Source organism: Bombus vosnesenskii, unplaced genomic scaffold (assembly GCF_011952255.1).
Source record: "Bombus vosnesenskii isolate JDL3184/JDL3185 unplaced genomic scaffold, Bvos_JDL3184-5_v1.1 scf7180000013364, whole genome shotgun sequence".
NCBI lineage: Eukaryota > Metazoa > Arthropoda > Insecta > Hymenoptera > Apidae > Bombus > Bombus vosnesenskii.
This window is the reverse complement of record NW_022882997.1, coordinates 1-72089: the sequence shown is the minus strand read 5'-3', so window position 1 is coordinate 72089 and position 72089 is coordinate 1. Positions and strand designations below refer to the sequence as shown.

Sequence of the window (72089 nt, the reverse complement as noted above, 5' to 3'; positions counted from 1 at the left end):
TATTCTTTCTATTACATGTTAATATAAATTGTAGTTTAACAATATCAGTTGACTATCATTATGATTATCCTCAAGTTCACAGTGGTAATATGAAAAACATTTAATAAGACAATAGAAGATCTTTCCTATTGCTATGAAACTAAATAAATAACATGTAGACTAAATTTGTGTAACAATTTAAAATTATATTTTGAATTAAATAGCAGCATAACCTTTGATAAAAAATAAATTTTACTATGTAATTTGATGAACAAATATGTCATGTTGTAAAAAGAAAGAAGAAATTGAACTATGCGTTGATAATAACTATGGTTAGTTTATTAGTAATAGATATTCATAATTATTAATGTAATGCGAATACAAAATTATTTAAATGTAGTGTGTAATATCAAGTACACATACACTTACACGTCAATTACGTATGTTAAAGAAATTGTTTTTTTTTTATTTATTGATTTACATTTTACAATTTGTCCAGTAGGACATTTGGTAAAATATTATAGCGGTATACTAATATAACATGTGGGTGGCTACCCCCAGCGGGGTACCATCATCGTGGTAAAGAAATTGTAATGTAGAATCACATAGTTCTGAGAAAGCGATTAAAGATATCATTAACTTGTAATATTATTTATGTTAGTTTTCTTAATTTAGTATTTTCATTACTTAACAAATATCTTCGCTCTGATTAATACTTTACTTAATGAATGAATTATTTGTTCTTATTAAATAGCTTTTATTAAATTATATTTTGAAATAAAATAATTTTATTTTAACAATAAATAAAAAATTTCAATATGAATATTGTTGAAGAGTATCCATGATATATAATGTGTATTAAATATATATATTTAACACAATAATTATGAAACAGAAGAGTACATCTTTTAAAAGAGAGAAAAAGAGAATATATATACACATATACGTACATATGTTTCTTTCATTTTCTCTCTTTAAAAGATATAATCTTTTATTTCATAATTATATACGTTTATATACTTATATTGGTTTAATGAGTATGAATTAAATAAATAGGATAAGAAAATTAACTTATATTTATCACATTTAAGTAAAATGTATGTTATTTAATATTTTTCTATATGCAGATCAGCAAAAATATATAATATACTTAAATATAATAAAATATAAAACTATAAATTTATTATTGTTTGTTAGTTAGTATCAATATCAGTTATCAGTGTATATTAATTGATCTAATATCTTTCTTTAATAACACATTTCATTAGTCTGTTTTAAAATTTGTTTTTATAATGTTAGTAAAGTTATATATAAGTATAATATTTTAATATATATTTTTAATTGTAAAATACTATTTATATATTACATCAATAAACTTATGGATAAATGTGATATAATAAATTCATTTTCAATATAGTGAACCATGATAACATGAAAAGAGGTTCCATACCGGATTCTCACTTTTGTTTGTGTCAAAATAATGAAGGATATTTCATTCCTACGGATTGTAACATCCTGCAATCTATTAATAATAGTACAATAAGCACACACTATAAAAAAGCACGCTTAGAACCTTGTCAGTGCGCTGAAGAAATGGAGTGGAATTGCTTTACGCCACCTAAACCAAGTTGTAAATGGCTAAATAACTTTTGCGAGCTACGTCGCCAGTGGAGTAATCATGCTCGCCAACAAAATTGTAAATGTTGTAACTGTAAATGGAGGTATGAATGGATTGTTTTAAATGTTATATATGAAATATTATTAAAGTATCATATATTGTAGTAGTATTTTATAATAGTACAACATCAACAAGAGTGTGATGTATGTTTTTAGATGACTACACCAGATTATAATTAATTCAATTATTGCATATTTCTTATAGCATAAGCCTTGTCAAATACTATATATAATTATTATAAATCAAAGATATAATATACAGAGTGTCCCATTTGAAATTTCTCACACAATTATTTCTCAAACTATATTTCATTTCAAATTAAACTTATCTTGTTTCGGGTTAGGTTTCTTATAATGATGGTTTCTCTAGGTGGTTGTGCTTCCGAGATTTCGAGGTAACCTTCGTCATTTTCGAAGGAATTGTATGATTTTATTTAGATAAACGTGTACCTCGTAGTGTGACGAATTCATCGATTTCCAGAAACGCGGATTAAAATGACACAGTGTATACATAGGTGTAAATTCTGTTATTTTTTTTAATCATCATTTAGATAAATAGGTTTCTGAGCAGTATATAGTAATAAGGAAGATAGAAAATTACATCCTCGTAACATATACAATAATGCTTATTATGTTTCATGCATGCACTTTGTACATTTGACTCGATTTGCAGTATAATTCCTGTAGATGCGTAGATTCCTATCGCAGGGAACGATACGCCAAAAAGAATAACGAGACTACTCATCCCGGACTTTGATAATTATTGTAATAATTTTCGATTTAAACATTCCACAAGACCGTGGGACTGTGGATTTAGCAAAGTAGTTCTCATTCTTTTGTTCTCCAGTTGCTTCATTAATTCTTTAACATTAAACCTACCACTGCTGGTCAAATTGACCATTTTCAAATTTCTACACAAATTTAACCATATTTAAATGTTATCATATCGCTTCATAATTTATGACCTTTCGTAAAACATGCATACAATATATTTTTTGGTATTTACCTCTAGTTTGTTTTTTTTCTAAGAAAAAATTGTATTCTGTCATGCTTATCGCAGGCGGTCAATCTGACCAGTCGATAAAATATTTTAGTTACTCTTAAAATAAATGCAATCAGTAAAAAGAAAAGGCTATCTAAAGACCAGATGACAAACAAAATCAGTAATAACAAACAATAACAACTGTTACGCCCACAATCTTGTTATAAACTATAATCCATCCCTCGATTAAGTTGGCCATCAAGTGTTATAGTAAAACATATCAACTCAGGCCCATAATAATCCTAAGGAACCGCCATAAAATTTAGCATTTTCACGGTTAATTGTTACAAACATTTTAAAAGTCGAGAAGTTTCTTAGGATTATTGCTCATTTCGATCAAACACGGGAAAAGCGGCTTTTTCCCATGTTCAATGTCCCATGTTGGTTTCCCATGTTGATACAGAACTGTCAGCACCCATCAATATTTTCGTATAAATATCGCCGTCACAGACTATATTCTTACTTGCTATCGTTCTTTCGATTAGAATACATCTCAGTTTGTTAGTCAATTACTCGACATCTAAACTTGTTATCTGTAAAACTCAGACAGAAAATATCTCAAAACGTTTTGTGTAAAGTTGTTATAAAAGAAGAAGTAAAGCATATAAAATTTGACAATAATTTTGTATTCCGTACATGTTGTTATTTTATGATAAATATTTACTCTAAAAATGTCAAGACTTTCCAAAAAAAAATTATAAAAGAAAAATAACGGACATAGGTGAAGACTGTTCAGTGTGCGACGAACAAGAAAATTCAGCAACTGAAAACAGCATGGAAACACATGAAAAGCCATTTACAACCGAATCAAAGTTAGACAGCAATAGTGAAAAGGAGAATATTATAAATAAGCGTTCGCGTCTAAGCCGAAGAGGAAAGAAGTTATCGTTGACAGCAGAGAGTGAGACTGGGCCCGATGGAACAGTTTGAAAAAAAATAGATGCAAATCCCAAACCTTTTTTTTTATACGTGGGTTTTTTTATACCGGTATTTTATCTTATCGTTTATCACCGTATAAGGGATCATATAATAAAATGTACGCAAGAAGAAGCATTTAGAACATTGGGGACTAAGTGGGAGCTAGATACAACAAAACTAGATGCATTTATTGTTCTGTTATATGCCCGCGGTGCATATCAGGCAAGCAATTTAGATGTCTCATATTTGCGGAATAAAATTTGAGGATCTGCATTTTTTTCAAAAACAAAGAGCAGGAATGACTTTGCTAAAATTATGAGGTTTATACGATTTGATAGGAAGAGCGAAAGAAGCCAATGTTTATGAACCAATAAATTTGCAATGTTATCTGCAGTATGGGTCCGATTTATAGAAAATTCACAAAATTGTTATAAACCTGGCGCATACATTACTGTTGTATAAAGAATTGCAGGAAAAAACCATGCAATAAAACTATCAACAAGTTAAGATTCAGTACTACAAAAAACTAGCCAAGTAAAATGTTGTAAAGGTTATAAAACTATGAAAATCTGTTCAAGATGCGGGCAATATGTATACGGCAAACGTACATTTGATAATAAGATAATTTGTAGAAAATGCAGCGAAGTTGTACATCTCTACATAAATAAAAGTGTAATTTTATTTAAGTCTATAATTGAAATTAAACAAAAGTAAATTTGGACAAAATTTTATGAAAATTCATCATTTTATATACGTTCAGGTACAAATCTACCATTATGTAAGTTAAATTTGAGGTATAAGTGTTGCCCGTGATAATTGTTGCGCTGGCTGTAGATGTCGCTGATGGGGTACTGCTATTTTTCTTCCAATTGAAATGCGTGGAAGAAAAATCGGACTCCGGTCGCCGGGTTCGAACCCAGATCCCGAACATTCGTAACCTAAGGCGCTAACCACTGCGCTGACGTCGTCCGACACTAGTTAGTGTCGAGTGGTGGTATTTGCTGTTGAGTGCCGCTACAAATTATAAAAACTATTACTTTTTTAATCACCGGTCATTTTGATCGGACACGGTAGGAATAGGTATACAAGAAGTGTCGGTGTTAAAAGTGTTAGGCTCTAAAGTTCCTTTCTTGGTCGGAATGTATTTTTATAGATACACTGTGTCAACTGATAACTTCCTGCAGAAGGAGCTTTGCTACTGTGACGACTAGTTTGATATTGGGATTATTTTGGGCCATTTCGTGAAGTAATTTACCACAAACAGCGCATATTTGTTTCTGTTCCGGAACTTGAATTGCGGTTTCACTACGTCGAACGCAACTGTTCCAAATGGAGTTTCAATACTAGAAATTCTTTGATTGATTCTCTCTTCGCCGAACAGACGTCACAACGACTGTATCATACCTCTAAATCTTGGTGGCAAATGGTCTAACAAAACTTGGTACCTTGGTCAGGATTTTATTTACGTTGAAATGTCCTGCTGCTGAAGAATCATGGTATTACTTCAAAATCTTTTCCGTGTTTATTTTATTACTACCAACAACCACGACAACGATGCCTCATGAGTCAATTCTCATCTTTGAAATAGCATGACGTTTCGAATTTCTAAAGAATCTTAAATCTTCCAGTAATACTTTATTGCTGGAGAGGATTGGGCCGCATTTCAACAAAGAGCTTTGTATCTTTTTTTTCTTTTTAAAGATGAATCTTACCCTTTCACCATGTAGATGACAGTCTTTCTACTCATATAGCAGCTAAATCTAGCGAGCTACTGTCTAAAACAACGCCAAAACAACGTCTTTCCAATCAGTGAATACTTCACGTTTTTACCAAAGAGCCCGACTTAAATTTTGGAGGAAAGTACCTTTGCTATCCCGTTGGCCGCGGATTCATTATTGAACCTAAGATCATTGCCATTAGCATCTCGAGTATCCAATTACCACGGTTACTTGTCAAATTCTGTATTAATCATATTTGTACTAGTAAATATCTTCTCTATTGCATAACAACAATGTCTAATCCAAATGAAGACTCGTTACACGCCCCTAATCATAATGAGAACCCGACATATATAACACATATGATATACAATGTTGTCCACTTAGCTTGAGTCCGGCGCTCGCGTGAACAGTGAGAATGGTTACAGTGTAACATATATAACTACTGCTACAATCGTAGTCACTATGCTTTATTATGCAGAGTGTTTGACTACAGATGTACAAATTTAAGGGGTGATTCTTGAAGTAAAAGTAAGACGAAGATGAAGAATAAAATGTTACGTTTCCAATTTCATTTTTTAGTTATCAATAATTAAAAGTCGGCCGAAATATCCCCGAGAGCGAGAAAACCCCCTTATACGAATGAAAATAGATTAGCTTGAGTCGCGAAATGTAACAGTGATCTTCAAATCGAACAACACATGGGTGGAAGGTTATCTAGTATAAGTCGTATAAAAGAAGACATAACATTCAGAAGTAAGAAAAAAGCAGAAAGAGATAGATTAAACATTAAATCTGTTATTAAGTAGATTTTGGAATTCGATATTTAATTGATTCACACAGATTCAGTTTTCTATATTCTATATTTCACCATCATGTACAGCCATTAGAACAGACCGAATATTCTCTGATAATGAACACGTGACGAACGCCAAAACAAAAGAGCGTCGTTAGAAGTCGTACCAACTAAGCATGTAGAAACTAGTGATCACACCAACCTAATATTTTCCTCAACACTCCCCTGTGATCATACTTTCTACAAGCCCCATAGCTTTGGTAAAATATTGAATCTTAATCCTATTTAAACCTTTGGTAAGAATATCTGCAACATTCTCAGAACTTGGCACATAAACATAATCTAATATACCTTTTGACACGCAATTCTTATCATAGAAATAACGGACTTGAACGTGCTTAGAACGCTCAGAAACTATCTCATCCTTGGACCATAAAATTGCTCCAATATTACCGCAGAAAATTTTGCATGGGCGGAGACAATATGACAATTGACCCAACTTCCTTAACAGTAAGGATATCGACACAGTCTCCCTTGCTGCCTCCTGCATTGCTACAAATTCTGCTTCACATGTCGACTGAGGTATAATAGGTTGCCTCTTTGATAACCAAGATATTGCACCACCAGCAAGTATGAAATCATACCCACTTCTAGATTTTCTATCTATTGAGCAGCCCGCAAAATCTCAATCACAAAACACCTTCAAAGGTTGCCCTGCCTTTTGGTATACTAGCTGTCTTTGGTTTTTGGCAGGTACCTAAAAATACGCTTCACTGCTTTCCAATCAGACACAGTCGTATTTGCACATCTTTGGCTTAGCTTACCCATTGCTCATGCATCAGGACGGCTTACAGTAGAGGCATACATTATAAGCCGAACAGTTTATTCATACAACTTATTGTCACACTCAATATCAAAAGCAGCTTCACACTCCTTAACTTGTGGTGTTGACACTCCAGTCTCATGAGTAATATCAAACAAATCCAGCATTTGGTCTATCTGCACAGATTGGCCAAACACAACAGTAGTGCTGCTTGGCTTACTCAAATGGACGGAAAAGAATTGAGTATCAGTACCTAGCATCCTAACATTTAGTTTTTCCTTAATACCAGTCTTGAACATACAAATCGCAGTCTTTGTTCCAAACGCAAGAATGTCATCCACATACACTGCTACAATTAGATCTTTGGATACATTCACATACACACATGGGACACTCAGACATGGTTTCAGATTCATACCTTTCAAAATACTATTAATATGTTTGAACCACTTTCTCCCAGCTTGCTTCAGCCCATACAGGCTCTTCTTAAGTTTACACACATATTGACTCCTGTCCTTTTCTGGAACTTCAAAGAATTCAGGTTGCTCCATATATATGTCCTCATCCAAAGAACTGTTGAGGTATGCACACTCTATATCAATGTGTTCATAACTCCACTCATTCTCAGCAGACAGAGCAAGTAAAATTCTCAGGGTTTTGCGTTTCACAATTAGGCTGAAGGTCTCCGAATAGTCTACCCCAGGTCTTTACCGGAATACTCGAGCTACAAGCCTAGCCTTATATCTATCAGGATCCCTTTTGATGACAAGGACCCACTTACAGTCAATGACATTTTTACCCAATGCTCTGAGCACTATATCCCACACATCTTTATTCACGAGATTGTCCAACTCTTTCATTATTGCCTCTGTCCATTTCTGAGCATCGGGTCCCTTTAGGGCTTCGCACATATTAACAGACGCACACAAACATTGAGTTTTACAAACCGTTGCAATATGAGCACAACTGTTACAACTTTTTGGCTCATGTAGTCTTGCTGACCTCCTAGACACAATCGATACACTTACAGCCTCCTCCTGAACCTCCTGATTATTTTCATTAATTAAGTTTTCTATGAAAAAGCCACGTTTTCCCTTATCATTTTCACCATCACTTTGGACCTCAATATCAATTGGCTCAATTCCCTTTTCAGGTTCAAAATCTTCAACATCCCATATCCAAACAGAAAATTTCTTCTTGACATTACTCGTGTCCACACTAACACCCTTGCAGGGAAATACATTTTCTTCGAACACAACATGACACGAGATTATTACTTTCTTGGTCTTTGGTAGATCCTGTAACCCTTGACTTGTCAGTCGTAACCTACAAAAATCCCCTCATCTGCCCTATTATCAAATTTCTTTCCGCTTAGGCTGATCAGGGCTAAACTTTACATCCAAATACCCTTAGTCTATTTATCTCCCCTTGGATGCTGCATCTCTCACCGTTCCATAACTACAATGGAATTTTATCTCCGATAGCAGCGGATGGGCATAACTTCCTTATGTGGCACGTATTACTTATAGCTTCTCCCCACAGATAGTCAGGGAGCCCTGAATGGATGAGCAACTACCTAGACATCTCAACCAGGGTACTATTGGCTCGTTCTGAAACGCCATTTTGCTCAGGGTTCCTAGGGACGGTCTTCCTGTGTGAAATGGCCTTCTCCTTCAGGTAGTTCTCAAAATTGGCCCTTATGTACTCACCGCCATTGTCAGTTTGGAGGGCACTTATCTTGGACTGATGCAGGGCCTCCACTTTCATCTGATATTCCTTGAAACACTTGAATACTTCACTTTTCTTACTAATGATTCCAACGTGCATGAAACGAGAGAAATCATAAATAAAAGTTACGAAGTAATTTTCTCCACCTAATGATTTACACTGAGCTCTGTCACTGACATCACTGAGAACGATTTCCAAGGGACGTTGGCACATATGGTGAGCTGTCTTTGGGAATGGCACCTTTGTCATTTTTCACTTTACACAGACTTCACACAGTTCATCACATTTTTTGGAATCTTCCTTCACGCTCAGTACAGGAATTTTACTCATTGTATTTCCATGCAGATGACCCAACCTCTCATGCCACGATACAGTACTTCTGTATGCCTTTGCCTCAATGACTTCAATATCTTCGTCACTGTGGCCAGATGAGTTCTGCCCGAGCAGTCGAGCTATGCGGATGTGAAAACTAGTGCCTCCGTAAGTGCGACAAGAGTGAAAGAAGGGACGAGCGACAGAACCAATCGATGATGGAAAACACTCAAAAGAATACTAAACAAACAATAAGAATACTAAACAAAGGAGAAACATACGCTATAAACAGGGCAGTAGACCAACAGAGCCCAAATAAACCAACAAGTGCAGTACAGGATTGCTCAAATACAAAAGAAATAGAAATGGAAATAATACAAAAAGACGACGTAAAGAGCAATACCAACAAGGATCTACCACAACATAACGAAAGCTGGATGACTGTAACTCCCAGCAGAAAAAGACAAATAAACACAAACACAAACGATAGGAGGACCACAGAAACAGAAAGACAACAATGGCTACAAGAACATCCTACACAAAACTCCTTCAGCTCACTGACAGAAGAAATGGACACAGACCCAGCAGAAAAACCAATAACATACACTCCCAAACCAACACCAATCTACATAGACGCGAAAGTAGTAGACCCCCTCATTGATCTGCTAAACAGCACGGCAGGAAGAGAAAACTACACCATTAAACAACTTAAACTGGATCAGATAAAAGTACAAACTAATACCCCAAAAATCTATGGGAAAGTGACAAAAGCGCTAAAGGAAAAAAACGCTGGGTATCATACTTACCAACCCAAATCTGATAAAAACTACAAAGCAGTAATCAGAGGTTTACACCCTAAAACAAATACAAACAACATATGCGAGGGATTAGCCAAAATCGGACACCAGGTAAGAACGATCAACAATATAACCAGATTTGATACTAAACAACCATTACCGCTATTTTAATAGAACTTGAACCTAAAAATAACAACAAGAAAATATTCGAAATTAAAAAAATCTTAAGCACAATAATTACGGTCGAGCCACCCAGACATAACGAAGACATACCACAATGCATGCGGTGTCAACAATATTTCTTTTTTTTTATTATTTATTAAAATTACAATCAATTCTCGCGTTGAGAATTTTCAGTAATTTTTCTGGCGTGGCCCAGTGACATGGCTGATTATTTATAATAAGTTAGTATTTATTATAGATAAGTATAATCTATTCTATTATATATTCAGTGGTGATTGTACCATGACAGTTTTCTATTACTACGTTTGTTGCTTGGAGATAGTCTTTCTGGAATGATGGAAGTTCCGTAGTGCTTAATACTTGTTTTGATTATGATTCCGGTGCCGCCATGAGCTTTTCCGCTGAGGTGTTGGATATGGTAGAATTTGTAACCATTTATTTTCAAATAGTTTTTGTCGCTGAAGTGGGTTTCGAGCTGGTGTTTTAGGTAGAGTTCTAGTTCAAATTTGTGTTGCGCTAGACCGTTGGCACTCCAAAGGGCTATGCGTCTTGGTTTTATTTTGCGTCGGGGTGTATTAATTTATCCATGATGAGTGTTAGTAGCGATAGCAAATTATTTATGTGCTCCGATTGTTTCTCTATTAGCTTTTCAAGCCTAGAGACGTTGTCTGTGTTAGGTGAATTGGGGACACTATTTTGAGAAAGATCCCTTTGGCTATTCGGATTATTTTGGATGCCTTGTACTGCTTGGGCATAGGAGGTTGAGATAGTGGCGAATTTAGTAGGACTGGGTATTTGGTTGGTTGAGGGGATTGGGGTAGCCGTGAATTTCGGCGAAATGACCAAATGGCAAGCAAATACAGTGTCAAGACAAAATCCTGTAGGTGACCCCTCCAGGTGGTTTTCAATATTCTGAACCTAGCTGGAAAAAATATCTGGGTTTTGTGTAAAGAAACAACAGGGGAAAAATTTCAAGGCAAGAATTTTTATTCCAGTTACCTAGAGAACTTAGCGCTGCGTATCAAGAATCGCCGAAAAAGAAAATGTACGAAAAATATCAACAAATACAAGTTCATATTCACATGTACGAAAAATTTGTCGAGTAAAATATCGTAAAGGTTATAAAACTACGAAAATCTGTTCGAGATGCAAAAAATATGTGTGCGGCAAATGTATATTGTATATAGCAAATGTATATAAATGTATAGAAAGTAAAATAATCTGTAAATATTGCGGTGAAGTCGAATAAGATATATATTATTTATACATTTAGAAAAATGTGTATCCATATGTACATAAGGCATATATGAATGAAAGAATCTATATAACTACCGTTCATTTTTAGTCCTCTTTTCCAATTCATAATTGAATTTGGTCTGTGTTTTTGCCATTTTGCTTTCGCTTTTCTTTTTTCTCTAATTTTTTCGAGGATGTCTGGTGGAACTGTTTTTGTTTGTCTGTTGGTTGTTTCAGGTATAGTGGTTGCCCTTACTGCTTCTTGGATAGTTTCTGTGAATGTTGTTACTGCTTGATCGATGTGTTCAGGTGTTTTCAGTGGGATGTTGCAGCTGATTTTGCTCTCTATTATTTCTTTGAATATTTGCCATTTGGTGGTTTTATTGCATAGCTTCTCTGTGTTGCTGTAAAGTATTGATTTGTTTCTGTATGTAATTATTACGGGCGTATGGTCGGAGGTAAGCTCGAGGCTGGGTGCTATGTTTAGTTTATTTGCGTTTAGTCCCTTTGTAACTGCAAAATCTAGTAGGTCAGGTATTTTTCTCAGGTCTGTCGGCCAGTATGTCGGTCTTCCTGTGGATAGTATATTGAGGTTATAATTTCTGATGTATTTTTCCAAGGTTCTGCCTCGAGCTGTGGTGATTCTTGATCCCCATAGTGTGTGCTTTGAGTTATAGTCTCCGGCTGCAATATACTTGTCACTTAAGTGTCGAAAGTATTCTTCCCAGATTTGCGATGTAATTTTGTGTCGCGGCGGTACGTATACTGCTGACAACTGCAGTTGGTTGCTGTTAGTCTGTACGGTAACAGTGGTTGCTTATATATGTTCCTTACTGACCTGGCTGTGTAGGTGATGTTTTAATGTCGTTTTTATTATTACTGCCGTCCCTCCGTGTCCTTTCCCTGAGGGATGCTTGGTGTCGTATATGGTATTTTTATGTAGCTTTTTATTGTGAGGTGTGTTTCTGAGACGAGCAGTATGTCGATGTTATTGCTGTACAGGAATGTTTTAGTTTCTAGGACCCTTTGTTGTAGGCCGTTAGAGTTCCAGGCTGCTATTTTAAGCGTGTCTATTTTTATTTTTTGCTCATCATGTTAGTAAGTAATTGTAACATGACTGTTATCTGCTGTGTTTGCTGTCTGAGGAGTTCGTTTTGGTCGCTTATCATTTTTGTGATATTTCGGTGTTTTTTATGGAATGTTTTATTAGCTCTTTGATTTCTGTAGCGTCGTTGCTGTGGTTGTTCTGTTCTTGATTATCTGAGGGTGACGACCGGTTGACTACTTGCGCGTAGCTTCGGTTTCTAACGGTGTTGGTGTTGGTGTGATTATTGTTCATTACGTACTGTGTATTTGGCGTTGGCATAGATTTCGTGTTGTTCTGTTGCGTGTGGACATTGTTGTGTGTCCTGTTTCGAATCGGCGGGAAAAGTTTGCTTTGTCGTTGTTTTCTGACTACGCAGCCTTTGTAGCTGGCTGGGTGGAGGGTATTTTAATGCACAAGACTGAAGGTAAAATAGAGTAATAGAATATTACAGTATAAGAAGTAGCCCTGCGGAATCTAGGTATCATTCTTATGAACTAGTAACGTTAGCAGTTGTATACGCCCTCAAGCCTTTCCGTCATTATCTACACGGTCGAAAATTGCTTGTCGTCACCGATTGTAATTCTTTGAAGGCATCCAGTAGTAAGGTAAATTTAAATGACAGGGTTTACAGGTTGTGGGCTTACTTACAAACTTTTACTTTTGACATTCTGTACCGGGAGGGTAAACGAATGGCCCACGTAGATTTCTTCTCGCGAAATCCCGTAGACCTCGATCACCGTACGATCAACGAAGTCATAGAGAAGGAAATCAATCTGACCGAAATCTCCGAAGACTGGCTATTAGTGGAATAACGTCGCGGCTCCCAAATTTCTAGTATCGTCAATAAATTGCAGAACGAGGAGCTCACCGGAGATATCGCGAATACGTGTGGATTACGGTCCGGTACCTTTCATCGTAAAATACAGAGAAAAGGCAGAACTTTCTGCTTGTCCATTGTCCCCAGAGGTTTTAGATGGTCCGTTATTAACCATGTGCAACAGTCAATTATGCACTTAGGTTGGGATAAAACGCTTGAGAAATTGTGCGAGTATTACTGGTTCGAAGGAATGGCGGAGTATGTTCGCAAATTCGTAGAGAACTGTCATGCTTGTCAAGTTTCGAAGGCCAGTTCAGGTAAAATACAAGCTGAATTACATCCTATACCTAAGATCAGCATACCTTGGCATACAGTTCACGTGGACATAACGGGCAAACCAAGCGGTAAAAGTGGTCCGAAAGAATATGTCATTGTTTTGGTCGACGTCTTCACTAAATTCGCATATCTGCATCATACCCGTAAAATAGATTCTCTTAGTACCGTTAAAGCACTTAAGTATGCTATATTTTTATTCGGCAGTCCTTGCCGGATAATAGCGGATCAAGAGAGATGTCTTACGGGTAATGAATTCCAAGATTTCTGTCACGGTAAACACTAAACTCCACTTAATCTCGACCGGTACGAGTAGGGCCAACGGACAGGTTGAGCGTATTATGAGTACGTTGAAAATTATGTTCACAATCATAGACACGACCGGGCGATCGTGACTAGACGCGATTGGCAAAATACAGTTGGCTTCGAATTGCACCACCAACCGCGTGACTAAATCGAGTCTATTGGAATTATTAATTGTTAGAACACCAAAGACCTTACGACTCGTTGATACCCGATAATATCGACGAAAGAGATGTAGATATCTCTGATCTAAGACAGCAGGCAATAGAGAATATAGAAATTAGTGTCAGGTACGATAAAGGTGGATTCGGCAAAACCAAAGCTAAAGTAGTTAGGTTTAATCTCGGTGATTTTGTATTACTCAAAAACGAGGAAGGAAACCAAACGAGGTTAGATCCGAAATTCAGGAGTCCATTCGAGATAGCAGAGATTGTGGAAGGAGATATATATACATTAAAAAAGAAACCTTAGACGGCAAACGATCATATAAGGACAGACATGACAGACTGAGAAAAATGCCAAAAAGTTGCGTCCCTGCTGAGTTGGACGTCTGCAGTGAGGACAACGACGGTGAAAATGACGATGCAAGTACACTGACCTGAGAGGATCATTAACACCACGTTATGGTCGTAGTAATATATCCACTGTGATGTTTCATACGTCTGTAATATACCCACAGTGACGTTTTGCGTATCTGCAATATATCCACTGTGATGTTTCATACATCTGTAATATACCGACAGTGACGTTTTGCGTATCTGTAATTTATCCACTGTGATGTTTCATACATCAGTAATATACCCACAGTGACGTTTTGCGTATCTGCAATATATCCACTGTGATGTTTCATACATCTGTAATATACCGACGGTGACGTTTTGCGTATCTGCAATATATCCACTGTGATGTTTCATACATCACTAATATACCCACAGTGACGTTTTGCGTATCTGCAATATATCCACTGTGATGTTTCATGCATCTGTTATATACCCACACTGATACACTCTGTTAATTCGACCAATCACGGGGAGACGTAATCGCGTGGAGAGACGTCAACGGGCGTCGTAAATTCCCGTTACGATTATAACAATCGACACCACGAATTGATCGGTCCCCTTATTTTCGTTGAGATAATAGGGGTGATTGAGTTTGTATAACACTGTGATTCACAGAATTATAAATAATATATTTCCAACATTTAGATTACACTGTTGAGCATAGATAAATAGATAATCACTTATCGCACGAAGATAAGATAGATATGTACGTTAGAGCAGGGCTCTTATAATTGGATTTAGTGTATTAGTGGACGTAGCACTATAATATATTTAGTAGAGGAGATGTATGACAATACCGAGAACCGACTCTCGCGTTATGCTTAGACTGCCACGATTGGCGTTAGCGTTAGACATAGTTGTTGACTTTTCCAGCGATGTAGAAGAAGTGAAGCTGAGTGACGATGCTGTGTCTTAGGAAAGCTAGTGATGGGTGTGTCTAGCGCACGGGACCATCGGATTTGTTCATGCCACTTTAGGTCAGGAAGTGAGGGTAGTATACATTGCCTCGGATTGGACAAACGAAGCTTGGTGGACTAGGAAGGGTCTTAACCGTCCTCGATAGAAAGTTGCTAGTAGGAAGCATCGTACGTGAGAAAAACTAACTTTCCCGTGTCAAGCCGTAGTAAACAATAGTCTTTAGAAACTGATTTAGAAAAAGACATTTGTTGGATCTGAAGGACCTTAGCAGGCAAATTATTCGGGTTTATGACGGGTGCTTAAGGCTATTGAGGGTACGCTGTACGGAAGAGCGGACATCTGGTGTCCTTCCCTTTGGAACTTCGGGAAAATTCCTTAACACCGTAATCTAGATTCTATCATGGGCGTAATTAAACAATTGTCTTCCTTCGACCCGATTGCATTTATTCGAGATTTGTGATAATGAGCTTAGGCTCGAGGCGACAGCCAGTTGCCGAACGTTGCCGCGGTCACGGGATGAACGCCTTGTCTAACAAAGGCATGGAATAATTCTATAGCTCTCCTTAAAAAGGAAATAGTTGTAACACTCGACAGTAAACATTCCAACGGTCTCTGCCCCGTAGCTCGCCACACGCAGACCCTATTCTTCGAGTAAGATGATTGCCAGATGTCGATGCGTTTCCGCAGTACATGTTCAGCTAGCTGGAGGGCCCGTTATAAATCTTAAGATTTAGTCAACTAAAGTCCTTCAAATAGACAAACAGTCTTTGTCCCAACTACGGGAAAATAGTGGAGACCTATTTTTCAACGAGCGGCGTCTCACACTAGCAACTTTCCCTCGAGGGCGGCCAGCATCTTTTTCTAACCACCGATATGAAGATTGACCAATTAGCAGCAACGCCAATTTCCCTTACTTTCTGGACGAAGGCTTTTCTCGACGAATCCGATGATCTCGTGTCCTTAGACACACCCCATTATAGTCTTCCTCCGTGGCATCATCGCGTCGGAGAGTCATTTTCTCGTGAGGTCGTATTAGCGAGTTACTTAGAGTCTGTACGCTCGGTGGATATTCCACGTTTTCGCAAAGAGTCCGACTTAGATTTTTGTAAGCACGTACATCTATTATCCCGTTGACCGCGGATTCGTTATTGAACCTAAGACCAACATCACTTTTATCGCGAGTGTCCAACCGCCGCGGTTGATTGTCGAGTCGGTAGCATCCATACTCGTATGAACAGACCGTACCCTCGTTATAACACGACGATGGCCGATTCCAATGAAGATTCATCAAACGCCCACAACCTTATTCCTGACCCTTCTCCGACATATATATTGTTTCACAACGTGATTCTTTAAGTTTGTCTACATGTTAATTATTTTTAATACTATAGTGTCATATTTTATTTATTAGAATATCGATCTCACACATATATATAACTTGTAATGTAATAATTTTTATTAAAATGTGAACTATTCCTAATCACTTGGTTTGTTTCTCACGGCTGGTTTCTATCAATTTCTAATATTCCTGTTTTCATATAATAATGTGTTATATTGTATTAATTATTATTTATTCTTTCCTCGTTACGATCTTCCATTTGTATTATCATCTATTAAATATTTACTTCTTCATCGAAAATATAATTTATTTTGTAACGCATAAAAATTACTATATGCACGTGTTGATTATCCAAAATGGCCGCCTGTAAATGTCCCTAGTATATAGTGACTTTTACTAATGTGAAATCTATTATTTATCTGCTAATTATGTGTAACTTTATTTTAGTAGTTGACGTATAATTTATTTAAAAATTTTCATTTTCGTTGTATTGTCCGTTCGTTTTGGATATTCGAATTGTCACTCTCGTTATTTGTATATTGCGGTTTTTCGTGTTTTCGTTACAGCACGTGCGTAGCGTGGGACGTGACACCCCCCCTCATGGGGTTCAAATTTCCGAAGGAAATTTGACTGATCGCATCCCTGAGCTCGTTCGGAGTGGATGTAGTGGCTATTGGTAGTTGCTTTACTGTACTCGTCGGTGTGATTGATATTCCTTGTAATCCTGATAATATCTGCTGCAAATATAATATGCTGGTGCGTTTTTCAATATATCTGTTCCCTCCAACGTCTCGCCTGGAAGATGAAATCTGTCTTGATTTTTCTGTATCAGTGCTTCAACGTTCCTTCTTTCTTCTACGTTCAAATGTTCCAGTCGCAACAATTCCATTATTTTGTCGAACCTTGTGTCTCTAGATACTGAAATAACGTTGCACGTAGTATGAGAGAACGAAGTGGGAATTATAAATTCTTTAGTTACCATTGTAGGTATGGTAAATTCCTGATCCCTCGATATGGTATTAATTACTCTTAGATAACCCCTTCCCTTACGGTTTCTCACAACCGCGTTTCCGAAATAATTAATCGGCTCCCTTAATCGGTTCGATTTTGGGAATATATCCCTCGTTTGCCTCCGGATTTGCAATATTTATTGTACATGGTACCGAACTTCGTTTCTGCACAATTATTGTATCGAACGGGATGTAAATACTTCCCCATTTAATGTGTTTTTGCTCGTAATACAGACGAGCTTTGCATCCTGCAAAAATTCGAATCCTAAGATTCCATCTTGATCGATCAGCAATGATTCATCAACTACATGAAAAGTAACTGAATGGCCCACAACCTGTATTATTGTCTGCCCTAGGGTGACCAGGCTCGTTGCCGTAATTCCTCGAACTTCAATTGATTCATGCTCGTTGATGATTGCTGAATCGGGTAAGACAGGTTTCTTGATGATATTGATTTCTGATCCGGAGTCTAAAAGTAAATTTGTTTTAATTTTTAAATCTGGGGAGACTATTCGTGCAGTTGGAGTATTTGGGGAATCGTTTGGGTTTATATATATTCGTTTCCCTTGCAAGCTACTAAACTTTGCAATATTGGCTTCAAGACTACCATGTATCCAATTACTATTTTCCTCCTTTTCTTCATTTTAGTTTTTATTTTGCGCCAAAACGCAAGTTTACTGACACCGATCCAATTATCCAATTGCTTGCCAATAGTATTCAAAATACAAATTTTTGAAAATGCCATAGCTATATTAACCCAAAAATATTTTGGATATAGTATAGTGTGATACCATCTATATTTTCCAACAGGAATCATAAGATCAGCACTCATGTTACCTATGTCAAATACTAGATGTAGTAACCAATGAAATATTTTTAATCCAATAATAATCCAATGGCTAGCGTATTTATTCAAGTTTTTATATATACCTTCGACTGGTGATTCCATCGTTTCTCTCTTTTGATTTCTTTGAGCCCGTTGAACTTGCGTTTCTTCAGCTTGAAAATGTTTAGAATCCTTTTTCTTAGTTACCCTTTTTTCTTCTCTATTTACTTTATTCACAACACGTTGATTTTTTCTACCTTTTCAGGATGAATAGTTTCACTGGAAGTGCTTATTATAATTAAATTATTATTTATTTGTATGGAACGTTTGTATGGAATATTTTCGGTAGATTTAGAATTATTCTTTGAATTTTTATTACAAACCTTTTTGCTTATAGATTCTGTTTTGAATTTAGGGATAGCTATACTTTTATTCTCTGTAGTCTGATCTTCCTTGCAATTTAATGATTTGGCTTTGAGTTCGATAAAGTTACTTTCTGATGATTTTATAGAAGTTTTTGAGTGAGATACACTCGCTATCTTTTTTCCTATTATGGTTGAGACATTCACGAAATTCGTGGAGCCTTGCTTTTGTATCTTTGACAAGTCGAACGTGGAGAGGCACTTCGCACTTTCCAGCGGGTCCAATATCTCCGTGATATTAGACAGTGGATAAACATTGCCTATCGTCTCGTCGTTCAATTTCCTAGTTTCTGCCTCTTCTGAAAGTTCTTTGGCATTAGTATTGTTTATCTTGTTTGGAAACTCGGAAAATTTCTCACTCATGATCCTGTCTGTGGTGCCGTGCGTCCTCTTACTATTTAACGTGACATTATCCCTTATCACAGCAACGGAATGGTGTTTGCATTGAAAAATTGATTGGTTCAAATGATCAGCATCCCTCTTTTGATTTAGATCTCTATCGGGGTATTTATTTATGCATTTTTCTTCCCAGGTTATTGCTCTTGCTCCTTTCCTGACATCTTCTTCTATTCCCGGGTTGTTTAGATGCTTCTGCGACGGCGGTACAAATCTCCAGTCCTGGCGGTTGTTTCCGATGTAGTTACTATTGTATGGGGGATGAGCGTTGTTTCGGTTATAATTATTCGGAGGTGTCGGATGTTGGTATCGTATTCTATTGTTTGCTTGTTTTAATTCTCCTGTTGCTTTCACGGCTTGGCGGTACGCATCGTCCAAGGATTGGTATTCTGCTATCTTTACTCGTAAATACACCTCGTTTGGGAGCCCCTTAATGAAAGCTTCCCTCGTGTTTCGATCTATCCTATCTTGAAATACGGTGCCGTACTCGTATCTTTCCCCGTTCATTATCGCCAGTCTGAGATCTCTGACGCGATCTATGTAGCCCAAAATATCTTCTCTCGGTCGTTGGAATGCTGTAGCTAATTCGCCTTTATAATCGTTAACTGTTTTTCCTGAACCGATCATATATTTTAATTTATTCCCGAAATCGTTTAAACTTATCAGTTCTGTGTCTTCTACGGCGAGAAACGAGTGTCCGCGAAGTTTATTCATTAATAATTTTACTAAGTGAGGTTCTTGATGCCTAGGAACCATGTTTCGTGCACGCTCGCATGCGATTAAAAATCGAAATACCGAGGGTCGATGTCCATCGAACACTGGTACTGACTCGATTGCATCTTTTAACTTAATTGGTTGGGGATTATTTTCTGTCGGTATTGTCGCTTGGGAAATTATCGGCGATGATACAGGTGTCTCGATTTCTTTTTTTGTTTTGAGTGAACGCACATTGTCTTGTAATTCATTCATTTTTGTACTCATGTCGCGAAAATTCGCATCCCATGCTTTAAGTTTTTCCGATAACATCAAGACCATATCTTCGTCCAATGATTCTAATTTAGTCGCCATTATTTCTTAGGTATATATTTTATCGATAACCGTAACAACTTTAATCCTCTATGGAGCGTATCCCACCGCTGCCACCAAAAATTTATATCTACTCTGTTATGTTCTTAATGTGTAGGCTTTGTTTAATTTAATCAAATTAAAATTAAAATTTTGTTTAATTTATTTTCTGTTTAATTTAATTTAATCGGAAGGGGAAATTGAAATGATATTATTGTATATGAAATGTTGATTTAGATTTCCGATTAATACGGTAGCTGCTGCCATCAGAAATAGTCTAAAGACTATTTCAAAATTTTTTTTTTATTATTATTATTATTTTGTTTTCCATTCTTCTTTATTAAAAAATTTTTATATTATTATTATTATTATTATTTTCTTTAAGCTAGAAGTGTTAGTGTGTGAAGGATATTGTTCGTCTATCGTGTCTTTTGGTAATTACTAGATTGAATTCCCAGTCTGGAAGTGCCTCTGTAAGCACCTTCTTGGCCGTAGGAAAACAAATCTTTGTACCTTCGTCTGTCGTGGTTTTTTGGTAACTGCTACATTGAATTCCCAGTCTGGAAGTGCCTCTGTAAGCACCTTCTTGGCTGTAGGAAAACAAATCCTTGTACCCTCGTCTGTCGTGATTTTCTGAACTTCGTAAGAGTTTATCCACTAATTTTATGTTTAATGGGTAGCGTTAACTAACGTTTAATGCAACTGGTAAACGAATTCCACTTTTCGGCTAATCTGCTATGCGCAGGAATACTGGCACGGAAGAGGATTAAAGTTATTCGGAATAGACGATTGATATTGACAAACGTATTTATTTCGTCCGACTGGGTCATATTGATATAAGTATGTTATAATTTATTCAATTTTAGTCGATTGAAGGTATTACATTGTCGGTGATAAGTATCGTCAGATGCAAATATAGATATATTATATGGTGGTGTACAATAAATATATGTCGGAGAAGCGTCAGGAATAGGGTTGGGAACTGGCCATCGTTGTGGTATCACAAGGGTACGGTCTACTAACACGAGAATGAACACTACCGACGCGACAATCAACAGCGGTGGCTGGGCACTTGCGATGCTAGTGACGTTGGTCTTAGGCTCGATAACGAATCCACGGTCAACGGGGTGATAGATATACTTGCTCTAACTCAAACGTGTACTACTCACTGATCGTAAGGCGCTACTCTCTTCGTCGAGGAGATCGCAAGAAAGAATGAATTTTCGTCCCGATGATGCCACCGAGGAAAACTATAATGGGGTGTGTCTAAGGACACGAGATCATCGGATTCGTCTAGTATAGCCCTCGTCCCGAAAGTAAGGAAAATTGACGTCGCCGTCAATTGGCCAATTTGAGACAAAAGCTGCCTGTCCGTTTGGAAAACCTTAATTACCGAAAAAACCCAGGTTTTAGAGCGGGTCCTCAGGCTAACTGTACTCGTGCCCTGCAAGTGCCTCAACCTCTGGTATTCATTGTCCGAAGGACCCGTTGGAATGTTTTACTGTCAGGTACCTCTATGGGTATTTCTCTTACTGAGGGTCATACTATCGCTCTATACCTTTGTTAGACGAAGCGCCCGTCCCGTTGACCGCGGCTACGTTCGGTAACTGATGGTCGCCTTGAGCCCAAGTTTATTATCACTAATCGCAAACAAGTACAATTGGGCAGTATGGCAGCAAATTGTTTAATTACAACTGTAAACTTTAATTACAATTTTACGGATTTTCCCGAAGTTCCAGAGGGAAGGCTCCGGTGTCCTTTCCTCTCCGACATATATGTCGTAGATGAAAGAACACCGGAGCCTTTGGAATTTTGGATAATCCCGCAACATTGTAACCTAGAGTCTACTATAGCTGTAATTGAACAATTGTAGTTATTCAACCTGATTGTAATTGTTCGAGAGTCGTGATAATGAGCTTGGGCTCGAGGCGACAGTCAGTCGCCGAACGTAGCCGCGGTCACGGGATGAACGCTTTGCCTAACAAAGGTGTGGAGTAATTCTATAGCTCTCCTTAAAAGAAATATTCGTGGCGACACGCGACAGTAAACATTCCAACGGTTTCTGTCCCGTGGCTGGCCACACGCAGACCCTATTCTTCGAGTAAGATGATTGTCAGATGTCGATGCGTCTCTGCAGTACATGTTCGGCTAGCCCGAGGGCCCGTTATAAATCTTAAGGTTTAGTTAACTAAAGTCCTTCAAACAGACAAACAGTCTTTGTCCCAACTACGGGAAGATAGTGGAGACATATTTTTCAACGAGCGGCGTCTCCCACTAGCAACTTTCCCTCGAGGGCGGCTAGCATCTTTTTCTAACCACCGATATGGAGATTGACCAATTAGCAGCAACGCCAATTTCCCTTACTTTCTGAACGAAGGCTTTTCTCGACGAATCCGATGATCTCGTATCCTTAGACACACCCCATTATAGTTTTCCTCTGTGGCATCATCGGGACGGGAAAGGCATTCCTTCTCGCGATCTCATTGATGAAAGTAGTAATTCTTTACGACCAGTGAATATTACACGTCCGACTTAGATTTTGTGAGTACGTTCATCTATCATCCCGTCGACCGCGGATTCGTTATTGAACCTAGGATCATTGTCATTACTATCTCGAGCACCTAACTACCGCGGTTACTTGTCCGGTTCTATAATAATCGTATTTGCACTAGTCAATGTCTTCTCCATTGCATAACGACAACGTGTAACCCAAACGAAGATTCGTTTCACGCCCCTAACCCTAATTCTAATGTAAACCCGACATATATATATGTCGGATTAGCACTGGGAGTAGGGTTGTGGGCATCAAATGAATCTTGACGGGAATTAGCCATTGGTACGGTACACACAGGTGTAGTTTATTGCAATGATAGTATTATTACAGTCTTGACAATTGATCACGGCGGTTTGGCACTCGCGACACTAGTGACGATGGTCTCAGGCTCAATAACGAATCCGCGGCCAACGGGATGACAAAAGAACGTGCTCACAAAATCTAAGTCGGATTCTTTGTTAGTAAAACGTGAAATAATCACTGATCGCGAAGATGCTACTCTTTAGTCGATGAGATCGCGCAAGAGAATGACTTTCCCGTCTCGATGATGCTACAGGGGAAAACTATAATGGGGTGTGTCTAAGGACACGAGATCATCGGATTCGTCGAGAAAAGCCTTCGTTCAGAACGTAAGGGAAATTGGCGTTGCTACTAATTGGTCAATCTCCATATCGGTGGTTAGAAAAAGATGCTAGCCGCCCTCGAGGGGAAGTTGCTAGTGGGAGACACCGTTCGTTGAAAAATAGGTCTCCCCTATCTTCCCGTAGCTGGGACAAAGACTGTTTGTTTGAAGGACTTTAGTCAACTAAATTCTGAGATTTATGACGGGCCCTCAGGCTAGCTGAACATGTACTCCGGAGACGCATCGACATCTGGCAATCATCTTACTCGAAGAATAGGGTCTGCGTGTGGCGAGCCACGGGACAGAAACCGTTGGAATGTTTACTGTCGCGTGTCGCCACGAATATTTCTTTTAAGGAGAGCTATAGAATTACTCCATACCTTTGTTAGACAAAGCGTTCATCCCTTGACCGCGGCTACGTTGGGCGACAGACTGTCGCCTCGAGCCAAAGCTCACTATCACCAATCTCGAACAATTACAATCGGATTGAATAACTACAATTGTTTAATTACAGCTATAGTAGACTCTAGGTTACAATGTTGCGGGATTATCCAAAATTCCAAAGGCTCCGGTGTTCTTTCATCTCCGACATATATGTAGATATAGTAAATACTCGAACTTCTAATTGGATAGGTTTTACAAATGTTTGGTAGGGTAAGATTTATTTATGTCGATAGGATTAATGGCGAAAGCTAATTTTTACTCGTTCGAGCGATTAACATAATACGGTTTATGACAAACGCTGCCGTACGATGTAGGCGATGGCGATCGAGATTGGAAGCAATGCGTCTCGTAATGTTCGGAAATAAATGAATTCGAGGGCGAAAAACTCGGTACAGAATCTTCGTGATTTAATTCTAACTCTTCTCGCCGCCTCTTTTCTTCCCTTTTAACTTCCGCAGCAATCAATCGTCTGTACCAACGTTCGGCTCGCTTCTTGCTGAGGTGACTTTTATCTTTTCGATTCTTTCTTGATTTCGTCATCTAATGTGATCAAGGTGAAATGAATATCACTCTCTGTGTGCGACTTGTGCGATTTCGCAAGCCTTGCCCAAAGACGGGCAATATTTGCCAACGATGGGAGGAGGAATGCGAAGTTCGATAAGTGTTTTCGATAATTGAAAACACCGTTAACACAGGTTTAACACAGCGAATAATCAGTTAGATTTGACAATTTAGAAAATATAAGTCGTTCTTGGCAACTAGTGGAGTCGTAAGCGAAAAATGATTATTTTAATTGGCAACTGGGTTCACTGGACAATCAGTGTGGCTTCGTAGGCCTCTCCCAAGGATAAGCAATATGCTAACGATGGGAAGAGGAAAACGAAAAACCATAGATGTTTTCTATGTTGAAAACACCGTAATCACTGGTTGATACAGCGAACAATTGTAAACGAAATAGATCGAAAGTTGATCGAGTTGTTTTATTCCAGACAATTTATTAAATCTTGAGTAAGAACGTTTATTTCAAATTTATAACTATATTCTCTATGAACAATCCGTGTGGCTCGTAGGCCTCGCCCAAGGATGAGCAATCTGCTAACGGTGGGAAGAGGAAAACGAAAACCATAGATGTTTCCAGTGTTTGGAAACACCGTAATCACTGACTGATACAGAGAATAATTATCGTGAATTCAAGACGTTCGGATAAAATCTATGTGAATTATGTGCTGGATAGTTTTATCTATCAATTATAGCTGCTGACGTGTACTTTTGTTCAGAGACAACTTTATTCGACTGCACACACGATTCGAATCACAGTATTGCTACGTGACAAATTAGGAATATTGTAACTGCCTACTTTCGCGGAATGTGCTGAAGTTTCGTCTTCTTGATTATCTTGTTACGCTAATTCTAATTTCCCATATCCTTGCTAATGTTGCGTCTGCGATGTTTCCTAGGCCTTCCCTACTGATGCCAGTGGAACATGCCAGGCGCGTGCCAACTTGTCCTTGCTGAAGTTGCATCTGCGATGTATCTGGTAACTTCCTTGCTGATGCCAATGAAACGTGCGTGGCAACTTAGTATTTGTCGAGTCTTCTTATGCGTTATTTCCTGTTTCTTACAATAAAATACTGTTTTTTCTTATAATAGTAAGTTTCATATATTATTTCATGGTTTGTTTCTCACGGCTGGTTTCTATTAATTTCTAATATTCCTGTTATCATATAATAATGTGTTATATTGCATTAATTATTTTTTATTCTTTCCTCGTTACGATCTTCCATTTGTATTATCATCTATTAAATATTTACTTCTTCATCGAAAATATAATTTATTTTGTAACTGTAAAGTTACATACATAGTAAACATAAAAGTTACTATATGCACATGTTGATTATCCAAAATAGCCGCCTGTGAATGTCCCTAGTATATAGTGACTTTTATTAATGTCAAATCTATTATTTATCTGCTAATTATGTGTAACTTTATTTTAGTAGTTGACGTATAATTGAAGTGGGAATAATATTATTTTGCATTTATTTCATGTGTATAATTAATACATGCATTCCAATGCGCACGTGTAACAGCTATCCTATGTTCATGAGAATCCAAGATGGCCGCTCGTGAATGTCCAGTAAAAGTATAATAATGCTTCCTTAGTTTGTTCAATACTGAAATAATTATTCGTCCGTCGCTTAGTTTCCTCTATTTTAGCGCATTCAGAATGACAATAGTATTGTTTGTGTAATCATAATGTGTATATATACTGTGTGTTATTTTAATATAACAGCATGTGGATTGTGTTATTGTTAAATTTTATAATTTATCAATAGTACTGTTTTATTGTTGTGTTTCGAGTAGTTTGTTCGCTTAATTTATTTAATACTAATATGTGCATTACTATGTAATTACTATGTACATATGTGTTATTACCAGTTTACTACATAACATAACCTTATTTCTCTACGCCAGACTTAATACAATTATGCTATATTAACTTAGTACAATATAATAATTTCTTATCTTAATCGCATTTGTCGTTGATACTCGGTTAATCAGTCTTGATTAATTCCTAACCTATTCCTATATTATTGACTATTTTCTGTTTCTTTGTTATGAAGTAGTCGTTACCTTGTACGTGTAATTTGCCGCCTTTACATAGAATTTTGGAGCTAATCTATACATTGTTAGTTAAAATCTTTATTGTTTATAAGTTCTACAATCCTAATCCTTCAACACTGAATCCTTCACTTGGAACAGTTACATGGTGAGCGTTTGGTATCTTCTGGCTCTTCGTTACATGTCTAACACTTATCATGACTACTTTTACTTATCCTAGAATTGTAAGTATATATATATATATATGTCGGGTTAACATTAGCATTTAAGGCGCGTAACGATTCTTCGTTTGAATTAGCCATCGTTTTACGAAACACAGATTATATTTACGCGAATATACAAGATTTTACAAAATATTATGAATATTGAGTTTAATGAATGATAAGATTAACAACAGATAAGTTTAACTAATGATTAGATTAAAGAATAATAAGTTTAACGAATAATAAGAGTAACGAATAATATGTTTTACGAATAATAAATTTAACGAATAATGAGATTAACGATTAATAGGTTTTACGAATAATGAATTTAATTAACGCTATTAACAATGTATCAAACGAATCCACGGTCAACGGGATAACACTTTACTATGCGTAGAATAATTTTAAACACAAAAAATACGATTGCTGAGACACTCGGTAAATTGCCCGATGTATCACTTTCCAAGGCGATCACACGAATGAATATCTGATGAAAATCTTTTTCGCTGTACGACTGCATTTGTTTGTTATATGCTCGCTGGAGGCATCGAGAAGGTTCCAATCGCCGTTGCTAGGCAGTTTCTGTCTGGAGTTTGATTCCTAATACAACGTGTGTCCCATTATATCGACATCTCCAAAGTACAATTCTATGTGATTTCTAGGGAGAACTATACAACCGATCCACACCTTCGTCAGGCAAAACGTTTATCCCGTGACCGTGGCTACATTCGTCGACCAGTTGTCACCTCGAACCCACTTTCGCTATCACAAATATCGAACAATTACAAATGACAACAATTGCTTAATTACAGCTATGATAAAATCTAGGCTAAAACATTAGAAGACTTTCCCAAAATTGCAAAGGGAAGGCTCCGGTTTTCCTTTCATCTCCGACATATATATGTCGGGTTAAGATCGGAATTTTGGGCGCGTGACAACTCTTCGCGTGGACTAGCCATCGTTTCACAAAGCCGAGATTATATGTACACGTATATACAAGACTATCACTAAGCTTAACAAATAATTAAGTCTATTGAGTCATAAATTTGATAAACAATGAAGTCAATGAATAATATGATTTACGAATAATGAATTTATGTACACTATTAACAATGCTTTTGTTGGGTTCAAACTAATCCACGGCCAACGAGATAACTCTTTACTAAGCGTAAAAAAATGATCTTAGGCGCAAAATACGATTGACGAGAAACGTTCGATGTGTCACTCTCTAAGGCAATCGCAAGAATGCCAGCCTCGTCTGCAATTCGATACGCACTCGTTAGAAGCATCGAGAAGTTCCGAACGCCGTTGCTAGGCAGTTTCTGCCTGGTGTTTGGTTATTGATACAATGTATGTCCCATTGTCTCGGCACCTCCGAGGTAACCTCACACGTGACTAGGCCCGCTCAAGAGGCCGCATGCCGCCACAATCACACTTCTCGGAAAACCCATACAACCACTCCAGACCTCCGTTAGGCAAAACGCTTATCTCGTGACCGTGGCTACGTTCGGCGACCAATTGTCACCTCGAACCCAATCTCGCTATCACAAATTTTAAACAATTACAGCTATAATAAAATCTAGACTAAAGTACTAGAGGATGTTCCCAAAATTTCCAAGGGAAGGCTTCGGCTTTCCTTTCATCTCTCACACGGCCATCCTGACTATCACACGTCCTCGGGTGTTCCTTAGACAACAAAACAAAAGGAAACAAGATTAGTATCATTATGATTTGCATTCAAAGTGCCAGTTGCATCCTGTGGGCTATCAGTCGGGTCGTAATGACATGATTCTCTATTTCGCACCCAAATGAGTCTCATCCTTCGAATCGCACATTCACTCAAAGTTCGTTCCATAACCTTTCTTCATTTTGGCGTAGTACCAAATCACCGGGACTAAACCTAACCACTTTAGCGTTCGTTTTATCGAATCTCTCTTTGTCATACCTAGCATTAGTTTCCATTTCTTTTATTGCCTGTTGCCTTACACTGGAGATGTCTATTTCTTTTTCCTCGATGTTATCAAGTAATAATAAGGTCTTGCTGCTCTACCGATCAATAACTCTAAAGCGCTCGATTTGGTCGCACGGTTGGTGGTACAGTTCAAATTGTATCTCTCCGATCGCGTCTTGCCATGAACGCCCGGTCGTTTCTACCGTGGTAAACATATTTTTTAGTACGCCCATAACACGTTCTACCTGTCCATTGGCCCTACTTGCACCGGTCGCAATTAAATGAACTTTAATTTGTTTGCCTTTACAGCACTCTTGAAATTCCCAGCCCGTAAAGCATCTTCCCTGATCCGCTATTACCCGACAGGGACTACCGAACAAAAATACAACGGACTTTAGTGCTTTGATAACGCTAAGCGAATCCAACTTGCGAGTATGATGTAGGTACACGAATTTCGTGAAGGCATCGACCAGATGATAACATACTCTTTCGAGTCATTTTTGCCACTTAGCTTCCCCGTGATGTCCATGAGCACTGTATGCCACGGTATGCCGGTCTTAGGTATAGGATGTAGTTCAGCTTGTATTCTACCTGAACTAGCCTTCGAAACTCGACAAGCATGGCAGTTCTCGACGAATTTACGAACATACTTCGCCATTCTCTCGAACCAGTAATACTCGTAGAGTTTCTCGAGCGTTTTATCCCAAATAAAGTACCGACGTCTTCAGAAAGAAACATTTAGCGAAATTAAAAGAAAATCCGGCGTTTACGAGGGTGTTTAGTATAACGTGCAACCTTTCTAGAGCTTGGTCTATCGAGTCAGCAATTATTAGAACGTCGTCCAAATAAACAACGACATACGAATAAGCGAGGTCGCCTAAGGCTTTGAAAATGGCTCTCTGGAAAACGGCTGGTGCATTTTTCAATCCAAACGGCATCGTTACGTATTCGTATTGACCGTCGGGGGTAACGAACGCTGTATATTCCGTTGAGTTAGGATGAATGGGAATCTGGTGAAATCCACTGGCCATGTCCAGGCTAATGAAATATCTCGCACTCTGCATTCTCGCGATTTGATCAGCAATAAGGGGTAAGGGATACCGATCCGTGATAGTATTTTTATTTAGCGCTCGAAAGTCCATACACAATGGCTCTGTCTGAGCCATCTTTCTTCTTCACGAGTATCATGGGGCTCGCGAACGGCGAATTACTAGGTCTTACAATTTTTGCTCTAATTAATTCGTATATTCTCTCGCGTACTATTCTTCGCTCTGCCTCGCTAAGCCTGTAAAGGTTTCTTTGCGTGGTGACGTTGGGATCAATTAACCGTATTTCTAACTGGCCCGTACTGACGCGAGTACGCGGGAAACCCGTAATGAATGATTCTTTAAATTTTTCGAGAACGGAGATTAATCTCTGTTCTCCTATGTCCGTAAGCGCCACAGCGGTAGCACTTAATTCGAAAAACTGACGGCCTGCTTCGTTTTGCTTCCGGTTCCGCCGGTGGATTATTTGACGAAGGTACCGGTCTCTTCCTCGCGTAAGAGAGAGCTCTCATTTCCTTATAGAATTGATCCTGAGTCTGGATATCATTCGTAAGTGGACGACGGCGTTGATTAATTCAGCGTGGATTGGATCTCCCCATTTCGCCGACAGACGAGAGCGAGGACGATTATCAAATGTTCCCGTGGTTTCGTCCTTCAGTGGTTGTTCGTTGAATATCCTCATTAGCAATGAGGTTGCCGTCTCCGTGCCACCATAACGCGCAAGAAAATGTTCCGTAAACCTTGTCCAAGTAAGACCACTGACCGGAACTTGCGTAAACCACTGTACTGCAGTACCCTCTAGAGCACGACTTATAGCGAGATATAACGCGTCGTCTTGTAGAGGCCTTTTTTCCATAATTACACTAACGGTCGCGCACCACGCAGCCGGGTCGACGCCCACGGCTTCGGGGTTAAAACGTGGTAACACTAGACTCACGGGTTCCGCACTCGGTACTTGCTCCTTCGGCTTTTGCGCTAGCGTTTGAATTAACTCGCGCATAAGGGCCATCTGCTCTTCTATCACTTTAAGCAATTCTGATCCCACTTCTGATGTCGGGTTAAGATCGGAATTTTGGGCGCGTCACAACTCTTCGCGTGGACTAGCCATCGTTTCACAAAGCCGAGATTATATGTACACGTATATACAAGATTATCACTAAGCTTAACAAATGATTAAGTCTATTGAATGATAAATATGATAAAAGTCGATTAATCTTTCTTTTCGAAAATTCAGAGATTCATCCGTTACGGGTTCCCTACGTACTCGTACAAAAAAAATACAGGCCAGTTAGAAGTACAATTAATTGATCCTAACATCGCCGTACAAGAAGTCCTAATAGACTTCGCGAGTGCAGAATAGTACGTCAGAGAACAAGCGAATTAATTACAGCCAAAAATCATAAAGCCTAGTAATTCACCGTTCGCGAGCCCTGTGTTACTCGTGAAGACGAACGATGGTTCAGATAGATGATAGGTAGATTTTCGAAAACTAAGTAAAAATACGGTCGCGGATCGGTATCCTTCACCCCTCATTGCGGATCAAGTCGCGCGATTGCAAAAGCGAGATATTTTATTATTCTGGACATGGCCGGTGGGTTTCTCAAAATCCCTATTCATCCTAATTATAGGAAGTATACAGCATTGATTACCCTCGACGAACAATTTGGATAATAAGTTGTTGTTTTCTTCGAATACTTTTGTGCCTTTGTTCGATCCATTCGATGTCCTTTATTTGCATAACATAAGTGCGTGCGCGTTTAATGTTTCTTCCGGAAGTCATTTTCCGGACGGCGATACTATGCTGACTTCGTCGAGAATGGGGATTCTTACATTTTCGGACAACCCTAATAATTTTGCAACTAATACTTGTCTAAATATTCTAATATTTATGTTCTTCCTTGCTACAATTCTGTAAACCATCAAAGCGTTTACTACGGAAATCCTCAGGAGTAGTCGCGTGCCAAGTCTTCCGTAGCATTTGACCCTTTTTAATTGTGGAGACATAAGAAATCATTTGGTCGGAGTGATCTGTATTACACTTTCCTTCATTGTATTCAGCAGCGACTGCTGATTTCGATGTTGCGAATAAACGAAACGAGAGATCATTCTTGAGATTCCTTTGAAAACACGTATAACAGCCAACGTGCCATTCGTACGTTGTCGTCTATTTGGATGATGTCCTAATTATTGCTGACTCGATAGATCAAGCTCTAAAAGGATTGCACACCGTACTGGATACCCTTGTAAAGGCCGGATTCTCCTTTAACTTTTCAAAATGTTCCTTTCTAAAGACATCAGTACTCTATTTGGGATATGTAATTCGTAACGGAGAAGTCCGTCCAAACCCCGGTAAAATACAAGCCTTGAATTCTTTACCGTCACACAACTTAGGCAGTTTATAGGTTTGGCCTCTTACTTGCGAAACTTCATTCCTAAATTTTTACAAGTAATGAAACCCCTGTATGCACTTACTTCGAGTAGCAAGAATATAACTTGGACGGATAGGCACGAACAAATAAGACAAAAGGTAATTTCCGTCCTGACTGACGCGTCGGTGCTAATGATATTCGACACCAATTATCCGATAGAGCTACACACGGACGCTAGCTCGGAAGGACATGGAGCCATTTTAACGTATAAGGTCGAAGGTAAAAATCGAGTAGTGGAGTATTACAGCAAAAGAACTAGCCCTGCGGAATCTAGGTATCATTCCTACGAATTAGAAACGTTAGCAGTTGTAAACGCCGTCAAGCACTTCCGTCATTACCTCCACGGACGAGAATTTCTTGTTGTCACTGAATGCAACTCCTTGAAAGCATTCAGTAGTAAGGTACACTTGAATGTCAGGGTTTACAGGTGGAGGGCTTACCTGCAAACTTTTACCTTCGACATTATGTACCGGGAAGGTAAACGAATGGCCCACGTAGATTTCTTTTCGCGAAATCCCGTAGACTTGGATCGCAGTACGTTCAGCAAAATCGTAGAGAAAGAAATTAACCTAGCCGAAATCTCCGACGATTGGCTACTAACGGAACAACGTCGCGACCAACAAATTTCTGAGATCGTCATTAAATTACAGAACGAAGAGCTCGCGGAAGACGTCGCAAATACGTATGAGTTACGGTCCGGCACCCTCCATCGTAAAATACAGAGAAAAGGTAGAACTCTCTGCCTGCCCATCGTTCCAAGAGGGCTTAGGTGGTCCGTTATTAACCATGTGCACCAGTCCATTATGCACTTAGGTTGGGATAAAACGCTTGAGAAACTGTGCGAGTGTTGCTGGTTCGAAGGAATGGCGGAGTATGTTCGCGAATTCGTAGAGAACTGTCATGCTTGTCAAGTTTCGAAGGCCAGTTCAGGTAAAATACAACCTGAATTACATCCTGTACCTAAGACCAGTATACCTTGGCATACAGTTCACGTGGACATAACGGGCAAACCAAGCGGTAAAAGTGGTTCGAAAGAATATGTCATTGTTTTGGTGGACGTCTTCACTAAATTCGCATATCTGCATCATACTCGTAAAATAGATTTCCTTAGTACCGTTAAAGCACTTAAGTACTATATTTTTATTCGGCAGTCCCTGCCGGATAATAGCGGATCAGGGAAGATGTTTTACGGGCAAAGACTTTCAAGACTTTTGTCAAGATAAACGCATTAAACTCCATTTAATAGCAACCTGTGCTAGTAGGTCCAACGGACAGTTAGAGCGTATTATGGGTACGCTAAAAAACATGTTCACAACAATGGAAACCACCGTTCGGTCCTGGCAAGACGCGATCGGAGAAATACAACTGGCTTTAAATTGCACTGCCAACCGCGTGACTAAGTCAAGCCCATTGGAACTACTAATCGGTAAAACAGCAAGACCCTACGGCTTATCCCTACTCGACAATATCGAAGAAAGAGAAGTAAATATCTCCCATGTAAGACAGCAGGCGATAAAGAATATAGAAGCAAGCGCCAAATACGATAAGGATAGGTTCGACGAAAACAAAGCTAAAGTAGTCAGGTTTAACCTTGGTGATTTCGTGTTACGCAAAAACGAGGAAAGGAACCAGACGAAGTTAGATCCGAAATTCAGGGGTCCGTTCGAGATAGCAGAGATTTTGGAAGGAGATAGATATACCTTAAAAACTCTAGACGGAAAACAATCATATAAGGACAGACATGACAGACTGAGAAAGATGCCGGAAAGCTGCGTCCCTGCTGAGTTGGACGTCTGCGGTGATGACGACGACGGTGATAATAACGATGCAAGTACTCCGACCTCAGAGGATCACTAACACCGCGTTGTGGTCGTAGTATATACCCACAGTGACGTTTGCGTATCTGCAATATATCCACTGTGACGTCTCATACATCTGTAATATACCCACAGTGACGTTTGTGTATCTGCAATATATCCACAGGGATGTTTCATGTATCTGTAATATACCCACAGTGACGTTTTGCGTGTCTGCAATATATCCACTGTGATGTCTCATACATCTGTAATATACCCACAGTGACGTTTGCGTATCTGCAATATATCCACTGTGATGTTTCATGTATCTCTAATATACCCACAGTGACGTTTCGCGTATCTGCAATATATCCACTGTGATGTCTCATACATCTGTAATATACCCACAGTGACGTTTTGCGTGTCTGCAATATATCCACTGTGATGATTCATGCATCTGCAATATACCCACAGTGATACACCCAACGTAGCAATATGATCCAACCAACTGAGATTCATCAGTGTACGAAATCGAACATGATCTGTCGTGTCATTACGGTCTGCCGACTCACAGAACGCAACTAGCACTTTGAATACAAATTATAACGCTACAAATTCTTGTTCTCTTTTAGTTTTGTGTTGTCAAGCCTCCGAACGAAATTTTGTTATTGCACTGGACCCTTGACTTACTTGGACATTTAGTTAAATCGTAAATAATGTCAGTTATATCGAATCTAATGTAAGAAAACACGACATATTAGTTACACACGAGGACGTGTGATAGTCAGGATGGCCGTGTCGGAGATGAAAGAACACCGGAGTCTTTGGAATTTTGGTTAATCCCGCAACATTGTAACCTAGAGTCTACTATAGCTGTAATTAAACAATTGTAGTTATTCAATCCGAATGTAATTGTTCGAGAGCTGTGATAATGAGCTTGGGCTCGAGGCGACAGCCAGTCGCCGAACGTAGCCGCGGTCACGGGATGAACACTTTGTCTAGCAAAGGCATGGAATAATTCTATAACTCTCCTTAAAAAGGAAATAGTTGTAACACTCGACAGTAAACATTCCAACGGTCTCTGTCCCGTAGCTCGCTACACGCAGACCCTATTCTTCAAGTAAGATGATTGCCAGATGTCGATGCGTCTCCGCAGTACATGTTCAGCTAGCTGGAGGGCCCGTTATAAATCTTAAGATTTAGTCAACTAAAGTCCTTCAAATAGACAAACAGTCTTTGTCCCAACTACGGGAAAATAGTGGAGACCTATTTTTCAACGAGCGGCGTCTCACACTAGCAACTTTCCCTCGAGGGCGGCCAGCATCTTTTTCTAACCACCGATATGAAGATTGACCAATTAGCAGCAACGCCAATTTCCCTTACTTTCTGAACGAAGGCTTTCTCGACGAATCCGATGATCTCGTGTCCTTAGACACACCCCATTATAGTCTTCCTCCGTGGCATCATCGGGACGGGAAAGGCATTCCCGCTCGCGATCTCATCGATGAAAAAGAGTAACCCCTTACGACCAGGGAACATTACGCATCCGACTTAAATTTTGTGAGTACGTTCATTTATCATCCCGTCGACCGCGCATTCGTTATTGAACCTAGGATCATTGTCATTAGTTTCTCGAGTACCTAACTACCACGGTTACTTGTCCGGTTCTATAATAATCGTATTTGCACTAGTCAATATCTTCTCTATTGCATAACGACAACGTGTAACCCAAACGAAGGTTCGTTTCACGCCCCTAACCCTAATTCTAATGTAAACCCGACAAATATATATAAAACACTATAATTTGTAAATATCTGTATAGTAAAATAGTCCGTCCACTATCTTGTTTGCTAAGACCGCTTCGCTAACATCGAATTGTTTTGTTATAATGTCAGAATATTTTCTTGGTTTTCCAGTTTCTTATTGTTGTCTTGACTGTTTCCGTAGTATCTGGTTCAGTATTCCATAAGTATTCACTTAACTTTGGTAGTAGGCTTCTTGTAACTGCGTCGACTTTAATGTATATCTTCCGATGTGAGTAACGAGCTTCTTATTATTATCAATTTCTATCCCAAGATGGTTTACAACATTCTTCCCCTTTTTTAAGGTTATGATTGGTTACCTTGGTATTTATTACTTTCGATATCTTCATACCGTCGTATATTATGTTTTGCAAAGTTAGATCTGTAGCCAATTCTCGTGGAGTTCCTGCATGCACACTTCCTTCTACGATGATTGGTTGCATACAAACCTCTCTAACTTATAAAATACCTTTTCTTGTTTGCTAAGACCATTTCGTCGGTGTTGAATCGTTTGTTATAATGTCACTAATTTTTGACTTTCCAATTTTCTCACGTCTTCTTGATCATTCCAGTAGTATCAACTTCGATTCTTCGTACACATTTACTCCAATTTGGTAGTTGGTTTCTCATACCTGCGTTGACACTTGTATAAACTTCTTCGATGTGAGTAGTGAATTATCGTTGTCATTCACTTAGTTATTTCTTGACTCTTCCTACACTTATTAATTGATTTTATTTCTTCTTATTAAAGACCGCTGTGTCAACGCTGAGTTATTTCGTTATAATGTCATTAATTTTCTTGATTTTTGCGGTTTTATTTTCCATTGGTCAACTGTAAGTCTGTTGTCGGGCATCAATTATTGATTGTTATCGTGCTTCATTTAGTTTAATTGAAATATAATTGTAAATTTTTAATAGTATTATTTTCTTCCATATATATTAAGGCAATTGAGGTTAGTTTATTCATTCGGTTCTGCTGACAATCGCATACTATGTTCTATGGAGTGGGTCCACAACTTGTTTCAGCGGAATTCCTGCATGTACACTTCCTTCTACGATGATTAATTGTGCACTAGGTGCTTTTAACTTTTACTGCTTTTAATTATTTTATTGAATTAACATGTTGTGTATTTAAATGATGGTTAGAACACACAGATAATAATTTTCCTTTTTCTTTTAGGTTTGTACTATCTGCATGATTCGATAAGCACTGTCACACTTCCTTTGGTTTAGGCACAATATTGTTATAAACATTTAGTGGTATTATGTTTTGTATTGAAACAATTGAAGTTAATTCCTACATTTGTTTCAGCTGGCTGTCATACATTATGTTCTACGGATATGGACACATAACCTGTCTTCGCACATACACTTCCTTTTACGATGAGCAGTTGTTCACGAGGTACTTTCCACTTCCACTGTTTTGTAATTATTTTATTGAATAACACATTTTATATTTAAGTAAAAGTTAGATCACGTATAGTAATTTTCCTTTTTCCTTTTAGGTTACTACTATCTGCAGTTTTCGACAAGCAGTGTTGTTCCATATACCACCGTACTACGCTGCCTCATGAAATCGTTCTGGTGGTCTGTTTCGATTATGTGTTAGTTTTAACTTGTTCAAGTGTATTGTTCGTGGAATCCCTTTTACTTCAATCTTGACGTTTCGCGTGTGGTTTTGACAATAGTGCCTGGTTTATTGAAGTGTGTTAATATGCCTAGGTGTTTTATATATTTTATATCTAGTTGTATATAAGATATATTTTGCTCATTGTCGTTTTGTATGTCCATATTTGCTGTATATTAAATTGCTTGATATTTCCTGTTTGTTATAAACAAACTGTGTGTGTTCCTATCGTCCCATTCCTTTTTCCTTTCCTTTGAATTATTCATGATGTTGTTACGAGACTTGATTAAATTGTCGAATTGTAGGTTATCCTGATTGAATATAGTATTATGTCGTAATTTATTAATTAATATGCGAGTCACTTTTGGTTAACTGGTTCTTCATATTTTATCCTTAGTCGAATTATGAAAGTATAGGTTATGTTGTACTCTTTATATTTACTATTTCGTTAGAATACCTATTTTAACTTTATTATCTCTTATTTGCCCTCGTATACTAATTCCCTACATATGACCACATTTAATTAATCTTTTATTAAACAATTTCCATTTTCGTTGTATCGTACGTTCGTCTTGAATATTCGAATTGTCACTCCCCTTATTTGAATATTGCGGTTTCCGTCCTTCGTTATGGCACGTGCTTAGCGCGGGACGTGACATTACATTTGGCGTGTAAAGTGGAGTGAAATGAGCGCTTCAACGTCGAAATATCTCCAACGGGAAGGAAATGACGGCCAGTTTTCGTCAAAATCGAGGAAATCATCGCGATTTGCGAGCTGTCGGGCTTGTTTCGACGCTGAAACGGGCGTGCATTACACTTGGCGCGTAAAATGGAGAATAGTGTGCGCTTAAACGTCGAAATATCTCCAACGAGAAGGAAATAACAGCTATTTTCCGTCAAAATCGACGAAATCATCGAGATTTACGAGCTGTTAGGCTTGTTTCAATGCTGAAGCGGGAGTGCATTACACTTGGCGCGTAAAATGGAGAATAGTGAGCTCTTAAACGTCGAAATATCACCAACGGGAAATAAATGACGGCTAGTTTTCGTCAAAATCGAGGAAATCATCGCTATTTGCGAGCTGTTGAGCTTGTTTCTACGCTGAAACGGTCGTGTATTACATTTGGCGTGTAAAATGGAGTGAAATGAGCGCTTAAACGTCGAAATATCTACAACGGGAAGGAAATGAACTGTATTTTTCGTCAAAATCGACGAAATCATCGAGATTTGCCAGCTGCTGGGATTGTTTCGACGCTGAAACGGGCGTGCATTATATTTGGTGTGTAAAAAGGAGAATAGTGAGCGCTTGAACGTCGAAGTAACTCCAAGGTTAAGGAAATGACGGCTACTTTTCGTCAAAATCGTCGAACTCATCGCGATTTGCGAGCTGTCGGGCTTGTTTCTACGGTGAAACGGGAGCGCATTAGATTTGACGTGTAAAATGGAGTGAAATGAGCGCTTCAACGTCGAAATATCTCCAACGGGAAGGAAATGACGGCCAGTTTTCGTCAAAATCGAGGAAATCATCGCGATTTGCGAGCTGTCGGGCTTGTTTCGACGCTGAAACGGGCGTGCATTACACTTGGCGCGTAAAATGGAGAATAGTGTGCGCTTAAACGTCGAAATATCTCCAACGAGAAGGAAATAACAGCTATTTTCCGTCAAAATCGACGAAATCATCGAGATTTACGAGCTGTTAGGCTTGTTTCAATGCTGAAGCGGGAGTGCATTACACTTGGCGCGTAAAATGGAGAATAGTGAGCTCTTAAACGTCGAAATATCACCAACGGGAAATAAATGACGGCTAGTTTTCGTCAAAATCGAGGAAATCATCGCGATTTGCGAGCTGTTGGGCTTGTTTCTACGCTGGAACGGTCGTGTATTACATTTGGCGTGTAAAATGGAGTGAAATGAGCGCTTAAACGTCGAAATATCTCCAACGGAAGGGAAATGACGGCTTCTTTTTGTCAAAATCGACGAAATCCTCGCTATTTGCGAGCTGTTGGGCTTATTTCAACGCTGAAGCAGGCGTACATTACATTTGGCGTGTTAAATGGAGTGAAATGAGCGCTTAAACGTTGAAATATCTCCAACGGGAAGGAACTGAATGCTATTTTTCGTCAAAATCGAGGAAATCATCACCATTTGCGATCTCTTGGTTTTGTTTCAACGCTGAAACTGTCGCATATTACACTTGGCGTGTAAAATGGAGAATAGTGAGCTCTTAAACGCCGAAATATCTCCAACGGGAAAGAAATGACAGCTAGTTTTCGTCAAAATCGAGGAAATCATCGCTATTTGCGAGCTGTTGAGCTTGTTTCAGCGCTGAAACGGGCGTGCGTTACATTTGGCGTGTAGAATGGAGTGAAATGAACGTTTAAACGTCGACATATCTCCAACGCGAAGTAAATGACGTCTACTTTTCGTCAAAATCGTCGAAATCATCGCGATTTGAGAGCTGTCGGGCTTCTTTCTACGGTGAAACGGGAGCGCATTACATTTGGCGTGTAAAATGGAGAGAAATGAGCGCTTAAACGTCGAAATATCTACAACGGGAAGGAAAGGACGGCTAGTTTTCGTCAAAACCGACGAAATCATCGAGATTTGCGAGCTGTTGGGCTTGTTTCTACGCTGAAGCGGTCGTGTATTACATTTGGCGTGTAAAATGGAGTGAAATGAGCGCTTAATCGTCGAAATATCTCCGACGGGAAGGAAATGAACTCTATTTTTCGTCAAAATCGACGAAATCATCGAGATTTGCCAGCTGCTGGGATTGTTCCGACGCTGAAACGGGCGTGCATTACATTTGTTGTGTAAAATGGAGAATAGCGGGCGCTTAAACTTCGAAATATCTCGAACGGAAAGGAAATGATGGCTAGTTTTCGTCAAATTCAACGAACTCAACGCGATTTGCAAGATGCGGGGCTTGTTTCCACGCCGAAACTGTCGTGCATTACATCTGGCTTGCAAAATGGAGTGAAATGAGCGCTCAAACGTCGAAATATCTCCAACGGGAAGGAAATGACGGCTAGCTTTCGTCAAAATCGAGGAAATCATCGAAATTCGCGAGTTGTTGGGCTTGTTTCTACGCTGAAACGGAAGAGTATTATATTTGGTGTGTAAAATGGAGGATAGTGAGCGCTTGAACGTCGAAATAACTCCAAGCTTAAGGAAGTGACGGCTACTTTTCGTCAAAATCGTCGAACTCACCGCGATTTGCGAGCTGTTGTGCTTGTTTCTACGCTGAAACGGTCGTGTATTACATTTGGCGTGTAATATGGAGTGAAATGAGCGCTTAAACGTTGAAATATCTCCAACGGGAAGGAAATGAACTCTATTTTTCGTCAAAATCGACGAAATCATCGAGATTTGCCAGCTCTTGGGATTGTTTCGACGCTGAAACGGGCGTGCATTATATTTGGTGTGTAAAAAGGAGAATAGTGAGCGCTTGAACGTCGAAGTAACTCCAAGGTTAAGGAAATGACGGCTACTTTTCGTCAAAATCGTCGAACTCATCACCATTTGCGATCTCTTGGTCTTGTTTCAACGCTGAAACTGTCGCATATTACACTTGGCGTGTAAAATGGAGAATAGTGAGCTCTTAAACGCCGAAATATCACCAACGGGAAGGAAATGACGGCTAGTCGTCGTGAAAATCGACGAATATATCGCTATTTGCGAGCTGTTGTGATGTTTCGACGCTGAAACGGGCGTGCCTTACATTTGGTGTGTAAAATGGATAATAGTGGGCGCTTAAATGTCGAAATATCTCCAACGGAGAGGAAATGACGGCTAGTTCTCGTCAAAATCGACGAAATCATCGAAATTCGCGAGCTGTTGGGCTTGTTTCAACGCTGAAACTGTCGTATATGTCGTACATCCTTTTATATTTGGTGCGTAAAATGGAGTGAAATGAGTGCTTAAACGTCGGAATATCTACAACGGGAAGGAAATGACGGCTAGTTTTCGTCAAATTCAACGAACTCAATCGGATTTGCGAGATGCGAGGCTTGTTTCTACGCTGAAACGGAAGTGCATTATATTTGGTGTGTAAAATGGAGAATAGTGAGCGCTTGAACGTCGAAATAACTCCAAGGTTAAGGAAATGACGGCTACTTTTCGTCAAAATCGTCGAAATCATCGCGATTTGCGAGCTGTCGGGCTTGTTGCTACGGTGAAGCGGGAGCGCATTAGATTTGACGTATAAAATGGAGTGAAATGAGCGCTTCAACGTCGAAATATCTTCAACGGGAAGGAAATGACGGTGTCACGTCCCGCGCTCCGCACGCGCCGTAACAAGAACAAGAAAACCACTCTATATAAATCGCGCGAATAGTGATTTGAATGCAGAAACTAACAGACAGCACTACGAAACTAAAGGAAGGATTAACAAAACGAGGGCGACTAATAGATCCAACCAATAAACAAAATACATATACACACAACTCTAAATAAACCTACCAATAACCGACTTGCAATTTGAAAACCTATGGTTCAATATAATATATATCCAACCAGTATAAAATAAAATAAATGGAACCAGCTAATTGATTGAACGAGTCACGAACCAAACAAATAAACCAGGAAATAAGAATAACTACAAAAAGGGGAAATAATTGAAACGCCAGGAATACATGTATATATGTCGGAGATGAAAGAACACCGGAGCCTTTGGAATTTTGGATAATCCCGCAACATTGTAACCTAGAGTCTACTATAGCTGTAATTGAACAATTGTAGTTAATCAACCCGATTGTAATTATTCGAGAATTGTGATAATGAGCTTGGGCTCGAGGCGACAGTCAATCGCCGAACGTAGCCGCGGTCACGGGATGAACGCTTTGCCTAACAAAGGTATGGAGTAATTCTATAGCTCTCCTTAAAAGAAATATTCGTGGCGACACGCGACAGTAAACATTCCAACGGTTTCTGTCCCGTGGCTCGCCACACGCAGACCCTATTCTTCGAGTAAGATGATTGCCAGATGTCGATGCGTCTCCGCAGTACATGTTCGGCTAGCCCGAGGGCCCGTTATAAATCTTAAGGTTTAGTTAACTAAAGTCCTTCAAACAGACAAACAGTCTTTGTCCCAACTACGGGAAGATAGGGGAGACATATTTTTCAACGAGCGGCGTCTCCCACTAGCAACTTTCCCTCGAGGGCGGCTAGCATCCTTTTCTAACCACCGATATGGAGATTGACCAATTAGCAGCAACGTCAATTTCCCTTACTTTCTGAACGAAGGCTTTTCTCGACGAATCCGATGATCTCGTATCCTTAGACACACCCCGTTATAGTTTTCCTGCGTGGCATCATCGGGAGGGGAAAGGCATTCTCGCTCGCGATCTCATCGATCAAAGAGTGACGCCTTCGCGATCAGTGATTATTCTCAGACTTAGACTTTGTGAGTACGTTCTGTTGTCATCCCGTTGGCCGCGGATTCGTTATTGAGCCCGAGAGCATCGTCACTAGTGTCGCGAGTGCCGAACCGCCGTGATCAATTGTTAAGACTGTAATAATTCTATCATTGTAATAAACTACGCCTGTGTGTACCGTATCAATGGCTAATCCTCGAGAAGATTGATTTGACGCCCACAACCCCATTTCCAGTGATGATCCGACATATATAAATATATTTTTTCAATCAACGCCGCAACAACTTGGAGAGTTACATATAAGTATAAACATATATGCCAAACATGTAATAATCTAGTAAATAATAGAGACAGTACTTCCAATACTATGCAACAAATACAATATTATCAATTTATGAAATATAGGTACATATGAAATCAAAAACTAATAGTCTAACGAATACATAAAACATACAATATTGTATTATTAAAGAAATAAAGGTTACATTGTCAGAAATATATGTCGGAGATGAAAGAACACCGGAGTCTGTAATTGAACAATTGTAGTTATTCAATCCCATTGTAATTGTTCGAGATTGGTGATAGTGAGCTCTGGCTCGAGGCGACAGTCAGTCGCCGAACGTAGCCGCGGTCACGGGATGAACGCTTTGTCTAACAAAGGTATGGAGTAATTCTATAGCTCTCCTTAAAAGAAATATTCGTGGCGACACGCGACAGTAAACATTCCAACGGTTTCTGTCCCGTGGCTCTCCACACGCAGACCCTATTCTTCGAGTAAGATGATTGCCAGATGTCGATGCGTCTCCGCAGTACATGTTCGGCTAGCCCGAGGGCCCGTTATAAATCTTAAGGTTTAGTTAACTAAAGTCCTTCAAACAGACAAACAGTCTTTGTCCCAACTACGGGAAGATAGGGGAGACATATTTTTCAACGAGCGGCGTCTCCCACTAGCAACTTTCCCTCGAGGGCGGCTAGCATCCTTTTCTAACCACCGATATGGAGATTGACCAATTAGCAGCAACGCCAATTTCCCTTACTTTCTGAACGAAGGCTTTCTCGACGAATCCGATGATCTCGTGTCCTTAGACATACCCCATTATAGTTTTCCTCTGTGGCATAATCGGGACGGGAAAGGCATTCTCGCTCGCGATCTCACTGATGAAAGGAGTAACCCTTTACAACCAGTGAATATTACGCATCCGAATTAGATTTTGTGAGTGCGTTCATCTATCATCCCGTCGACCGCGGATTCGTTATTGAACCTGGGATCATTGTCATTAGTTTCTCGAGTGCCTAACTACCACGGTTACTTGTCCGGTTCTATAATAATTGTATTTGCACTAGTCCATGTCTTCTCTATTGCATAACGACAACGTGTAACCCAAACGAAGATTCGTTTCACGCCCCTAATCCTAATTCTAATGTATACCCGACATCAGAAGTGGGATCAGTGCCGGTTATAACAGTGCAAGAGCTTACGACCATCGTGCGCGAGTTAATTCCGTCGCTAGTGCAAAAAATCGAGTGTGGAACCTAACAATTTTTCGACTCCGCTGCATGGTGCGCAGCTACCAATCTGATTATGGGGCAAAATCCTTTACAAAGCAGTGCCCTGAATATAATTTCAATACCGAGTGTCGAATCGACTTCTACGTAGTGGAGGCGCCAACTGGTAGATCAAGCCATCCGGGTGAGTCGTTTCCATTTTACCCCGATTTCGGAGCCGAGTGTTCGCTAATCAAAGAATCCGTAGTCTTGAGAATTTCTGGCAAAAGAACGATTGATATAGTAGTAATGCGAGGAATAAGAAATATTGGTACTAAACGTATCGCCAAAATCTTGTCCGTTGCAGGTGTCGGCGATTAGAAATAAACGTTTCATGTTCTCGCTGATAGTTAGTTAACAATACGATATCGCGAATGCTCGTTAAATTTTAAGCCAAGATTTTGACGTAATATTACACAAAATAGCCTCGCTATGTGTAAAACAAAAATAATTAATGCTTGTAATAAAACTGCTGAAAACGAGATCGATGTGAATGAAGTTGACAATGAGGTACGTGGTAGTGATAAAAGTCGATTAATCTTTCTTTTCGAAAATTCAGAGATTCATCCGTTACGGGTTCCCTAAGTACTCGTACAAAAAAATACAGGCCAGTTAGAAGTACAATTAATTGATCCTAACATCGCCGTACAAGGAGTCCTAATAGACTTCGCGAGCGCAGAATAGTACGTAATAGAACAAGCGACTTAATTACAGCCAAAAATCATAAAGCCTAGTAATTCACCGTTCGCGAGCCCTGTGTTACTCGTGAAGACGAACAATGGTTCAGATAGATGATAGGTAGATTTTCGAGAACTAAATAAATATACGGTCGCGGATCGGTATCCTTTACCCCTCATTGCGGATCAAGTCGCGAGATTGCAAAAACGAGATATTTTATTATTCTGGACATGGCCGGTGGGTTTCTCCAAATCCCTATTCATCCTAATTCTAGGAAGTATACAGCATTGATTACCCTCGATGAACAATTTGGATAATAAGTTGTTGTTTTCTTCGAATTCTTTTGTGCCTTTGTTCGACCCATTCGATGTCCTTTATTTGCATAACATAAGTGCGTGCGCGTTTAATGTTTCTTCCGGAAGTCATTTTCGGGACGGCGATACTATGCTGACCCTGTCGAAAATGGGGATTCTTATACTTTCGGACAACCCTAATAATTGTGCAGCTCATACTTGTCTAAATATTCTAATATTTATGTTCTTCCTTGCTACAATTTTATAAACCATCAAAGCGTTTACTACGGAAATCCTCAGGAGTAGTCGCGTGCCAAGTCTTCCGTAGCATTTGACCCTTTTTAATTGTGGTGACATAAGAAATCATTTGGTCAGAGTGATCTGTACTACACTTTCCTTCATTGTATTCAGCAGCGGCTGCTGATTTCGATGTTGCGAACAAACGAAACGAGAGATCATTCTTGAGATTCCTTTGAAAACACGTGTAACAGCCAACGTGCCATTCGTACGTTGTCGTCTATTTGGATAATGCCCTAATTATTGCCGACTCGATAGATCAAGCTCTAAAAGTATTGCACACCGTACTAGATACCCTTGTAAAAGCCGGATTCTCCTTTAACTTTTCAAAATGTTCTCTTCTAAAGGCATCGGTACTCTATTTGGAATATGTAATTTACGACGGAGAAGTTCGTCCCAATCCGGGTAAAATGCACGCCTTGAGTTCTTTACCTGCGTCAACGACCGTCACACAGCTCAGGCAGTTCATAGGTTTAGCCCTTTATTTCCGAAAATTCGTCCCTAAATCTTCACGGGTAATGAAACCCTTGTATGCGCTTACTTCCGATAATAAAAACATGACTTGAACAGATAGGCATGAAAAAATAAGGCGAAAGATAATTTCCGCCCTGACCGACGCGCCGGTGTTAATGGTACTTGACCCGAACTACCCGATAGAACTTCGTATCGACGCTAGTTCGGATGGATATGAGGTTATTTTAATGCACAAGATTGAAGGTAAAAATAGAGTAATAGAATATTACAGTATAAGAAGTAGCCCTGCGGAATCTAGGTATCATTCTTACGAACTAGAAACGTTAGCAGTTGTGAACGCCGTCAAGTATTTCTGTCATTATTTCCACGAACGAGAATTTCTTGTCGTCTCCGATTGTAATCCTTTGAAGGCATCCAGTAGTAAGGTAAATTTAAATGACAGGGTTTACAGGTGGTTGGCTTACTTACAAACTTTTACTTTTGACATTCTGTACTGGGAGGGTAAACGAATGGCCCACGTAAATTTTGTCTCGCGAAATCCCGTAGACTTGGATCACCTTACGATCAACGGAGTCATAGGGAAGGAAATCAATCTGACCGAAATCTCCGAAGACTAGCTATTAGTGGAACAACGTCGCGACTCCCAAATTTCTGGGATCGTCAATAAATTACAGAACGAAGAGCTCGCGGAAGACGTCGCGAATACGTATGAATTACGGCCCGGTACCCTTCATCGTAAAATACAGAGAAAAAGCAGAACTCTCTGCTTGTCCATTGTCCCCAGAGGTTTTAGATGATCTGTTATTAACCATGTGCAACAGTCAATTATGCACTTAGGTTGGGATAAAACGCTTGAGAAACTGTGCGAGTGTTACTGGTTCGAAGGAATGGCGGAGTATGTTCGCCAATTCATAGAGAACTGTCACGCTTGTCAAGTTTCGAAGGCCAGTTCAGGTAAAATACAAGCTGAATTACATCCTATACCTAAGACCAGCATACCTTGACATACAGTTCACGTGGACATAACGGGCAAACTAAGCGGTAAAAGTGGTTCCAAAGAGTATGTCATTGTTTTGGTCGACGTCTTCACTAAATTCGCATATCTGCATCATACTCGTAAAGTAGATTTCCTTAGTACCGTTAAAGCACTTAAGTACTATATTTTTATTCGGCAGTCCTTGCCGGATAATAGCAGATCAAGAGAGGTGTCCTAACGGGTAAAGGATTCCAAGATTTCTGGCAAGGTGAACACTAAAACTCCACTTAATCTCGACCGGTGCGAGTAGGGCCAACGGACAGGTTGAGCGTATTATGGGTACGTTCAAAATTATGTTCACAATCATAGAAACGACCGGGCGATCGTGGCTAGACGCGATTGGCAAAATACAGCTGGCTCCGAATTGCACCACCAACCGCGTGACTAAATCGAGCCCGTTGGGACTATTAATTGGTGGAACAGCAAAGACCTTACGACTCATTGATACCCGATAATATCGAAGAAAGAGAAATAGATATCCCTGATGTAAGACAGCGGGCAATAGAGGATATAGAAATTAGTGCTAGATACGATAAAGGTGGAGTTGACAAAACTAAAGCTAAGGTGGTTAGGTTTAACCTTGGTGATTTTGTATTATGCAAAAACGAGGAAAGAAACCAGACGAAGTTAGATCCGAAATTCAGGTGTCCATTCGAGATAGCAGAGATTTTGGAAGGAGATAGACATACTTTAAAAACCTTAGACGGCAAACAGTCATATAAGGACAGACATGACAGACTGAGAAAAATGCTAGAAGGTTGCGTCCCTGCTGAGTTAGACGTCTGTGGTGATGACAACGGCGGTGATAATAACGACGCAAGTACACTGACCTCAGAGGATCATTAACACTGCGTTGTGGTCATAGTAATACACCGAGTGGTTTTATGTGCTTTTTGTTGTAACCCGTTGAGTGGGTTTACGTTCTTTTTGTTGTAACCCGTTGAATGGGTTTATGTGCTTTTTGTTGTAACCCATTGAGTGGGTTTATGTGCTTTTGGTTGTAACCTATTGAGTGGGTTTATGTGCTTTCTGTTGTAACCCGTTGAGTGGGTTTCTGTGCTTTCTGGGTGTAATGCACCCAACGTGGCAATATGATCCAACAAACTGAGATTCATCAGCGTAAGAAATCGAAAATGATCTGTTGTGTCATTACGACTGTCTGGCGACTCACAGAATGCACTTAACACTTTGAATACGAATTATAACATTACAAATTCTTATTCTCTTTTATTTTTCTGTTGTCAAACCTCCGAACGAAACTTTGTTATTGCACTGGACCCTTGACTTACTTGGACATTTAGTTAAATCGTAAATAATGTCAGTTGCATCGAATCTAATGTAAGAAAACACGATATTTTAGTTACACACGAGGACGTGTGATAGTCAGGAAGGCCGTGTCGGAGATGAAAGAACACCGGAGCCTTTGGAATTTTGGATAATCCCGCAACATTGTAACCTAGAGTCTACTATAGCTGTAATTGAATAATTGTAGTTATTCAATCCGATTGTAATTGTTCGAGAGTTGTGATAATGAGCTTGGGCTCGAGGCGACAGTCAATCGCCGAACGTAGCCGCGGTCACGGGATGAACGCTTTGTCTAACAAAGGTATGGAGTAATTCTAAAGCTCTCCTTAAAAGAAATATTTGTGGCGACACGCGACAGTAAACATTCCAACGGTTTCTGTCCCGTGGCTCGCCACACGCAGACCCTATTCTTCGAGTAAGATGATTGCGTGATGTCGATGCGTCTCCGCAGTACATGTTCAGCTAGCTCGGGGCCCGTTATAAATCTTAAGATTTAGTCAACTAAAGTCCTTCAAACAGACAAACAGTCTTTGTCCCAACTACGGGAAGATAGGGGAGACATATTTTCCAACGAGCGGCGTCTCCCACTAGCAACTGTCCCTCGAGGGCGGCTAGCATCTTTTTCTAACCACCGATATGGAGATTGACCAATTAGCAGCAACGCCAATTTCCCTTACTTTCTGAACGAAGGCTTTTCTCGACGAATCCGAAAATCTCGTATCCTTAGACACACCCCGTTATAGTTTTCCTCTGTGGCATCATCGGGACGGGAAAGGCATTCTTTCTCGCGATCTCATTGATGAAAGGAGTAATTCTTTACGATCAGTGAATATTACGCGTCCGACTTAGATTTTGTGAGTACGTTCATCTATCATCCCGTCGACCGCGGATTCGTTATTGAACCTAGGATCATTGTCATTAGTATCTCGAGTATCTAATCACCACGGTTACTTGTCCGATTCTATGGTAATCGTAATTGCACTAGCCAATGTCTTCTCTATTGCATAACGATAACGTGTAACCCAAACGAAGATTCGTTTCACGCCCCTAACCCTAATTCTAATGTCCGCTCCGACATATATATATATATCGTACATAAAACAAAATACATATAAAAAATAATAATAATAATAAGGAACCTCTGATGGAAATGCCTCCGCAAACATTGTCCGAACGACGATCACCGAAGCATAGGGAAACAACAAAAAAGGAAAAAACATTAAAATCGCAAAAACAACCATAATATGCGAATATCCAAACTTACGAAAAATAACTCGAAGAAGGAGGTCCTTGTTGTGGGAGAGCAGCGGAATTGCGCGTGTTGCCCGAGCAAACATCGAGGTGATAATGATGCTGCAGCCGCCGGCCCTTGCACGCGCCGAAGAAACACGGGTAATTCCCACGGTACAAAACATAGAAGTTTCTCGCGGAAAAGACTAGATCAGCATGGAATGCTTCAAGCCTCCTAGACGCTAGCTCAGCAGAAGCACAGGACCGATAAAAACTAAGTCGAAATACGGAATTTACATTTTGTCACGTACGATTCCAAGAAACCCAAACTGCAACATCCCGATTCCCACGGAAGCGTACCCCCAGTGGACCACCACCCCGTGGGGGATGGCATTATAAATAAGCGAAGCAACATAGAGCAGCGCTCATTATTATTCTGGTGAACATTCTTATTACGCTCATTATATTTTGTGTTCATTGTTATTACGGATCATTCGTATTACGTTCATTATTCTTGCGTTCATTATTATTATTCATTATTATATAGTGATCATTGTTATTACCGTTCATTATTCTTGTGCTCATTATATTTTGTGTTCATTGTTACTACGTTCGTTATTGCGCTCATCATTGCGTTTAGAAATTTTGTATAGTATTTTGCGTTTCGGGGTCTTTAGTTTTTCGGTCAAGAAAAGAGAACCGCGACTAAGTAAAAGAAAGATTTTATCTTTGAAGTCCTCATTTCATCGCTTAGACAAAAACGCGCATTGTAATTGCGGTATTAATCCAGTTAGTAAATTGTTCAGTCTGTATCGAAATAGATAAATAAAGTAAAAGTTGATAGTAAACTATATTCGAGTTCAAGTAATAAACCCAACAAAAACTTCGACGACCACCGGAGCAGCTGAGGTAATGGCGCCAGACAGCACCTACTCCTCAAGGTAAGAAAATTAATTTTGAAAATTTCCTTCTTCTCTGATAATCTCGTTGCCCTCGAGAATCGAATTAGAACTTCCTATCATCGATCTCGTTTTATTTTCGTGAACGGTTTTGAAGATAGAATCATTGTTTAAACTTTAAACAAAGGAGTTGTCCGCTGTGTCGGCTTGTGCGAACGGTGTTTTCAGCTACTGAAACATCCACTGATCTTCGCATTCCTCCTCCCATTGTTGGCAAAATATTGCCCGTCTTTGGGCAAGGCTTGCGAAATCACACAAATCCCGCACAGAAAGGACTATTAAATACATCGTCGGGGTCAATCGAAAATTAAGAGCTATACCGGCATTGCTATTAACCGATATTCTTGCCATCGTTGCATGCGATTATAAGAGAGAAATAGCAGAACAATTTCCCTTCGGAAATTTAACCAAAGGATCGTTGGCTGTGTTGGTTTGTGCAAACGGTGTTTTCGATTATCAAAAACACCCGTCGATCTTCGCATTCCTCCTCCCACTGTTGGTAAAATACTACCCGTCTTTGGGCAAGGCTTGCGAAATCACACGTGTCCCACACAGAGAGGATCGTTAGATTCATCCTCGATTATTAAACTCAAAAGGCAAGAAAATCGTGGTAACAGAATCCATCGTAGTAAATGAATTGACTTTCGGTTCTAACGGCAAACTACTACAGCGAAACTAAAAGAGAAGAAGAAGTCAAAGGTAAAAATAAATTTATATAAAACAACGAAAAATCTCACATTCCTATCCAATACAGCAACGCTAAAATATATATATCCAGCTAATAAAATATATATAAAGGTAACAATCTAAGCAATTCTACATTCAAATAAAAATCCGTTCAACGCGGACAAATATTTATTGTTACCAGCTTTAATCCTCTCCCGTGCCAGTATCCCTGCACATAGCATAAGTTAGCCGAAAAGTGGAATTCGTTTACCAGTTGCATTAAGCGTCAGTTAACGCAACCCATTAAACAAAAAAAAAAAAATAATAAAAATAAAATATTTTGAAATAGTCCTTAGACTATTTCTGGTCGCAGCAACTACCGTATTAATTAGAAATCTAAATCAGTATTACATACACAATAATATCAATTCAGTTTATTTCCTTTCAGATTAAATTCAAACTCAAACAAAAAAAAAAATTTCAGTAAAATTTAAACTTAAGATTTGATCGATTTAAACAAATAAATACGTAACAGAGTAAAATTTTTGGTGGCAGCGGTGGGATACGATTCACGGAGGATTAAAGTTGGTTTAAACGATTCGACACGCTCCATAGTAGATTAAAGTTGTCACGCTCGATTAATAAAATATATATTTAAGAAACAATGGCGACTGTAGTAGAATCGTTAGACGAAGAAATGGTTTTGACATTGTCGGAAAAACTTAAAGCATGGGATGCGAACTTTCGCGATATGAGTGCGAAACTCGCCGAATTACAAAGCGGATTGTTCGAGCTTAAAACAAAACAGGAACCTCAAACACCCAGATCGCCGCCGACAGCGCAACAGGAAACAGTCCAGACAGGTGGACATACCCAACCAATTAAGCTAAAAGACGCGATCGAATCGGTGCCAGTGTTTGACGGATATCGACCATCGGTATTCCATTTTTTAAGAGCTTGTGAACGCGCGCGAAATATGATTCCCAGATATCAAGAACCTCAATTGGTAAAATTGTTAGTAAATAAGCTTCGTGGACACGCGTTCCTCGCCATCGAAGACACGGAATTAATGAGTTTAAATGATTTCGGAAACAAATTAAAGGATCTATTCGGCCCAAAGAAATCTCTTAACGAATATAAAGGGGAATTAGGAACGATATTTCAACGACCCGGGGAAGACATATTAGATTATATGGATCGCGTTAGAAATCTTAGATTGGCAATAATGGACGGAGAAAGAGGCGACTACGGCATCATATCCCCCGATATCCAAGATACCATAGATTGGGAAACGAGAGAAGCTTTCGTTAAAGGACTTCCGAACGAAGTATATGTGCGAGAAAAAATAGCAGGGTACCACACTTTAGAAGATGCGTATCGTCAAGCCGTCAAAGCAACACACGAATTGAGACGAATAACCGATAGAACGCGACCCCAACGACCGACACCCTCGAACTATTACAGACGCGACAACGCACGTCCTTCGAACACTAACAACAATATCAGAAACAACCGCCAAGATCGAAGGTCGGTACCTTCATCGCAGAATGTTTCGAATACTACTAGACAAAATATCACGTGTAATTATTGTAAAAAACCCGGGCATTTAGTGAAAGACTGTTACAAATTTAAAGCCCGAGTAGATGCCGGATTAATCGTACCCTATGCTTCGAGACCATCGGGAAACCAAACACGTCCTTCGGGAGAATGGGGCGAGCCACGAAGGAACGATACGCCGAATCGCCCAAGAGTACAGGCGGCAACCAGGCGACCGGCGCCGACGGCAACAAACAGAACAAGGACAGCCACCCCCGCGAGATCGACTCCACCACCCATAACGAGAGACAGAGCGAACGCAATGCCGACCATAAGATCGAACGAACAACCACTAAATATTGTGGGGGAGTCATCCCACAGCCAAACGAGGTCACAGACAGAGAATCCAGAATCTCAAGGCAAAAGGAAAAGAGTGAAGCACAAGCAACCGGCGAAGGAAAATCATCAGGAGTTGAATTCAGATTCGGAAGGCGACCTCTCCGAATTATTTCAGTAAAATTTAACGATTCCCCAACGACCCCAACTGCACGAATAGTTTCCCCAAATCTAAAAACTAAGACGAGTTTATTATTAGACTCTGGATCGGAAATCAATATTATCAAAAAACCTGCTTTACCCGATTCAGCCATCATCGACGAAAAGGAATCAATCGAAGTGCGAGGAATTACGGCAACGAGCCTGGTCTCCCTAGGGCAGACGGTAATACAGGTTGCGGGCCATCCGGTTAATTTTCATGTAATCGATGATTCATTGCTAATCGATCAAGACGGAATCCTAGGATCCGAATTTTTTGCAGGTTGTAAGGCTCGTTTAGATTATGAGGGAAAACATATCAGATGGGGAAATATTTATATTCCCTTCGCTAGTAAAGAAAAAATAATTATACCGAAGCGAAGTTCAATAACGTGTTCAGTTAATATCGCTAATCCAGAGATAAAAGAGGGATTTATTCCAAGAATCGAGCCGAACAAGGCAATCTATTTTGGTAATGCAGTTGTGAGGAATCATAAAGGAAAAGGTTACATAAGAGTAATAAATACTACTTCGAGAGATTACGTATTTACAACACCTACGATGGTAATTAAAGAATTTGAAAATCCCCCCGCCCCCCGCTTCCTAGGACAGCGTGCAATACAGTTCTAAGATCGGAGGAAAGTAGATACGATAAAATAAATGAGTTACTACGACTCGAACATTTGAACGAAGAAGAAAAGGAAAATGCTAAAAAATTGATTCGTAATAATCAAGATAGGTTTCATATTCCAGGAGATACATTGGAAGCAACCGAAGTTCTGGAACATAGGATAATTACAACGGATAATATACCCATCAATACTAAACAGTATCGATATCCACCAATACATCGAGAAGAAATAAATCGACAGGTCCAAGAACTACTAGATACGGACGTAGTGGAACCATCAATATCTCCATATAACTCCCCGTTATGGATTGTGCTCGAAAACCCGATTCGCAAGGAAATAAGTGCTGGAGATTAGTCATCGATTATAGAAAATTGAACGATAAAACGATTGGCGATGCCTTCCCACTACCCAACATTACAGAAATATTGGATCAATTAGGAAGTGCAAAATATTTTTCCACGTTTGACTTGGCATCGGGCTTTCACCAGATCCGTATGTCACAGGAAGATGCCCACAAAACTGCATTTTCGACACCATACGGGCATTTTCAATTCAAAAGAATGCCCTTTGGATTAAAAGATGCCCCAGCAACATTTCAACGTTTGATGAATTCAATATTATCTGGTCTGCAAGGAATAGAACTATTCGTCTATCTGGATGACATAGTGATTTATTCCACGTCTCTCCAAGAACACGAAATTAAATTTAATAAATTAATGGAAAGACTGAGGAAAGCTAAATTACGATTACAACTTGATAAGTGCGAATTTTTACGACACGAGGTGAATTATTTAGGACATATAATTAGCGAGGATGGCGTGAAACCCGATCCAAAGAAAGTCGAAGCCGTATCAAAATTTCCACGACCAAAGAGGGCGAAAAATATCAAACAATTTCTGGGACTAGCAGGATATTACAGAAGATTTATACCCGATTTCTCCAAGGTCGCGAAACCATTGACACAACTATTAAAGAAAGACACTCCCTTTAAATGGACAGAAAATCAAGAAAATGCATTCAATAATTTAAAGACAGCGCTAATGACGAAACCCATTCCACAATATCCAGACTTTTCTAAACCCTTTAACCTTACTACAGACGCATCAGGATATGCAATAAGCGGTGTACTGAGTCAAGGGCCAATCGGAAAGGATTTACCGATTGCGTATGCCTCAAGACTATTAAATTCCGCCGAACAAAACTACTCTACCATAGAAAAAGAGTGTCTGGCAATTGTTTACAGCGCAATGCACTTCCGACTGTATCTTTACGGAAGAAAGTTTACTATCGTAACCGATCATAAACCTTTAGTGTGGATGCATTATATCAAGGACCCTACTTCGAGAATTTGGAAATGGAAATTAAAGTTATCGGACTTCGAATTTGATATTGTATACAAAGAAGGCAGGGCGAACGCAAACGCAGACGCATTATCTAGGAATCCTCCGGAAGTTTGTCTACCAATCAGAAAGAGAGAGGAAGTCTCACCGATTCGCTATCCTGTCTCAAAAAGATTCGAAATAGATACGTCAACGGAAGACTCTCCCATATTCGAAGCTAAACCACGCGTCTTGCCTCAATCCACTGATCTTACAAAACAAGGAAAAGTTTTTACTCGAAAGCATCTTACACTGGAAGAAACGCCCGTAAAATATTCTGACGAAGCACTAACCGAGCTCGATGTTAATATAGATAGAGAAATAACTGATCGAGGAAAAAGGCGCATGGACGCAACAGGCGAGGGAGAGCCCCCTGCTGTAATTCCAGAACTAACTCAACAACGAGAAAAGGATACGCATGTCTCAAAAAGATTCAAACCGGATACGTCAACCGAAGACTCTCCCATATTCGAAGCTAAACCACACGTCTTGCCTCAATCCAGTGATTCTAAAAATCAAGGAAAGGGTTTTACCCGAAAACATTTTACGATAGAAGAAACTCCCATAAAATATTTAGACCAAGCATTAGCAGAAATCGATGTAAGTACAGATAGAGAAATAACCAATCGAGAAAAGGAAGACACGAATGCAACAAGCGAAAAAGAGACCTCCACTGTAATTCCAGAACTAATTCAACAACGAGAAAAGGACACGAGACCTACGATAATTGCGGAACTAAGAATTTCAGAAACCCGAGACTCAATTGCGAGAGTAAATGACCATAAAGTAGTATTTATAGATATACATGGCAACCCGATAGATAAAGGAGCCTTAGAAATGAAGGAAACGGGAAAATTGCCTCGTTATGAAGATTTAATGTTAGAAAAAGGAAGATTGAATTACGATTCTGGAAAATACATTGTATCCCTACCGATAAAGGAAAATAGAAATATTCCAATAACACCAGAAAATTTATTAAACTCGCTAAGATCTCTATTAGATGTAGTAAATGAAAAACAGTTAACTTCGTTTAGCATTAGCAAAGGAAACTTGGAGGAAATACCCTGGCGATATACAATTAGAAAATTAAAGGAAATATTTATGGAAAAAACCTTAACTATCACCATTTGCACTGGGGAAGTAATTACCCCGCCTGTGGAAACGCGGAACAACATAATACGAGAAAAACGTGAATCAAGCGTAGCAGGACACAAAGGAATTACCAAAACTTATCAAAGAATACGACAACACTACTATTGGGAAAATATGAAAAAGGAAATTCAAGATTACGTAAGAACATGTAAGGAATGTCAATTGAAGAAACTCACAAGAACAAAAGCAAAGCAACCAATGGTACTTACAGACACACCAGGTAAAGCATTCGATAAGATTAGCCTGGATATTGTAGGTCCATTACCAAAAACTCAAAAGGGAAATGAATATATATTAACCATCCAAGATTTATTAACAAAATACTCAATCGGGATTCCACTAGGAGGAATCTCTTCAGCCGAGATAGCGGACGCTTTTGTAAAGCGATTTATTTGCCGTTTCGGATCACCGAGAGCTATTTTCACTGATCAAGGAACGAACTTTACATCCTCACTAATGAAGAAAGTAGCAAAGAGATTCCGCATCAAACAATATACCACGACGGCATATCATCCACAAAGTAACGGTTCAATCGAAAGATCTCACCACGTGCTGATAGAATATCTCAAATTATACATTGAAAATTCCAAAAATTGGGACGAATGGGTAGAATTAGCTATGTTTTCCTATAATACCTCTGTACACGAAGGAACGAAATTCTCCCCGCACGAATTAGTTTTTGGACATCTAGCCAGAGAACCTACTGGTGAAGTAATAATCGAAGAGAACATGGAACCAACTTACGCAGAATATCTCGAAGATCAGTTCGATAAAATTAACACCGTACAACGAATGGCGAGAGAAAATTTGATAAAATCCAAACTAAGATCAAAAGAATATTACGACCGACGAATCAACCCCCAGGATTTTAAGGTAGGAGATTCGATATATTTACTAAAAGAACCCAGTAAGGGAAAATTCTCCGACCAATATACTGGACCATATAAAGTGCTAGAAATCTTGCAGAACCAAAACGTCAAGATTGAAGTAAAAGGGATTCCGCGAACGGTGCACTTAAACAAACTAAAACTAGCGCATAACCGAAATAAGCAATGAGTAAAGTGATTTCAGTGGGCAACGTAGTGCAGTAGTGTATGTTGTAGTGCTGTTCGTCGAATGATACAGATATCGAACACCTAAAAGGAAAAAGGAAAATTATTATGTGTGTTTCAATTATTGCTTAAATATAAAACGTGTTAACTCAATGAATAACTAACTAATGAAAGTGAAAGTTACCTTGTGAACAAGTGATCAACATACAAGAAAGTGTACGTGCAAGTATAGGTTATGGATCGTTGTTTGTGGAGCATAATGTATGACAGCTACCTAAAATAAGTGAATAAATTAGTTTCAATTGTCTCAGTGCAAAATACGAGGTTACCAAGTGTTATAACTATATTGTGGATAAATTAAAAGGAAGTGCGACACCGTTCGTCGAATAATACAGATAGCGAAAACCTAAAAGAAAAAAAAAGAAAATTATCAGGTGTACTCCAATTATTGTTTGAATATACAACGTGTTGATTCAATAAATAATTAAAAGAGTGGAAGTGAAAATTACCTTGTGAACAAGTAATCATCACACGAGAAGGTTTACGTGCAAAATAGGTTATGGATCTCTGTTTGCGGAACACCATGTACGACAGCCAGCTGAAAATAAATGAACAAATTAACTTCAATTGCCTTAATGCAAAATACAACATTACTGAACGTTATAACAATACTGTGGAAGCATGGCGCTGTTCGTCGAACAACACAGATAGCGGAAACCTGAAAAGAAAAGAAGTTTATTACGAGTGCTCCGATTACTGTTCGAATGTGAAACGTGTTAGTTCAACGAATAACTAAAACGGTGAAGGTGCAACTTACCTCGTGAACAATTAATCACCAGACAAGGAAGTGTACATGCATGAATTTTGCAGATTAACAAGAAGAAATAAAGTAGCTGATAAGTGTAGAAAGAGGTTAGAAAATAATTAAGATAGATTAATTGAAAGTAAAGGGATATTTTATTATGTATTAATCTACGTAGTATTGTTATATTATTATATCTAACATGTAGAAGCGAATTTTGTAATGCACAATAGCGGTCGCATGCACAATGCATTATACACATATTAAATTAAATAAACTAAACGGTACCTTTATGGGCACAGATATAAGACGATTGAAGACAACCGTAGTAAGTATTTAAGGCATATCGAACAATCAGATGATGTTGTGGGAATGCTCTAGGTAAGTGATGCAGCATCGAAAGAGTAGAACCTGAAGAATTACAGACAATGTTAATCTAACAAGTAGATTTTAATCACTAATAAGGGAACTAACTCATATCATACACAAAATAATAGCAGATAGCAAGTACATGCAATAATGAATTAATAGGAGAAATAAGAAAGGTTAATAAACACAGGAATAGGTTAGAAATTAATCAAGATAGACTAACTAAATATTAACAACATGACCGAACTCGGTGCAAAAGAATAAAGTTACGCTACACAAAATATCTGGTAACACAATACACAAAAAACATTAACTAAATTAAACAAGACTTATATAAATGCAAGTCGTGTATAATCAAAACAATGACTATTGAAATTCGGTAACAACACAATCCATGCTATCACATTTAAGTAACACACGGTATTGACACACACAATATCATGAAACACAAAACAATATTACAGAAACACTATAAAATAAATTATAATAACAAATTCACTATTTCAACAACACGCTATTGTCGACATTAAACAAACGATACACGCAAGCGACCATGTTGAAAACTCGTCACGCGCACCCCACACATACGCACCCCAATACATTTAATAGCCAATACAATGCAATACAGCATTATAATGGCAACGCTAGGTACTGAACAAAAAAAATAAAAAAAAAAAAGGAAAAAAAAAGAGAAGGGGAGAGAGAGATAAGGGAAAAATATATATAATAACAACTAACATAACCATAACATATTATATTATACACATACAGGATAGGTCCGAACAAAACTTATAAAATTTATAAAATACATATATTAACTGTTCTCATATGTATGTACAGAACAGGTGGCGAGTCCATCAACCCTAACATAGAGGACTCAGACGGGCTTGTACCCGCATTCGATCTGGAAGCGACGGAGGATGTCCAGTCTTGCCTCTGTGTTCGGTTGATACGTTCTGTCTACCATTTAGATAACGGTCATCTTTGTCAAGACTGTTTCGATAACTTAGATCCAGACGACCAGGACCTATGTGACGACCCACCCACTCATTTCATATGCGGAGTACCTGCAAGAACACGAATATCATACTGTCGCATGTGTGATATAAACCTAGCGGACATACAACCCGCTATATCATGCCTCCAATGCATGATCATTTACACTAATCTAACTCACCTTGAAAGAAACTTTTTAGTTCAAGGAACAGTGATCCGCGCCGTAGAACTATGAAGTACTTGTATGCTACGCACAAGACCAAACACTGACGCTATCCACCTATAAACAAATGACATTTATAACTATGCACATAACTTTCACTTAATGTTTACCAATATATATATACACGCATGTTGTAAAGTAGGCAATATCTATTGATAATCCAAGTGACTCGTAAAATAAGTCGTTATATTTACCATTACACGCACATATATATATATTCAAAGACAAGCTATAATTGTAATAAAAAAAAAAAAGGGGGAGAGAAAAAAAATATATAAACTTTTATATATATAAATTAATAATAATAATAAAAGGTTATTCTTATTTCTAATAAACCCGAGAGTAAGAAACGATTTAATAAATTGTTGATAGGAAGATGAACCACCTATTCATCATACTCACCCTCATCAAAATAACATACGGCCTGGTAGGATATGACTGCAACGGCAACCACCTCAATGTTACCACTATCTCTCTAAACTCCATCGGGGACTGCAGCATACAGCCTACATTGACTGAAACCCAAGATATTTATATACAATTACTTCAACTCTCAGAATTTGAATTTACCAACGTAAGGCAATGCAAGGTGCAAATAACTCGAATTGTATATTACTGCGGCATGCACTCTCACACGTCGGCAGTGCATAACGGATTCGCCGAATACCTCCATGAAACAACCGACCAACAATGTGCAAGGATGCACTAAGATGGCACGTTTTCACTCGGACCACAAAACCTTATAGTTGGTCTAAAGGATAATGCAACAGAAACAAGGTCGCTTGTCCTAGCCGGCAAGCTAACAGACGATGGCAGCTGCCAGGGAACACAGTATGTAGACCCATACGGGAGCTGGGAAAAGGTCGTCGTACAAGCAACAGTGAAGATAAGTTTAAAATCAGCAGTCGTGCCAGTACGGATCGAGGCGAACAAAATTCTACTGAAATCAGGAACGGTACGTACCTTTAGCGAAGGAAACTGTCTAGACGCTGAAGACGGATACACTTATTGGCAACCACAACCACCCTCACCATGCAAATTTGATCAGTACGATGTACTATATGAAGGAATTGCTACAAAGATCCAGGAAATAAGAACCAACAGAGAATCAGCACAACCAGTTTACGCACTAACAACGCAGGAAGTAACATTTGCACTGACTAAAACCGGAGAACAGCCACTGTGTGGATATACCCTACTATCCACCGAACACCCCAAATTGTTCCTGTTAGAAACAACAAGAGGAAATACGTTCATCTCCAAAAGAAAGACAGCAGTCGAAAACTTGGACATATTCGCATACGTCAACTCAAAATTCATTTACGTAAAGAAACATATTAAACGACAAATGACAACATTGTACCATGATATATTGACACAAAGATGTACCACGCAGAAGAAACTAATAGAGAATGCTTTAAGCTTAGCAATCTTACTGCCCGATGAATTTGCCTATACCATAACCAAAACTCCAGGACACATGGCCTTGATCGCAGGAGAAGCAGTCCACATAGTCAAATGCATTCCGGTACAAGTAAAAGTACGACATACAACAGAATGCTACTCGGAACTACCCGTTTGGCAAGGGAATCGCACCGCGTTTTTAACGCCAAAAACACACATTCTAACGCAACACGGAAACCACAGAGAATGTAGCGCGGTACTACCTACACTATACAATATCGACGGACTCTGGCACAAATTCGTACCAAAACCCATGGAAACAATTGCACCACAGGAACTCCGCCCGGACGTACGTCAAACGTGGCAATATTCAGCACCATCGTCGTTGGCCACGAGCGGAATATACACCCAAAAGGACCTTGATGCACTTCGGGACCACGTCATGTTCCCGGCAGAAAAATCTGCAGTTTTGAACACATTGGCCAGAGGAGCAACAGGAAAAACAATCGTCCCTGGAACAGTAAACATTCTGGGAATAATGGACGAAAACACATTAACGACAATAGCAAAAAATACCGTATCAAGCTTATGGAATGGTTTTATGGAATTTGGAACTGTCAGTGCAGCAATATTTGGAATACTTGTAATATTTAAACTAATCAAGACGATAATAGATATAGCGATACACGGATACCAGTTACGTGAAACTTACGGATGTGGAATCGCCCTATTAGGAGCAATATGCGGCTCAGTTACCCACCTGCTACTACACCTCAAAGGAAAACGAAATATCGATGATCAAACGGCACAACCTAGAGGAATATCGATAACACCAGTAGTCACTCAACAACCAACGCCTTCTACATCCGCCTTGAGCGAACTCAGAGACACCATCAGTCAAATTTCCTTTGGAAATTTGAACTCCAAGGGCGGGGGTGTCACGTCCCGCGCTCCGCACGCGCCGTAATGAGAACAAGAAAACTATTGTATACAAAACGCGCGAATAAAGATTTGAATACACAAACGAACACACGGCGCTACGAAATTAAAGGAAGGATTAACAAAGCGAGGGGCGACTAATAAATCCAATCAGTATAAAATAAAATAAAATAAATAAAACCAGCTAACGGATTGAACGAGTTACGAACCAAACAAATAAATCAGGAAATAAGAATAACTACGGAAAGGGAAATAATTGAAACGCCAGAAATACGAGTATATATATAAATATATTTTAATCAATCAACTTGAAGAGTTACATATAAGTATAAACATATATGCTAGGCACGTAATAAATTAGTATATATTAGAGTTAGCGCTTATAATACTATGCAATAAATACAATATTATCAATTTATGAAATATAAGTATATACAAAGTTAAAAACTAATACATACAATATTGTATTATTAAAGAAATAAAAGTTACATTGTCAGAAACATATATATATGTGTGCGCATTCTATTAAACAGATACATATTCGAAACTAGCCTACGTTCCGGTAAAGAATTATAAAATAAGAACTACATTACGAAACATGCATGTCTATATATATTATATTCTAAACTAAATTACTATTAATGTACGTTCGAATCGACAATCTAAGATACAGGCTACGGTCCGGTAAAGAGTTAAAAAATAAAAACTACATTATGAAACATGCATGTCTCTATACAAACTTATAAAAATTTATATTCTAAACTACTACTAATCTATGTGCATTCTACAATCTAAAATACATACTTAAAACTAGCCTACATGCCGGTAGAGCATTATAATATAAGAATTACATTATGAAACATGCATGTCTCTATATAAACATATAAATAATTTATTTTTCTAAACTAAAACTACTATTAATAATCTACAAAAGAAATAGAACACACAACGCAACACTTGGGACTAAGCGACAACCTGTCGATAGCCCAAACGCTCAAAATAATTAACACCGCAACGACTTGAGGAATTACATACAGAAATTCTATCATCAAACACAAATATGTAAACACACATTAAACGCACAATAATCTAGAAACAAAACCTTCAATACTATGTTGTCACACTACAAGATATATATGTATATATGAAATCAAATGATTGACACATAACCTCAAATACACAACACTATATCACTAAAGAATCTGAATGAAAATCACTTTGCCAGAAATATATACATATATACGCGTGCGTGTGTGTGTTCTATCTTATTAAAAGAAATTAATATAAAATAAATAATTAACATTTCATTTCGTATGAACACTATATGGGCAAGAGAGATATGCATATAAATACGTATATATATATATATATATATGTATGTATGTATGTATGTGTGAGTGCATATGTTTTATATTATCGAATACTCTATGAAATAAACTACTCGAAACAATAAATAATGCAATCAAAGAATTACAAAACATTAGCTATACTGAAGTGACACACAACATAAACATATATATATACGTATATTCACACGAGTTATACTATTGTCACTTTAAAATAATATTAATAAATAAATATTCTAATTGCGGTAGAATAAGGAAAAAACGAGCGACAGACGAAAATTACTTCGATATCAAACAAAACTAAAGACCCGTCACTAAAACTTTACTGATGACATTTATGAGCGGCCATGTTGGATTTACACGCGTCATGGCGACAGGAATATTAGGGATTAATGGAAGTCAGGCGCGAGAAACAAATCATGAAAACACATTGTTAACACTTTTCTTTAATAAATTTTATGGGCAACTACAAATGTAAAAATATATATATATATATTTAAATAAAAGGGGGGAAATATAAAATTAAAAAAATTAACAAATGTAAAATAGATAACCTAACACTATCAGACTAGAAAAAAAAATATATATATATATACACATATTGAACACAAAATTAATAATAATAAGGAACATCAAAACAGCGAACCAACAAAATTGAGGCAGCTACAATAAATCAAAATCGAAGCAAGGAGCTCCGGGATAAAGTTCGCTGAACTCACACATACACCAATAGTGCACAACAGGGGAAATCCCCTTTCTCCCAGAAGCACGGTGACGAAGATGCGCCTCCAAAACCTCTTCGGAATCCCTCTTTCGCTTGGGCTGGAAACAACACGGTATATTTTAAATAAAACGAAACAGGACGAACCAAACGAACTAAAAATAAGACTAAATACGTACCAGGGAAGTCTGGAAAGGAACCTCTGATAGAAACGACTCAGCAAACATGGTTCGAACGTCGATCACCGAAGCCTAAGGAAATAGCAAAAAAGGGAAAAACAATCAAAATCACAAAACAATCTTAATATGCAAACATCCAAACTTACGCAAAACAATTCGAAGGAGGAGGTCTTTGTTATGGGAGAGCAGCGGAGTTGCGCGTGTTGCCCGAGCAAACTTTAAAATGATAATGATGCTGCAGCCACCAGCCCTTCCACGCGCCGAAGAAACACCGGTAATTCCCACGGTACAGCACGTGGAAGTTTCTCGCGGAACGGACTAGATCAGCGTGGAATGCTTCAAATCTCCTAGACGCTAGCTCAGCGGAAACACAGGACTGATAAAAAACTAAGTCGAAATATGGAATTTACATTTTGTCACGTACGATTCCAAGAAGCCCAAACTGCAACATCCCGATTCCCACGGAAGCGTACCCCCAGCGGACCACCACCCCGTGGGGGATGGCATTATAAATAAGCGATGCAACATAGCGCGGCGTTCATTATTCGTGCATTATTCGTTCTTTAGTTCTTTATGCGTTCTTTAATTCTTTATTCGTTCTTCAGTTCATTATTCGTTATTCTTTGCGTCTAGAAATTTGTATAAGTATTTGCGTTTCGGGGTCTTTAGTTTTTCGATAAAGAGAAGAGAGTCGCGATTAAATAAAGTAAAATTTTAAGTCTTCATTACGATATCAATTCAGTTAGCAAGTCACTCAATTTGTATCGAAATAGTTTAATAAAGTAAAGGTTGATAGAAAACTATATTCGAGATTAAATAATAAACCCAACAACCTTCGACGATCACCGGGACAGCTGGAGTGATGGCACCAGATAGCACCTTTTCCTCAAGGTAAGCAAATTAAATTTAAAAAACTTTCTTCTTCTCTGGCAATCTCGTTGTCCTCGAGAATTGAATCAAAACCTCCTATCATCGATTTCATTTACGGTTTTAAAGATAGAAATATTGCTTAAATTTTAAACAAAGGAGTTGTCCGTTGTGTCGGCTTGTGCGAACGGTGTTTTCAGCTACTGAAACACCCACTGATCTTCGCATTCCTCCTCCCATTGTTGGTAAAATATTACCCATCTTTGGGCAAGGCTTGCGAAATCACACAAGTCCCGCTCAGAAAGGACTAATAAATATATCGTCGGGGTCAATTGAAGATCAAGAACGATACCGGTATTGCTATTAACCGATATTCTTGCCATTCTTGCATGCGATTATAAGGAAGATATAACAAAACAATCCCCCCTTCGGGAAATTAACCAAAAGATCGTTCGCTGTGTCGGCTCGTGCAAACGGTGTTTTCGATTATCGAGAACACCCATCGATCTTCGCCTTCCTCCTCTCACTGTTGGTAAATTATTACCCGTCTATGGGCAAGGCTGGCGAAATCACACGAGTCCCACACAGAGAGGATCGTTAGAATTATCCTCGATAGCTAAACTCAAAAGGCAAGAAAATCGTGGCGACAGAATCCATCGGGGTAAATGAATTGAGTTTCGGTCTTAACAGCGAAATTAAAAGAGAAGAGGAAGTCAAACGAAAAAATAAATTTATATAAAACAACAAACAATCTCACATTCCTATCTAATCCAGCAACGCTAAAATATATATATCTAGCTAATCAAATATATATATATAATAACCTAACCCATTTCACATTCAAGTAAAAATCCGTTCGACGAGGAAAAATATTTATTGTACCCAGCTTTAATCCTCTCCCGCGCTAGTATCCCTGCGCATAGCAGGTTAGCCGAAAAGTGAAATTCGTTTCCCAGTTGCATTAAGCGTCAGTAAACGCTACCCATTAAACGCTGTTACGCCATGCGGCTTGCCATAGATCATATTCTTCACTGTCGGTCGCGGCACTATAATGTCGCAGACGGATCGTCGCGGCTGCCCGGCAAAATAAACATTGTAGTGGCAAGCGCATGGTTCATTAAGCAGAGCGACCTCCAGAAACGTCGATTCGTGGCCGTTATTTTATCTGGCGTAAAAGAATGTGGCGTGATCCGAAGGTAGTGGGGGTCGCCTTCCAGAAAGAATCAGAACGTTTCGAGAAGCCAAACAGTCTACACACATCTTGTATCGCGCATTACATAGTCACATTTCTTTTTGTTATTCCATTTAGATTTTCTAGTTAATAAGTTGTGCAATAAACATTAATTTAGTTGTGTTGATTCTGTGAGATTTCATTGAACTACCCTTATTATCATAATCGAAATAAGGGAATCGATCAGTTCGTGGCGTCGATTGTTCAATCGTAACGAGAACTTACAACTCTCGTTGACGTGATATCTCGCGATCGCGTCTCTCCGCGAATGATCGAAACATTTTGGTCCTTCGAGCCGGATCACGTGCCAGTGAAGAGTGCACTTACCAGTGACCACACAGTGCCACGTGACTTTATCAAAACCAGCAGCGGAAGCAGGAGCATCCAATACAGCCAAACCAGTGACGTCAGGCGCGTCATCTTCGAAGAAGCACATCCCATTGGCAAGGGAACGCAACCACGCAGCCTTCCGTCGCAGCTGGACAATCATCAACGCAACGAATTTCACAACTTAACATACACGCGACCTCACGCCGCACGACAGTAAGGTAAGCTCGTTCCTTATTTCAACCATCTCCTATCCTCGGCAACGATGACGAGCGAAGACCAACTCATCTCTCTGCGTCGGAGACGAGGCTATTGTAGCGGCCGATTCACATATTTATCGAATCGACTGGACGAGTACGAGCAATCTGAGAGTCAGCAAAATTCCTTATTAAAGAATTACGAGAAACAACTGACCGAAGTTGCGAGTCAATTCGAAGCGATTCAACTCGAATTAGAAGTATTGGACGAGGAGGAACAAGCGCGCGGCTTCGAAATAAGGGATCAGTACGTCGCGGTAGACACAAGGCTACAAAATCTTCTGAGGAACGCGCAAACAGCTTCGCCGTCGACATCCATAAACCCTCCAACCTGTGCATCATCCGCAAGTTTAAATCCGATATCCATTAAATTACCAGATCTTCGGCTCCCTACCTTTGACGGAAGCTTAGAAAAATGGAACACGTTTTATGATACCTTTTCCTCCACAATCGATAAAAATCCTAGTCTCACTGACATACAGAAATTCCATTATCTGCAGTCCGCCCTGCAAGGAGAAGCAGCCGATTGTTTAAACGCGTTACCCCTTAGTAATGTAAACTACAGTCAGGCTATTGCCGTTCTCAAGGAAAGTTTCGAATGTCCACGATACACAGCTTTCAGTCACTGCATGGCAATAATTGATTATCCAAGGATAACCAAGGAATCTCCAACGGAATTAAGGCGCTTAGTCCACACATTTAAACAACACATATATGCATTGAACAAATTAGGAGAATCCTACCCCGATACCAGTGCTATGCTCAACAGCCTCATCCTCTCGAAAATACCACTAAGTATCCAAAAGCAATGGGAAATGACGCTGCCCAACAACGAGGTGCCTCCGTACATTCAGTTACTAAACTTCCTAGAGAGATTAGCACGAAGCTCCAGACCGATCACCACGGTCAGACAAACAAGAGAATCACCGGAACAAACTACTCCTATCCGTCAACGCGCATCACGAGGGCATGTACTTACGGCGACACAGGTTACTCCAACATGCCCCATCTGTCAAGGACCACACCCCATTTGGAGATGTGACACCTTCAAAACCAAATCCCTTCGCGAACGCATTCGGGAGGTCAAAAGGGCATCACTATGCCTCAACTGCCTCGGGAAAGGGCACACAACGAAGCATTGTTTCGCAGGATCATGTCGCGTATGCGGAGAACGACATCATACAATGCTGCATAGGACAAAACGCCATTCAGGGTCTCGTTCCAGCACGTCCAGCCCGAAATCTTCCCCATCAAATAGCCGATCCACAACACCTTCTTCGCCACCCTACGTATCACCCACTCGTCGCAAAAGGCACACAACAGACCACAGATCGGAAACACCACGAACAGCCGCGTCTGCAAGTCCACCGCCCAGTGACAAACGAACACACAACCAATGACGCCGACGATCGACGACTCCGTTCATGACCGAACATATCAAACCAATAGCATCCGAATTACTGTCCAATGATCTAGTCATCACAGCGCAGATTAATATTTTGAATGATAAACAGCAACCAATCCGTTGTCGAGCGTTGCTCGACACCGGATCCAGTATGAACTTCATTACCGAGGAATTAGCAAAATCGTTAAGGATAAGGCAAAACAAATGTTCGGTCCCGATCGGAGCTCTAGATACCTTGACAACGACCTCTAAGCGACACATCACGGCCACGATCACTTCCACTGACGGTACATACACGCGGACATTAACGTTCCTTATCATTCCAATCATATCAACCTTAATTCCCAGCGAACCCATCGATCGTTCGACACTTGAGATACCAAAAAATCTCAAATTGGCCGATCCACGATTTCATTTACCAGCTCCGATAGATGTACTATTAAGCTCAGGTTCAACACTCGCGTCGATGTGTGTGGGACAAGTCAACCTCACGCAGCCAGACGAGCCTGGACTGCGTCTGCAAAAGACGCGATTCGGATGGGTAATCGGGGGGAGTCCAACTTCCCAAACCGCTACAAACATATTTCACACACCCACGACGACTTTACAAGCAGACCTCGCGCGGTTTTGGGAAATCGATGAAGGACCCTCAATCAAACATATCTCAGAGGCAGATCGACGATGCGAAGAACACTTCCAAGCCCACACCCGACGCACCAGCGAAGGACGATACATCGTCGCTCTACCTTTCAACGATCAGCTTCAGTCACTCGGATCCTCTAAAACGCTGGCGAGTAAACGACTCGCCTCACTCAATCGCCGATTCCAGCACGACAAACGCTGCGAATCAGAATATCGAACGGTAATACAGGAATACCTGGCGTTGGGACACATGACGAAGGTCAATGACAACCACTCCGACGACAACGGATACTATTTACCCCATCATGGCGTGACCAAAGCATCGAGTCAAACCACCAAACTCCGTGTAGTTTTCGACGGATCGGCACCAAGCACTACCGGAACCTCCTTAAACGATACACTTCACACAGGACCCAAGTTACAGGAAGATTTATTTTATATATTAATTAGATTTCGCGCTCATCAATACGTACTCACCGGCGACATCGAGAAAATGTATCGGCAATTCCTCGTACGACCAGAGGATCGGAAATATCAAAGGATATTATGGCGCAGCGCGAGTGGAGAAACAGAAACATATGAGCTTAACACTGTAACGTTCGGTTTATCCGCAGCCCCGTATCTAGCTATTCGGTGCCTCAAGCAACTGGCAGAGGACGAAGGACATCGATTTCCACGTTCAGCACAGGTACTGCAGCGGGATTTCTACGTCGACGACGCTCTCACCGGAGCTGAAACGAAGGACGAAGCCCTCACGCTCAGAACAGAACTCACCAATTTACTTCAACTGGCCGGCTTAAACATACGAAAATGGGCGTCAAACGATAATGACTTATTACACGGACTCTCCTTAGAAGAAACAAATCACCAACATTTTTTGGGCGACTCGCAAACCTTGAAGACGCTGGGAGTGTTATGGAATTCATCCGACGACTCTATTCTTTACTCGGTCGAAGTCAAACCCACGCCGTCTCGAGTCACGAAACGAATCATCAGCTCGGAGATTGCAAAAATTTACGATCCGCTCGGTCTGCTCGCACCGGTGATTGTTCGGGCCAAGATGCTACTTCAACGAATATGGTCGTCGAAAATCGATTGGGATGAATCACTTCCGATCGAGTTACATACAGAGTGGGAAAGGTACTATGCCCAATTACCCTTATTAAACAACGTCAGGTTCCCACGCAAGGCAATAATCGAGTCCGCAATGGAAATTGAACTGCATGGTTTCTGCGATGCCAGCGAAAAGGCTTACGGAGCCTGTATTTATCTTCGAACCCTTAACACCAACGGCCGTGTTTGGACCCAACTTTTAACCGCAAAATCGAAAGTCGCCCCACTCAAGTGCCAGACCATTCCTCGGCTCGAGCTGAGCGGAGCACTCCTTCTTACGTCCCTGATGTCGACAATACAACAAGCCCTATCACACAAAATTACTCGAACTATCTATTGGACCGATTCCACTATCGTCCTCCATTGGCTCAATACATCACCTCACACCCTTAAAACATTCGTCGCTAACAGAGTCTCCGAAATTCAAACAAAACCCAGCATCCGCGATTGGCGCCACGTTCCTACCGACGACAATCCCGCGGACTTAATATCACGCGGCCAAACACCCGAAGAGTTTCTGCGCCCAACCATCTGGCAGCACGGTCCTGCATGGCTCTACCAGTCGGAAGGCTATTGGCCGACATGGGCGCTAACACCGCAAATTGAAGTACCGGAGCAGAAGGGGGCGATTTGTCTGTCCACAAACCCCCCCGATTACTGTTTGTTGCAAAGGTATTCATCCTGGCCCAAGTTGATACGAATCATAGCTCGTTGCCTCCGTTGGAAACAGAAAAGGAACCGAGCGGCACCTCTAACCGTTACTGAATTACGCATAACGCACAATAAACTGATAAAATTGTTGCAAAACATCCATTTCTCCGAGGAAATTCGCACACTCCAAAAAGATCGGAACGCGGCGATAAAGGGTAAGCTCACGCGACTCAATCCGTTCATAGACAAGGAAGGAATATTGCGAGTTGGGGGTCGACTCAGTCATTCGTCGATGACCTTCGCCCAGAAACATCCCATAGTATTACCTAAGTCATCCGTTACAACACGCATCATAGACCACGAGCACAAGATCCACATGCATTCCGGAACGCAGGCTACGTTATACGCAGTAAGACAAAGATACTGGCCCGTTGACGGTCGAAGTCAAGTATGGCGGGTGATCAAAGGCTGCGTCCGCTGCTGCCGCGTTCAACCACCGCCGGTAGAATACGTGATGGGTAATCTGCCGGAGGCGCGAGTAACGGAATCTCGCCCATTTACAAACGTCGGCGTCGATTACTGCGGGCCGTTCCACATCAAGGAAAAACGAGATCGTAACCGTCGTCAGATAAAAGTATACGTAGCCATTTTCGTATGCCTAGCAATTAAAGCGGTACACATCGAGCTCGTTGACGATCTAACTAGCGAAGCCTTCATCGCCGCTCTTCGCAGATTTATCGCTCGACGAGGCTATTGCTCCACCATCCATTCTGATAACGGCACCAACTTCAGAGGAGCAAGCAACGAATTACGAGAGCTTCACGATTTATTACAATCGGACGATCACAAGGAAAAAGTAACCGCATTTTTAGCCGACAAACAAATCGAATGACGCTTCATTCCCCCTCATTCGCCGCATTTCGGTGGGCTATGGGAAGCAGCGGTGAAGTCATTTAAACGCCACCTCAGGCGTGTAGCCGGCAACGAGTTACTCACCTCTGAACAATTGAATACTCTTATCATAGAAATAGAAGCAGTCCTCAATTCCCGCCCGCTAACTCCTATCTCCACCGATCCAAATGATCTCCTAGTCCTC

General features: G+C 39.6%; 3 protein-coding genes and 2 long non-coding RNA genes across 9 annotated transcripts; 3 read left to right on the top strand and 2 right to left on the bottom strand.

The window, feature by feature from the left end:
• The first annotated feature begins 38038 nt into the window (after nt 1-38038).
• Nucleotides 38039-53534, top strand: LOC117237248. The gene is made up of 2 exons (XM_033501015.1): nt 38039-38049; nt 51772-53534. The coding sequence occupies exon 2, from the start codon at nt 51901-51903 to the stop codon at nt 53287-53289; it is 1389 nt and encodes a 462-aa protein (XP_033356906.1). The 5' UTR covers nt 38039-38049; nt 51772-51900; the 3' UTR covers nt 53290-53534.
• A 3713-nt stretch (nt 53535-57247) lies between these two features.
• On the bottom strand, nt 57248-59353 carry LOC117237249. Of its 5 annotated transcripts, none has more exons than XM_033501019.1 (5): nt 58612-58728; nt 58194-58239; nt 58031-58119; nt 57706-57795; nt 57248-57574 (listed from the first exon to the last, which is right to left on the bottom strand). In XM_033501019.1, the coding sequence occupies exons 1-4, from the start codon at nt 58718-58720 to the stop codon at nt 57755-57757; spliced, it is 285 nt and encodes a 94-aa protein (XP_033356910.1). In that variant the 5' UTR covers nt 58721-58728; the 3' UTR covers nt 57248-57574; nt 57706-57754. The 5 variants fall into 5 exon arrangements, 3 of the variants coding, with proteins under 3 accessions (XP_033356910.1, XP_033356907.1, XP_033356908.1); XR_004493978.1 differs by having other exon boundaries at nt 57249-57605; nt 57706-57927; XR_004493979.1 differs by having other exon boundaries at nt 57249-57574; nt 57706-57927.
• LOC117237251 lies at nt 58247-58999 on the top strand. The gene is made up of 2 exons (XR_004493981.1): nt 58247-58433; nt 58626-58999. It is a non-coding gene; the product is annotated as an uncharacterized LOC117237251 (long non-coding RNA).
• Nucleotides 59354-64355: 5002 nt separating the features above from the next.
• Nucleotides 64356-64978, bottom strand: LOC117237250. The gene is made up of 3 exons (XR_004493980.1): nt 64647-64978; nt 64501-64572; nt 64356-64422 (listed from the first exon to the last, which is right to left on the bottom strand). It is a non-coding gene; the product is annotated as an uncharacterized LOC117237250 (long non-coding RNA).
• A 3628-nt stretch (nt 64979-68606) lies between these two features.
• Nucleotides 68607-71885, top strand: LOC117237245. The gene is made up of 2 exons (XM_033501009.1): nt 68607-68874; nt 69844-71885. Exons 1-2 carry the CDS (start codon nt 68607-68609, stop codon nt 71883-71885), a joined length of 2310 nt encoding a protein of 769 aa, XP_033356900.1.
• The last annotated feature ends 204 nt before the right edge of the window (nt 71886-72089 follow it).

Bases quoted from the DNA above. Each gene is read 5' to 3' on its own strand.
- LOC117237248 (XM_033501015.1), top strand. From the start codon at position 51,901: ATGGCGACTGTAGTAGAATCGTTAGACGAAGAAATGGTTTTGACATTG.
- LOC117237249 (XM_033501016.1), bottom strand. From the start codon at position 58,720: ATGCTGCATCACTTACCTAGAGCATTCCCACAACATCATCTGATTGTT. The intron at 58,120-58,193 runs GTATTGTTATAA...ATTTATTTTCAG, and splicing joins AACAGCGCCATGCTTCCACA to CTGGCTGTCGTACATGGTGT. The intron at 57,606-58,030 runs GTAATTTTCACT...TTTTCCTTTTAG, and splicing joins GATGATTACTTGTTCACAAG to GTGTTCGATATCTGTATCAT.
- LOC117237245 (XM_033501009.1), top strand. From the start codon at position 68,607: ATGACCGAACATATCAAACCAATAGCATCCGAATTACTGTCCAATGAT. The intron at 68,875-69,843 runs GTACATACACGC...GTTTATCCGCAG, and splicing joins CACGATCACTTCCACTGACG to CCCCGTATCTAGCTATTCGG.